The sequence below is a fragment of the Vicia villosa genome, linkage group LG3, assembly GCF_029867415.1.
Source record: "Vicia villosa cultivar HV-30 ecotype Madison, WI linkage group LG3, Vvil1.0, whole genome shotgun sequence".
Lineage (NCBI taxonomy): Eukaryota > Viridiplantae > Streptophyta > Magnoliopsida > Fabales > Fabaceae > Vicia > Vicia villosa.
In genome coordinates, this window is record NC_081182.1 from 46479335 (window position 1) to 46551423 (window position 72089).

At 33.1% G+C, this 72089-nt stretch overlaps 5 protein-coding genes across 11 annotated transcripts; 3 read left to right on the top strand and 2 right to left on the bottom strand.

Annotated features, from left to right (window-relative positions):
- Positions 1 to 6619: 6619 nt before the first annotated feature.
- On the top strand, positions 6620 to 10355 carry LOC131655616 (uncharacterized). Its single transcript, XM_058925450.1, has 8 exons — positions 6620 to 6745; positions 7002 to 7083; positions 7177 to 7244; positions 7332 to 7429; positions 9182 to 9318; positions 9417 to 9484; positions 9858 to 9921; positions 10032 to 10355. The coding sequence occupies exons 1-8, from the start codon at positions 6735 to 6737 to the stop codon at positions 10047 to 10049; spliced, it is 546 nt and encodes a 181-aa protein (XP_058781433.1). The 5' UTR covers positions 6620 to 6734; the 3' UTR covers positions 10050 to 10355.
- A 4218-nt stretch (positions 10356 to 14573) lies between these two features.
- LOC131655617 (oligopeptide transporter 6-like) lies at positions 14574 to 19476 on the bottom strand. 4 transcript variants are annotated; one of them, XM_058925454.1, is made up of 7 exons: positions 19345 to 19476; positions 17293 to 17798; positions 17035 to 17132; positions 16380 to 16949; positions 15931 to 16189; positions 15663 to 15845; positions 14574 to 15404 (listed from the first exon to the last, which is right to left on the bottom strand). In XM_058925454.1, exons 2-7 carry the CDS (start codon positions 17776 to 17778, stop codon positions 14790 to 14792), a joined length of 2211 nt encoding a protein of 736 aa, XP_058781437.1. In that variant the 5' UTR covers positions 17779 to 17798; positions 19345 to 19476; the 3' UTR covers positions 14574 to 14789. The 4 variants fall into 4 exon arrangements, with proteins under 4 accessions (XP_058781437.1, XP_058781434.1, XP_058781436.1 ...); XM_058925451.1 differs by having other exon boundaries at positions 17293 to 17801; positions 19345 to 19432; XM_058925453.1 differs by having other exon boundaries at positions 17293 to 17793; positions 19345 to 19413.
- A 10730-nt stretch (positions 19477 to 30206) lies between these two features.
- On the bottom strand, positions 30207 to 45643 carry LOC131661277 (RNA-binding protein 2-like). Of its 2 annotated transcripts, XM_058930749.1 has the most exons (7): positions 45376 to 45641; positions 43783 to 43904; positions 43043 to 43277; positions 42899 to 42960; positions 42747 to 42828; positions 41573 to 41692; positions 41129 to 41453 (listed from the first exon to the last, which is right to left on the bottom strand). In XM_058930749.1, exons 1-6 carry the CDS (start codon positions 45455 to 45457, stop codon positions 41589 to 41591), a joined length of 687 nt encoding a protein of 228 aa, XP_058786732.1. In that variant the 5' UTR covers positions 45458 to 45641; the 3' UTR covers positions 41129 to 41453; positions 41573 to 41588. The 2 variants fall into 2 exon arrangements, with proteins under 2 accessions (XP_058786733.1, XP_058786732.1); XM_058930750.1 differs by lacking the exons at positions 41129 to 41453; positions 41573 to 41692 and adding an exon at positions 30207 to 40797 and having other exon boundaries at positions 45376 to 45643.
- Positions 45644 to 61539: 15896 nt separating this feature from the next.
- On the top strand, positions 61540 to 65148 carry LOC131661279 (uncharacterized). 2 transcript variants are annotated; one of them, XM_058930754.1, is made up of 5 exons: positions 61540 to 61761; positions 63916 to 63989; positions 64369 to 64441; positions 64523 to 64578; positions 64777 to 65148. In XM_058930754.1, the coding sequence occupies exons 2-5, from the start codon at positions 63946 to 63948 to the stop codon at positions 64889 to 64891; spliced, it is 288 nt and encodes a 95-aa protein (XP_058786737.1). In that variant the 5' UTR covers positions 61540 to 61761; positions 63916 to 63945; the 3' UTR covers positions 64892 to 65148. The 2 variants fall into 2 exon arrangements, with proteins under 2 accessions (XP_058786737.1, XP_058786736.1); XM_058930753.1 differs by having other exon boundaries at positions 61543 to 61761; positions 63925 to 63989.
- Positions 65149 to 65624: 476 nt separating this feature from the next.
- LOC131661278 (protein yippee-like At4g27745) lies at positions 65625 to 67788 on the top strand. 2 transcript variants are annotated; one of them, XM_058930752.1, is made up of 3 exons: positions 65625 to 65774; positions 65926 to 66060; positions 67346 to 67788. In XM_058930752.1, exons 2-3 carry the CDS (start codon positions 65968 to 65970, stop codon positions 67571 to 67573), a joined length of 321 nt encoding a protein of 106 aa, XP_058786735.1. In that variant the 5' UTR covers positions 65625 to 65774; positions 65926 to 65967; the 3' UTR covers positions 67574 to 67788. The 2 variants fall into 2 exon arrangements, with proteins under 2 accessions (XP_058786735.1, XP_058786734.1); XM_058930751.1 differs by lacking the exon at positions 65625 to 65774 and having other exon boundaries at positions 65854 to 66060.
- The last annotated feature ends 4301 nt before the right edge of the window (positions 67789 to 72089 follow it).

A 72089-nucleotide genomic window follows, 5' to 3' on the forward strand; every position in this document is an offset into this window, starting at 1 on the left:
TTCGGTCTGGTCCGGGTATTTGCTCTCCCGAGTACTGGACCGAAATAGTAATCGTGTAAACTAGAACCGACCGAAATAGTGATGGATTTTTTTTGGGAACGATACTTTCAGATACTTATCAGGTATTTAGTCTGATCCGGACTGAAATTAGAGTTAGGGGTAAATTATCAATTCTCAATTTTATTGGATATTTGGTTTGGTTCTATTGTTGGATATTGGACAAAAGATTTATCCATTTCCGGATCGAGTAGCATTTCGGTCGGGCTATTGGTCCGGTTCTATTGGACCGGTTCCCAGGTGGATCTCGGGTAAATCGGCCCAAATACAGCCCTACCAGTGACCCGGTGAATAAAGCTTGAAGGATGGGTTTGAGACAAGGGCATTGCCAGTTTTTGTAGAAAATGGAGTTGTGTCTTGCTTAAAACTTGTTTTGAAGTTGTGAAATAAACAAAATTATTATAGGGGGAGTTCCGGACTAGTTTTGTGAGAATGGGGTTGTTTCTTACTTAAAATATTTTTTGAGGTGTAATAGGTACTGGAGACGAACTTCTGGAATGATTGAAGGACATTTTTGGATTTTATTATAGTAGTTGTTCACCATTAAAGATTAGAAGAGGAACCCCTTAAGACACGACAATAATGGAAAGAAGCGCTTATGTTTAACCGCTAAAGCTTGTTGTATGAAGTAAGCGACTAGTCTCTAGTCATGTTAATGGGATGTTATTATGTTTCAAATTTAAGAGGGGGGGGGGGGGGGGGGGGGGGGGGGGGGGGGATGTCTTATCTTATATTCTAACACTTTAACTATTGGAGGGATGAGTTGGAGAAACATTTGAATTTAAATACACATTTATTATTTGAACAATATTGAGATTAAAAGTCAACTTTTATAAATCTTTTAGGGTCTGTTTAGAAGTTAGTTTTTGGAAAGTTTTGGAGGGGAATGTTTTGGAGAGTTGAGTCTATATTTTAAAATGTATTTGATATTTTTAAAAAGTTTAAAAAATATAATTTTATATGCTCCAAAGTCTTTCCTTATAAAATCCTCCAAAAACCAACTCGCAAACAGACCTTAGTAAGGATAAATATCCAATTAATAAAAAACAATGACTATAAAAATACTGGGCGAGGGATTTTATTTGATTCAAGGAAGTTAACTTTAACAAGGAAATGTAAATTCCTATGCTGCCAAGAGGGAAGCTCCTACATAGGAAACCCGTATCTCTATCTAACAAAATAATCAACAAAAAAATCTCATCTCTCACAAGATCTCCTCGTTACATAGAGCACTGTCCACTTTCCACGTTCATTATATTACAACTGTTGCCAATTACATCTGTTGTCAATTTATAATTTTTTTGTAAAATATAATCATTTTATCCTTATAACATATTAACTAATTTATCATTTACTTTTTTACCATTCTCTCATGTTTTCTGAACTTTGAATGATTTTGCACCCCCGCATAGGTTTACTGAATAACTATGAGAAAGTCACCTGCTACATTTTTCTTGGCTAAATTACCTGCTGGGTCCTTTAAGTTATTTAATTATAACAATGTGGTCCTTTACGTTTTTTTCGCTACAAATAGGTCCTTTATGTTAACTAAAGTCTGCAACGTTGACCTTTTTCACAAAATCCATTCCAAAAAAGTTGAGTTGGCATAAATAGCGCTGATGTGTCATTTAACTTTGCTCTAATGGGACTAACGAAATTGGTTGGGCCCAAGGCCCATATCCTTGCAATATCTCTCTAACTCATAATTAGACACTTATGTATGATTGTGTGAGTTATATAAACAATTAATTTAAGTGTAAAGAAAATGATGTGGGACTCATGATTTTCTAAAAAAACCTTCAAACTAGCCTCCCTGTGAAACCCGCCTATTCATTAATTCTGTGTGTGTTATTTATGTTTCTGCATATTTATTTTCTGCATAATCACACAGTTTCAAAAGTCTAGTTTAGATGTCATAAAAGGATGTCGAAACATCCGTCTCGACATTAGATCTGTTATTAAGATATCAGTATGAACATGTGTTATTTGTACCAAAGAAATTTCAAGTATCTATAGTTTCTATTCTTTTGATGCGCTGGTTTGTTTTTTATTTTAGAATTAAGTCTGCTTGTTGGAAATTAAAGCAGACGTGTGAACATTATAGGTGAAATGTGCAAATGTTGAGAGACTACGAATAACAACTTGAAGTTACAATTGAGAAATATTAGAGCTTATTTTCAAAAAAGTTTTTATGAAGTTGAGCTCGCGCGCACTAGTCCATTTTATGGTAATATGCATGGATCAGTGTCCCAGACTACTTTGAGACGTAGTGCTGAAGAGTTATTTGGGGTTAATTATGTGGAAACCAACATGCAAATATGTGGGTGTAATCTTAGAATATCTTATGGTTTTACTTGTGCTAGTGAGTTAGGAAGATACACACTTGGTCGTATACTGATACCAATAGAGGTTGCTAGGGGTGATCAAAACCAAACCAACCCAATAGAAAACCGCAAACCAAACCAAACCGAAACCGCAAAAAACCGCATTTGGTTCGGATTAGTTTGGGTCAGTTTTTACAAAACCGCACGGTTCGGTTCGGTTTGCGGTTTATATTTTGTAAACCGAACCAAACCGAATCAAACCGCACTATGTTACAACCTAAATTTTACTAACTCACATCCAACCCAAACTTAAACTTATTATACATTAGCATTATGATTACGAACAATTTTATCATCCTTACACATATAATTTCAGTCCCGATCTTCTAAAATCTCTAATAACATTATCGCACCTTCTTTGCCACATACATCTTCCCTCTTCTTCTATAATCTTTACTCTCTTATATTCTTTCTTTTTCACCTTCTCATTTTTATGTAAATGTTCCGTATTTCAGTTTCGTTTTTATCGCATCTCTTCTTCTCTAATCTCTCAACACTTTTTTTCTTTTTCACTTTCACTAATCTTTCGTCTCTTCTATTTTTTTGTTTCGTTATAATAATTTTTATATTGTTTTATGCTATTATTTTATGTTTAATATTCCACTTTTGTCTAATTTAATTTTTACATAATAAATGGAAAATTGTTGTCAAAATATAACGAGTTTTGTTGTTATTTGATAGTGTATGAATGTATAAATACAAAATTATGTTATCATCTATATGTGTATGTATGACTCAATAAAATATTTGTAAAAAACCGAACCAACCGCACCGAACCCAACCGCATTAGTTTGGTTTGGTTTGGTTCGGATTTTTTTTAAAAGCCAACCGAACCAAACCAAACCACACTATTTTTTCTCTTGCGGTTCGAATGATTTTTTTCGTCAAAACCGCCCAAACCGCACCGCGAGCACCCCTAGAGGTTGCTCATGTCTAATGGAGGAAACTAAGCATAAAAGTTAATTTGGAGGTTAATGCAGATGATGGTTCAAAGGTGGATATGAGGTAGTGCAATAGATACATTGTCGAAAAGGTTCAGGTTACTAGATATTATTGGGAAAAGAGCATTAAAAAGCAGAGTTTGTGAAAATGCTTACCCCACTATGACTTCAATGTGCTCACCACCTGAAAAATAAAAACTCAAAGGAGGATTAAAGAATAAAAGGAAGAAACCAGTGGATATGAAGTTTATAGGGAGCCTTCATATAATGAGTATATTGATCAAGCATCTCAATCTTCAAATAGGCTACATACATCATTATCTCAATCATCTCAGACTTTTAAGAAGTAGTCTCAATCAATGAAGAAATTAACTTCAAATAAACAATTCATTCATCAATTTCCTAATCATATTAGGCCATATATTGAAGATGTATTTAATGTTGCATCAGATGAAAATTATGGATTTTAGAGCCATGGATATAGTGAGGATGGTTGACCTATGGTTCACCGAGACTTGGATAAAGAAATAAGAGAACCAGAAAGATAAAGATTATATGAGAAGTTATTTGAAGATCTATTATTAGAAGTGATAGATCCTTTGATGATATCAACTTTAGGTCCCCAACCACCAAAGAAATAAATGACAATACCATATATAGGTTATTTGATAGTGAATCAGTATAATGTCATTCTCGTCAGTTTAGATAATCCTTGCATGACATCTTTTTTTTATAAAAGGGAGGGCTAAAGAGCCCAAAACAAAACAACTACACGCATAAATCACGGGGAGTAACTTCCCCAGCTAGGTCCGACAAATAGGCATGAGCAACCTCCATAGGGAAGCTATTATAGAGAAGAGTACCCTTCTCATGACCAAGGCTAAGATTGGCTAGAGCATCCGCTGTCTTGTTATCTTCTCTATAAATATGAGTAATTTTGACTACCCAATCTCTATTGAGAAGCTGCAACACAGAGTTGAGATAGAACTTGCAAGAGTTTAGGATATGAGCATTCCTATTAATAGCATTGAGGACCACTTTGTTGTCCACTTGGAGAAGAATTATTCGACATCCTTGTTCATAAGTTAAGTGTAGATCAATAAAAACAACTTAGAGTTCAGCTTCAATTATCAAACCCGACCCCATATTATGAGAGAATCCCCCATGCCATTGGCCCGTATGACCTGTTATTGTACCGCCACAACCTGTAGCCAGCCTATACTTGACAATACCATCCGTATTGAGGGCGTATCAATCCTCTTGAGGAGGTCTCCAACAAACCAAATGAGAGACTTTCTTGTGCTTATAAATTTTCCTGTTGAGCCCAATGCTGGTTTTGTAGGCAGTTACATTTATGCTCATGTCTTGCTTCAAATCAGCCCGCATAATAAAGTCTTCATTATGAGTCCGTTGGTTCTACCAATACCATAAGCTATAGCATGCAAAGGCCCAGACGCTACTGCAATTAGAATCCTTGATGCTGAACAGGTTCAAGTTAATCCACTCTTGCAATTCATAACTAAAGAAGGATTCCTTATGCTCATCTTTCACCAGACTGTGCCACAAGGCTTTCGTGTTTTCACAATCACACAAGATATGAAGAATCGTTTCCTCTACCTAATGATAATCAGTACATAATAGATTGCTCAGATGTCTGGAAGCAAGCCAATGATTTGTGATCAATCTATTGTGTTTAACCATCCACATGAAGGTTCTAATTCTTTCGGGGACTTCAAGCTGCCAAATTCTCTTCCAGTCCTTATCTTCTATATCTTGGTCAGTGCATCTCATGTGGTTGTAAGCACTAGAAATTGAAAACAAACCCGTATTATCATGACTAGGAGTGCTATTTGCTTATATCTCTTCAGTGATGTGCTGGGGGAAATGCTATTTAACAAATCCATATTCCAGTCGCCTTGATCATTCAAAAGGCCAGTGATATACTTTAATTGAGGCTCACCATTATGCGTATCACAATACTCCTTTTAAGTGGTTCCATCTTGGAGTCAAAATGCCTTCCATAGGTTTATGCACTTTCCATCACCGAATTTCCAATGCACCATGTTGTTCAAATTTGGCCAATTCTTGACAATGTTTTTCCACACACTCGAGTCATGATTCTTGGCTGAAAAATTCGAGAAAATCTTTGTTTTGCCTGCCATATATACCTTGAAGGACTTGACTCCACAAGGCCTGCTCTCCATTGATTAACTTCCAACCAAGGTTGAGAATACAAGATTTGTTCATATTAGTTAGATTTCTAATTCCTAATCCTCCCAAGGTTTTAGGATTAGCTACATAGTCCCACTTGACAGTGTGAACTTTCTTGCCTGAATCAGGTTTCTCCCCAAATAAAAGATCTTTGAGCCTTTTGAATTTCTTTCAGACTTGCCTTAGAAAGAGAATTAGCCATCATAGAGTATGAGGGAAGAGCTTTAATGACAATTTTTTTCCTATAACGAGTTCACATTCATCATTCATCTCCATTTATTGGATTGGTCTTGTAAACCAAAATCATTGATGTGAATATTAATGTTTGTCTTATTTATTTATGTGTGTTAAATTTATTACTTACTTTGATGTAAATATTAATGTTTGTGTTATTTTTCTAATCAGGTACAAATGAATGGATTATAAGAAGTTTCGTTCCTCGATAGCAATATCTTGGATGTTAGGATTTGTTTGGACGAATACAACACTGACAACTACTTACGCACGTAGTACCAATTAGTGTTAGCTTAACATGATTCAACGCATGGTTGTTAAAATCGCAATTTAAAACCTAAATTCTATAGATTTCATGTTTTTATGTCTACATTTTGTGTTAAACCGCAATTAAAAATGTTTTTATGTAAAAATGTATATTGGGACGATTTAAAATCATTATGAAATCGATAAAGTCGTGTAAAATTGTTGGATTTTACTTTTTTTTATCCGATTTTACCTTTTTTTAGACAATCTTTTAAATGTTAATTTTTATGATTTGTTGAATAATTTATGTAATTTAATATAAGTTTTTTGGTGATTTAGTAATTTTTTGCTTTATAATTTGTGAAAGTTTTCAAAAAATCCGATAAAAATTCACTGTTATTCTAAATTGTACAAAATTACAAATGATATGGTAAAATTAAAAACATAGGAGGTATGGGGTGCCAAGTAAATTTTGGGAGTGGCCGGAAAATTCCTCTAAATCAAAATAAGTGAAGGCCCAAAATGGTTAAAATACATAAACACCCTTAAGAACTGTCCTATTTGCGTTTGCATCTCTTTCTCTCAACCCTTTCAAAGTAAGAGACACAGATTCACTTTCATTCCCAAAATCATCACCCCCTTCAACTCAACGCAGCATAAGATGTTCAAAAAGTACGCTTACTCACTCTAAACACATGTATATAAATGCAAAATCGCAACTTTCTAGATTTTCATGTCATTCATTCTCCATTTGCTTCTGTATTTTTTGTTATCATTTTCTTTTTTCGTAGTCTGTCACCAATTTCACCATAACCTAAACCCTAAATCCCAAAACATGTATTTAATTATATTTTATGATCCTGTTGCTTCACCCTATAATTGTTTATTCAATGCGTATCTTAAGATTCACATGTCCAATTTTTTTCAGATTTTCGTCTGAAGAGGTGTCTGCACAGAATCAAGTGAAGGCTTCTGTTCAACGAAGAATCAGGCAAAGTATTGCAGATGAGGTAATGCCACTTTTATGGGGTTGCCTTTTTATTCTTCAAAATATGCATTTTTTTTTATCTGTGTGACTATTGACCTAACTCACTACAATGCAGTACCCAGGACTTGAACCAGTTTTGGATGATATACTTCCCAAGAAATCCCCTCTTATAGTTGCTAAATGGTTTGTTTCTGATTATCATATTAGTTGCTTTGAGTTTTTTTTTTTGTGTGTGTTAACTTTTGCTCTTTTTTGTTTTTGTTCTTGTAGTCAGAACCATCTCAATCTCGTTGTGGTGAACAATGTGCCTTTGTTTTTCAGCGTTCGTGATGGCCCTTACATGCCTACCTTGCGACTTCTCCATCAATGTAAGCTTCATATTACTTACAATAAGTGGTAGGATCCATGGAATGTTTGGAATTGCATCCAATAGTTTTGCTAGTTATCATGAACAAGAGAGAACATGAAGATCATATGGGTCTTTGTCTATCAGTGATCTCATATTTACTTGTTAGCTTCCCCTGAACCTTTAAGGATTGAGAACACTATCTTGATTCACCCCTATTTGCACTCCTCAAACCTTTTAATCTATGTTGTCAAGAACGCCGTTATAGGGGAATAACATAGCAGTGGTAAGGTTTGGCACGACACTTTTGGCCTACGGGCCGTCGTCAGCAATAATTGTTACGGCCGCTAATTGCAGCACCAAACCGCTACTGTCTTTTCTGTTAGGGCTGCCAAGGGAAATTCCTCAAATCCTTTTTTAAACCGCTGTCTCTCTTTAAGGGTATAAATCTCAATTTGAAACCTTTAATGGGTAATGTTATGTTCTTCTTCATTGGATTATGTTTTTGCTCACAAACAATTGTTAAGTTCTTCTTCCTACTTTTGATCAATTCGATCATGTTCTTTGTAGTTTTTATTGCTTTGTGCTTTAGGTTCTTTAGTTACAAAGTATGATGGTGATAGAATAGAACCCGGAAAATTAAGATAACAAATGTGTATATATTATGAATGGGAATGGATAAGCTTAAGATCTCTACAATGGTGGCAAAATAAAGGAAATGATAAACCATCAGAGTCAAAGACTCCTATCCTAGAGCAAAGCTCCTATCCAACTCTAACAATATTTCTCAATGACTCTCCTCATCCCACTATCTGACCTCTAGTACTCCCTCTCAATAACCACAACACATGGCTCATAACACTTCACTAACTAACTCCCATTGGCCCCACTTTCTTCTAGAACCCGCACGGGTATATTTATTTGACAATATATATATATATATATATATATATATATATATATATATATATATATATATATATATATATATATATATATATATATATAATTTGTTTAAATATTTATAATATTAAATGATAAATATAACTGTATAAAGAATAATGATATTCATGCATTTGCATAGGTTAGAATAATTTTGTATGATGGTTTTATACTCAAATGCATGTTGAAAGCAATATTTATAAAAAAAAAATTGCGTGAATTTAACTAATCGTGTCCCGTTACAAATTTATTTATTATGATATAGATTTTATTTAAATAAACATGTAGATATTTTGTTTGCTCTAGGTGTCCTATCAGATGGTCTCCTTAATTTTGTTTGTTTTACTATTTTTCTATTTTTGAGTATTTATGTTTACTTTGCACATTGATTTTTAGACTTTGCAATAACGGCTATCCCTCTATGAGCTGTAGCATTTTAGGAGGGAGGTTGGTGCTACGCGATGCAATCTAAGATTATCAACATAGCTTTTAATCAAGATATTATGTGTTTTGCTGGCACTATTATTAACCCACAGTATAGAGAACCTTGGATATAGGGAGATAGAGCTGGAGGGAAGGGGTAAAAAACCATTGCTATTGCCTTGGTGGTTCCATTTTCTCACTTTGGTCATTACAATTCACATCTATCCTCATTTTTAAAATGTAGGGAGTAGTCAGTAACTTATCGATTATCATATCCTTCTCCATGCTTTGACAAAATGCACTTATGTGACATGGACAGAGTTTTTAGGCTCACATATAGATATTATGCTCCGCAATTTGTCCTTTCTAATATTGCATGTAAACTATACTATTGTTTTTAACTTTACAGATCCAGATATAATGAAGAAATTACAAGTTGACCGTGGTGCAATAAGATTTGTTTTGGCTGGTGCAAACATAATGTGTCCCGGTCTTACATCTCCTGGGGGTGTTTTGGATGAGGAAGTGGGGGCAGAATGTCCTGTGGTACTTCCTTTATGTTTTGTAGATTGTTTGTAATACACAAAAAGTAAGAATTTTCTAGTGAATTTGTATTTAAACAGCACGTATTCTTCTGATTTCAGGCTATCATGGCTGAAGGAAAACAGCATGCCCTTGCCATCGGATTTACAAAAATGTCAGCAAAAGACATGTAAGGAACTTGTCTCATCGCTTGTTTTGTCAAGGCATGATTGTTGAATGAAATAAATATGAATGTTTTCCAGATTAAATGGAGAGTCTTTTAGAAATTCCGGCTCTCACCATTTTACTCTCTGATTGATATTGATAAGATGTCAATAGAAAAATTGGCACAAATAAGTTTTTATGCAATGTTTCATCATCAGCCACAACCTCAATGCAATCAGAGGTGGACCTACTTGTTTAGGCAGGGTGCAACCACACCCTCAAACTATTTTTCAAACTTAGGGCTTATCTGGAAATAGATATAAGTTATGGCTTGCCTAGTTTCGGTTTTGTTGATTTATTGCTGTACTCAAGGAGTTCCACTACTTTCATGGTTTCAGAAAAGCAATCAACAAGGGAATTGGGGTCGACAACTTGCATTATCTCAATGATGGTCTTTGGAAGGTATTGATTGAGATATGATTTCCTTTGTATTCACATCCTTATTATTAAATCAGTATACATAGGGGTCATATTTACTAATGTCATTATCTTCATTCTGTTCAACATTGCAGATGGAGAAATTTGATTGAAGATGTTGCAACTTGCAAGAGCTGCAATGCCAACTTAGGGATGCAGTCCTGTTTTCTGGAACTTGATCCAGATTTTAGGGATCATAAGCGAACCTCGTGGTTTATTTATTATACTCGTGTAAACAGTAAAGAAAGTTTTGTTCAAAAGTCGCTCTCTTAGATATTTATGTAGATTTTATGTAACTTGTTGAATACACTGGGTGTTGACAAATACAAGGTTTTGTTCGGTTCTGTGCTCCAGTCTATTGTTAGAACCACACAAAAAAGTTTACTCAAACAAGGTGATGCTGTTAGATCTTTCTTCCACCTGCATACTCCAGAATTATCCTAGACTCCTTGAGAATGTTTCTTCTATTTGATTGGAGTGAAAATTGGGGTAGAAAAAAAGTAGATTTACTGCATTTATGCAGATTTTCTTCTCGTGTTTCATATATATATATATATATATTTGAAATTTAGTTGTGTTTGTGTCGTATTACATCCATGTCTTGTGTATCATGTGTGATTTTTAAGTTACAATTTAACATTTATTGTGACCTTTGCTATTAGGGTATGTGTATAACATTACCAAACGGCTTCTAATAGTTAAAATGAGTTTCAAAACTTGCATGAACACACCCTCATGTAATTAGGGGTGGGAAACGGGCGCCTTGTTTAGACATGTTCTGCAAGAGCCCGTAAAAAAAAATGGGGCAGGCCAGACGAATTTTATTGAGGGTGCGGATCTAAAATTTTGCCCTGTCTTGCAAAAAAATTGAGTGCAGAAGCGTTGAAAAGGACGAGTAGCAGTAAGGTGGTTGAGGCAGACAACATACCTATTGAAGTGTTGAAACTTCTTAAAGATGGGTATTGAGTGACTCACTAAACTCTTTAATAAAATTATGAGGTCAAGTCAAATGTCGGGTAAATGGAGAAGAAACACTTTATAAGAACAATGAGAATATACAAAATTGTGCAAATTATAGATGATTAAATTTATGAGTCATACTATGAAGTTATGAGAAGACTTGATTGAATGAGGACTACAAAAAGAGACCCAAGTTACTGAGAATCAATTTGATTTTATGTTTGGGAGGTCGATCTTGGAAGCAATCTCTATCTAGTACGATTGTGATGAAGTAGTATATAATGGACTAACAAGATTCACACTTCATTTTTATTAACTTGGAGAAGGCGTATAATAGAGTTCCTAAAGAGATTTTGTGGAAAGTCTCTAGCGAAAAAAGGGATTAGGATTGCATATATTCGAGTTATCCAAGATATGTATAAATGGGATATCGACTAGTCTGCGAATTCATGGTGGAAATACAAATGATTTTCCCATTACAATGTATTTGCATCAAGATTCAACCCTAAGTCTATACTATTTTACTTTAATTTTGGATATACGGACGGAACACATCCAAGAGTTAGCACTAAGATGCATTTTTTTTGCAGATGATATTGTCATACTTGGATAGTTGAATGAGGAGTTAAATGAGAGTTTGGAGATTAGCTTTAGAAACACGACTTTTGCCTAAGCAAACATCAGGTGGAGTATATGGATGTAAGTTCATCAAAAGGAGAATAGTTTCTAACCTAGATGTAAACATTGGAGACCATGTTATCCTACAAGTCGAACGATTTAAATATCTTGCATTCGTAATACAAAGTGATGGAGAACTAGAAAGAAATGTAAATCAACGAATTCAAGCATAGTGACTGAAATGGAGGAGGGCTTAGGGAGTTTTATGTGACACAAAGGTACCACTCATGCTGAAGGGAAAATTTTATCGGACTGTGGTAAGACCTGTGACGTTGTACATGACAAAATGTTGGACGATTAAGAATCAACATGAAAATAAAGTAAGTGTAGCAGAGATGAGGATGTTACATTGGATGTATGGTAAGACTAGACAAAATAATATTAGAAATTACAAGAGAGTGTTTGACTAGCACCTATGATAAAAAAAGATGGTAGAAACTAGACTTAGGTGGTTTAGACATGTAGAGAGAGAATTTGTAGATTCAGTTGCAAGAAAAGTATATCAGATGGAGAGAAGTAAAACAACTAGAAGTAGAGTAGATAATATGGAGAGAAGTAAAACAACTAGAAGTAGAGAAATGCCTAAAAAACTATAAAATATGTTATTAAAAAAATCTCAAGGTTAACGATTTGGATATAAGCATGACCGTAGATAAAACATTATGACGAAAGTTGATTGATATAGTCGACCCCGCTTAATGAGATAAAGTTAGGTTATTGTTATATGCTTACTCTAGTACCTAATGAGACTCAATGTATTTCAAACATATTATGTACAAAATGATCCTAATTTGATTTAATGATGTATATAGGAGATTAACAGAGGTACTCTTAAAATAAAACAACAATTAAAACAATTGGAAAACAACAAAAACAAAAAGTTAGAGTGGCTTAAAACCTAGGGAAACCCGTGACTTACAAAGGGAGAAGACCTAAAACATCTGAGGCCAAAACCGCTTAGGAGAAACTCAAGAACCAGATACATTGTCTAATCAACCAAAGTCATAAAGTCAAATGCAAGAAGTGATATGTCAACCACTATTAAAAGGTGCAAGGATAGTAACAGGTATCTAAATATCACTTCTAGAGACAAATGATTATCTTCTTCAGAGTCCTTCCACATTCATGGAATTTGTAGATAAAATAGTATAATTGCGAGATTCTCAAATCTTTCGTATCACCGAATGACAAACAAAGTTAATCATGCTCTAACCCTAGACCTTGACCGGTAACGTTCTAAAAACTTCAAACAAGGAACCTAATTTATTTGTTAAAACTATATACCATCCCAACCACCTAAAAATACAATACTAACCGACTGGGGAAAAAATTACAAATGAAAAACATATGGCAAGAGGATTTCACATTGCTTTAACACATACCAGTAATTCCTTCAAGGTCTGTGATAAAATATTAATTTAAATATATTCAAATATTTTGCATATATATTTTTTTTGCGTTTTCAAAAATAAAGTCGATATTTCAGAAAAAAAACTTGTCTTTTTGGAAAATCGATTTTTCATATTTCAAAAAAAGTCGATTTTTTGTATTTTTGAAAAAAAGTCGATTTTTCATATTTCTGAAAGACACGAATTTTCAAAAAAAAGTCAAATTTTTTGTTTTAAAAAAAAACTCAATTTTACGTTTTTCCGAAACAAAACTCGATTTTTTTCATTTTTAAAAAAAAAGGGTTAATAGTAATTCACCACCCTGTAATGTTAGCGAATTTTGCTTTTCCCCCCTCCCTGCCTTTTAGGCAACGGTTTTTTCAAAAAAACCGTTGCCAAAACCTACCTTTGGCAACGGTAGGGGGGTAAACCGAAACACGCTCATATTACAGGGGGGTAAACTACTATTAACCCTTAAAAAAAAAGCTCGATTTTGTTTTTTTTTCTCCGAAAAACTCGACTTTTCGTGTTTCCGAAAACTCGATTTTTTCGTTTTTTAGAAAAAGCTCGATTTTTTGTATCCAAAAAACTCGATTATTTGTGTTTCAGAAAACTCGTTTTTCCATTTATCGAAAAAACTCGATTTTTCATTTTTTCAAAAAAGTTCTATTTTTTGTATTTCCAAAAAATTCGATTTTTCGTGTTTCTGAAAACTGGATTTTTCGTATTTCTGAAAACTCGATTTATTATTTTTTTCGAAAAAAACTCGGTTTTTTCGTGTTTCCATAAACTCTATTTTTCATTTTTTTTAACTTTTCGAAAAAAATCGATTTTTCGTATTTATGAAAAACTCAATTTTTTTCTTTTTTAAAAAACTCCATTTTTCTTATTTCCGAAAGCTCGATTTTAATTTTTTCCGTGTTTTCAAAAAACTCGATTTGTAGTTTCCAAAAATCTTTTTTTTTCCCGATTCTTTCGTATTTCCGAAAAACTTGATGTTTTGGTTTTTCAAAAAAACTCGATTTTTTCGTATTTTCGAAAAACTCAATTTTTTCGTGTTTCGGAATAATTTTTTTTTCCCCGTTTTTCGAAAAAAAAACTCGATTTTACGTATTTATGAAAAACTCGATTTTTTGTTATTCCGGAAAACTCAATTTTTTGCATTTATGAAAAACTCGATTTTTTGTGTTTCCGAAAACTTGATTTATTTCGTTTATTTGGAAAAACTCGATTTTTTGTATATTTCTGAAAAACTCGTTTTATTTTTTCTTCGAAAAACTCGATTTTTTGTATTTACAAAAAACTATTTTTATTATTTTTTTAAAACTAATTTAATAGATTTTAAGTATAAAGTAAAAATAATCTATTGGATCATCAAAATGTGTCGGGTGGATTTTATACAATTCATTAACTTATATGGTGGTGGATTTTATACAATTCATTAACTTATATGGTGGATGTATTGGATGAATTTTTATGTGAATAGATTGAATGAATTTTGTCTTAATGGTCTCAAGATTTGCTCTATAAATTTGTGTAGAATCAGCAACTAATTCAGGAACTGCCTAAGCATTTGATAGATATTAAAAAAAACTCCAAACACAAAAATAATGATAAGCAAATTTAAAATCATATTGAGATCATATACAGCATTAAAGAAATTAAGAAGTCCTATTAACCATATACAGCATGAATGAAATTGCAGAAACTAAAAAAGCAATAGCTGATTAAGAACCTCTACTTCCAAGATCATATTAGCTTTAACTATGTATTTGCTTGATTATGTATTTGCATCATAAAGTAGCCAAACGAAAAATCTTGAAAGGATCAAAGAACTGGACAGCCTTTAACTATAATGCCCTTTGCAGTAGGACAAGCAGCCAAGGGACACCCTTCAACATTATTTCCCCACCAGTTAAGGTTAATGTTGTTTGAACCCAAAGTAAGAAACAGTAAGATTGTCATGAAGGCGGTTCCTGCATCAAGACCGCCAGACATAACATAGTTGTAGCGCTTCCACCAATCTTGTTTATATCGGTATATAATGTAGCCTGAGATAAAGCCGACGGCAATCCAACTTGTGAAGTTGACTGCAGTTGCAGGAGGCATCATTGATGTAGAACCCAACAAGACAGGCATGTGAATTAGACGAATCCATGTTTGTCCCGGGAATGCCTTGTGAGCAAGCCAAACTAGGAAAGGTGCAATGGCTCCACCAAGGAAGAACCAATTCACATTGCTGTACTCACCAAGGTTTCCGAAGATTCTGCGTGGTCCAAGAAGTCCCCATATAACTGACGCATCATAGAAGACATTGTCCATCGGGCAAGTCCAAGGGCTATCAGATGGTAGTTTGGAAGTATCACAAAGGTCAGGGATCGTCCCCATCAACCACCAAGCGGTTACCGTGTATACAAGTACTGATATGAATGTTCCTACCATCTACATACAGTGCAGACAAATTTAGTTTCTTAACAAAGAACTCCTACTCTAGAAAAAATTAACACATACACGGACACCTGATACAACACTAATACATCAACAACACGAGTAATAGTTTAAGTAAATGAGTTGAATCTAATCACATGAGTTAGTGTTAGACATCATACACACATTCAATCAGAAGTGTCGGTGCTATAGAGTTCATAATATGTGAGACTCTAGTGGTTGAAATTTATAGTGACAGGAATCATAACTGACCTGAGCCATGAACATTGTTCTTGGTGGAATCTTCATATAATGACCAAGTTTAAAGTCTGCCAAAAATGTTAGTGCCTGAGACATGCTAATGTAGCCATACACCTTAAAGCACATGTTTGCCACAGGGCGCTCCGGATACATGTAACCAATGATGTATTCTGTTATGATATTTAAGCCTGGTTGCTGTTAAAAAGAAAGAGAAGAAATCTTAGACAGCTATAGCACGAATATAAAGTTAGCAAGTTTTGGAAGTAAACTATTAAGATACCTGATTTGTAGTGGCTGTTATAATACCGATTGGAAGAGTGAACAAAATGGAAATAGCACAAGCTAACAATACACCCCACCAAGGCAACTGAAGTGATTCGTTGTAGTACTCACAAATAAAGATAATAAGAGCTATGTTCACCACTAGAATGATGTGAAACCACCACATGGGGACTGACCTGTACTTCCTCATAAGTCTTGAGTGTATGTCAATTTTTTTACCGGCTCCAAAAGCACTTTTACTTAGCGCCCATATTTCCCTGCACAATGCATATCATATAAGTGTAAATGAAGTTAAAATTTCGCACGACATCATGTATTTTCCAATAAAATTTGAATATAGTGAGGATAGTGCCGATTTCCATATTAAATTCATAACGATAACATCTTTACTTAGTTGAACACATTGAAACATAAAGATCTGAATAAGATGATTCACAAAGTGATTACCTTCCATGGAAGAGAAGAACATGCACAATTGTAGCAGAAAGTGTGGCGAATCCAAGACCATAAGTCATTGCAAAGAATGTGCTGAGATGTAGAGACCCATTCTTTGCATAAGCATCCCGATCAAGGTGGAAATCAGAATTGACAATGGTCGAAATGTCATAGATCGAACCATTTCCCATAAAAAGCTTATTTGAAAATATAGGAAAATTCTTGGCGTTGTAGACATTGAACCAGTAAAAAATTGGTGTCATCACATACATAATGATAACGAATCCAACAGCGATATTGGCGGTAGCAAACCATGGGCTGGCTAGTGGACTGCCAAGGTAAGAAGAAATTGTAGACCAATCAAAACCAAATGCAGCAATCCCAAGACCTTTCATACCAGAACCAAGTTGTTGGACAAAGATAGACTTGGGAGCAAGCCAACACATCCAAGCAAAAGATGTCAACATTGAAAACATGTAGCCTGGTAACACATAGTATGCCATTCCAGAGATCATGACAAGGAGGAAAAACTGAGTCCGGGTTGTGGCTCCTTTTGGTCTCTTGCTTTTCTCATGCAGAGCACTGCATTAATATAATGGCTTTAGAATAGTTACATTTTTGCAAAAATTACTTCTACTGAAGAACACATTAATTCAATAAAACTCACCTGAATAATGAGACCTGGACCAGATTAGAAGGCCACCACATTTCCGCAGGCTCAACGAGAAATTTCCTAAACAGTCCTGCCCAACCAAATCCCAGCACCTAAAATTGAATAGAGAGGCATTAGGCAATATTTGGTGTCTGACTCTCATACAACACGTTACAGACAATTCAAACAAGTATTTCAAAAATAAATTTTTTTGGCAAGCAAATAATTTGAAAAAAAAGGTATAGAATTATAAATAGATATACAAAAGAGAACCTGAGTGGTGAGCATGAGTAGTAAGGCTGGAAGGAAGCCAAGTTTCCTTTTGTACATGAGCTTCACAGCACTCAAAATATGAGTAGCATAAACGGATCCAGCACCAGAATTAGCAAAGATTGTTATGAGAACATGCTCCTTGATATTGAAAGGACCTCTATTCATTGAGAATTCAAACCATGTATCTTTGAAGAAGACACGAGTCGGTAACACTCTTGCCATGAAATGACCAAGTGGAACAACAGCAATCTGAGCAGAAATTGAAGTGACACTCAAAGGCTGTGTTCTGTACCAAAAGAATTGGTTCACAAAGGACAGAACCACACATGAGAGAATACCAAGAACCCACATTCTAAATGTGACAACAGGTAATGTAGGGTCATCAGTTTTTGGTACTGTGAGTTCAACTTGTTTAACAGGACACTCTTCATCCTCATGCACCTCTGTGGCACTCTTTTTTGACTCAATGTCAAACCTTGAAGACATGGTTGCAATGATATCCTATCCTTCTTTTGCACAGAAACAAAATTATATCAAATATATGAAACTCAATCAAGTCTTATGCATACATGTAAATACAAAATGAGACAGTATGAGGCATCTATGTATCATACACAAAAGGACACTAAGAAGCATTACAGCATTTCAGGCTGAACAAAAGACTAAGAATTCAGCAAAGTTGACTGTACTAAGTGTTTGTATAGTTGTATTTACGTTGGTATGTGTGGTACCGCTTATCCAAACAAGTTCTTTCAAGATATCAAATCATTATAACTTTTTTCTTCCACTTTTTTGACTCAACGATTAATTATTATTTTTTTGGCAATAAAAATAGGCAGGCGCTCGAAATTTACTTGTAACGCACCAAGAATAACAATTATGTTAAGTTCAATAAATTTAAATTATTTGACCACAATCTTTAAAATTTTAAAATTTTAAAAGTACATTCCTAGGTTAAAAAAAATGTAGTATAAATTTAAATGGCCCAAAAGACTACGTATCTTAGCTTTTTCGGAAATAAATATACAAATGTTAAATGAGTTTAATTGTTAAACACTAAAAATAGTTTTAGACTGTTAATCAATAAAAATTAATTAACCTGCCATATTATATTAACAACTTAAAATTTACAGTATGATATGGCAGAATACATGGTGATGATTTGTTGACATCTTCTCGTATTAAATTTTGATTTAACATAAAAAAGAGTACAATATAGAAATTTTAAAAATCAGTATAAACTTTAGATACTCGTAACAATTTAGCATATTTTTGGTTCAAAGAAATATAGAATTGATTATTTTAAAATCAGTATAAAAGATTTTTGTTTTTAACTTAATTATAAGTTGAAGTTAAGATTTTATGTTTTGAATACATAGTTTAGCAGCTTATAGCATAAACACTTATTAAAATAAGTGCTTATAGATATGTTTGCATAATTTATTTTTTAACAAATAATAAAATAAATTATTTTTAATACATGTTATAAATTATTTTCATAAACTATATTTAAAAAAATTATAAAAAAATATCTTAAGCTATTTTAGTAAAATCTCTCAAACCGTTTCAATAGTAATTAATAATCATAAAATATTCAAGTGACCTAATTTAATATTTAAAAAATAACTCTGATTTCTAAAAAAGAGACTTTTCACCAACTTTTTAGGCCGCAAAGGGAAAAGCGAGTTAAAAACCTAAAAGCAAAACTCCTCAATCATGGACCCTACTAACCAACTCCAAGAACTACGAATATACATTAAATTGGAATTGAATGAACTCAATTTCAATCTTCGAATTCAAAACATGAAGTTGAAAAGTGAATCATGATAAAACTACATACAGCAAAGTCCGATCCAAAATCAGTAACATGGAAACATGAACGATACAATGGTGCAGCGAAGAGAAAACAGAGATGAATAATCAGTGAAATGAAAACAGAAACTGAATAAAAACAAAAAGAGAAACGTGATTCCATAATCAAGAGATTAGTTTAGATTAAAAATTGTAATTAGTGAGTAATGCAAGAGGATTAACAGGACTTAATTTAATTACCTTTCAGAAGGATGAATATGAGAGTGAGTGTTAGTCTCTCGTTCAACTCTGCTTGCGATTTTCCTTTTCAATTTCTACGTGTTTTCTTATGAGGCTTTTATGTTATTTATAAACCAGCCAATGCCAATCCGTTATTTATTTATTTATTTTTAATATTTGAAAACAAACCCGTGCATCATCTTCGGATTCTGTTTCTTTTTTTGAAACTATTTTTATTAATATTCTGTTTATTGTTAACAATGATTATCAACTTATGTCAACTTAATCTATTACTAGTAAGTATCAATCTTTTACTAATTTAATTTTTAAAATTAATTAAAAGTATTTAAACTTTCCTTTCTTTTAGTTATTTAATCATTGAATTAAATACTACAGAAATAATTAATTAATTAGTTTTTAAATATTTTCAATTAATTTTAGGTTTAAATAAATTTGTGGACCCCTAAATATATCAATATTCCTTTTTACTCCTAAATTTTTTTCCTTACAATGTAGGTTAACAAAATGATATAACAAGTCACGTGAACGATTTGATAATACGTGTGACAATGTTAGTGTTTCAAAGATAAAATGTCTTAAGTCAATTTGTTGACATTTTATATTATTAATATTTAATTATATGGAAACAGTAAGTTTGTCGCTAAATTTGTCGCTAAAATGAACATTGTACACAAACCTAAAAATGACAACTAATCTGTCGTTAGTTTTAAAACATAATTCTTCACTTTTTTCCATTCTAATGTTTTAATGACCTAAAGAAATTTTATCACATTATAAAATCCCACACAAAAATTAGAACTTCTTTAACGTGTAATGACTTAAATATGAATTTTTTGGGCATTGATTTTTCATGAAGCTAAAACAACACAAACCTAGACATATGTTTCAACTTTGAGCTAATTTTTTGAAGCAGATTCCCTTATAAAACACACAAAGGATCTAAAAGTTCTATGACATTTTGAATAAGTCTCGATTTATTTTTATTTTTTGATTGAAAAACAAATAAATGTATTTTTAACAAGAAGAGGCAGAAACAACGTAAATAAAGGCTTATGGATAACTTTTATCTAACTTTTTTCAAGGATTTCTATGACAAAAATTAGAGGGGCATAAGTTTCGTAGCATTACGATGATGTTTCGATTGATTTTGTTTTTCGAATGTCAAGTGTTCAAGAGGTAGAAACAATGAAAACATAAACCTATGCACCGCATTTGTATCTAATTTTTTTTGCAGGAATTTCTATTACAACAAATAGAGAGAAATTGCTAAGTTTCGTAGAATTATGTTGATGCTTCAATTTATTTTTATTTTTCAAGTATCAAGTGTTCAAAAGGTGGAAACAATAAAAACACAACCTTATACATCCCATTTCGATTTATTTTTTTGCAAGGGATTTTGATGACAACAAATAAAAAAAACTTCAAAGTTTCTTGTCATTCCGAAGTTATACCTTAATTTGTTTTTGCCTCTTAAAAAAAATTCATTTATGTGTTTTGGTTAGAATAAATCAAGACTCGATCGAAATGTCACGAAAAAATAGAGGCATAGGTCATTATAACGGTTGCATTAGGATGGATAAAATTGAAGAATTAATTTTAAACTAGCAACGAATTAGTTGTTGTTTCTAGATTTATGTATGATGTTCATTTTAGCGACATATTTATCGTCTCTATATACATAATTAATATTAATAATATAAAATAGTAATAAATTGGCATGTGGCATTCCATGTCAATATCTTTATCACGCTAGCACTGCCATGTGTTCGCCTAGTTATCATAATCTTCCATGTGACATGTCACCTCATTTTTTTTAGCAAACGTAAATAGGAGGGACCAAAAGTGTGGATGAAAAATATTAGGAGGACGATTGTTTGAAGGGAAATTTTTGAAAACTAAAAACAAATATTGTTATATTTAAGAGGACCATAAACATATTTAACCCTTAATTTTAAAATGTTAAAGATTTATTTTTTGTATTTCAGATTTTTTTTAAGATTGAAAATAAAAGTAAACGAAAATACAAAATATTTGACAAATACCTAACTAAGTCAAATCGCATCAAAATATGGTAATAATCATTTCAAACGGGAAATAAATACAATCCTACCACAACAAAAGTGGTCTAAGAGAAATCGATGTAAAAACATACAACATATGTACTACCTATCATTCTCGCGTACGGGCGCAAAAATCAGATTATAAATAGTGTTGTATAAACTTTTGTTCTTGAAATTCACTAGGTATAGAGGAAAAAGAAGGAAATACATGCGAGAAACAAGTGTTCTTCTATCCTCGCCTAGAGCATACAATTCCACCTCTAAGGACTAGGACGAAAAATGCCCGACATGTGGTATGTCAACTTCTCCAAGTCCCTATAGCAAAACTCTTCAGACTTATTTAAGAATTAAGAATAATTTTCGTCAAAATTGGAAGATCGAAACTCCCTGGCTATTTTTGGGTAAGGATGAGCTAGCAGCATAAGATGTAACCCTGTTGGAACCGACTCACGCTCCTCGGCAGACCTCAGCTTGGGACGCTTGATAAGTGGCCTCCCAACCTGAAGTTCTTCAAGTTTATGGTGGGAAGTTGGACTTTCCCCACCCTCAAACTACAACATACGTAAACCATCATCTACTAGGATCCATCTAGGTGAAACCTAAACTTCCACTTGTATCGAGTGAGGTGTACCCCCGAACCTTCGATACAGTCAAAGTACCTGGAGCAGAAGATCCTCCATTAGATGGGGTATTTGGAATACGGCCTCCAAGTGAGGGATAAATCAAATATCCTTTTCTATCTCTTGCATTGATTCTTCACTCTTCATCCCATTTATAAATTTAATAAAGTAGACGTTAAAGAATGAATTGTTCAAGCAAACAATCAGGAGAAGTATGAATTCTTTGTCATTTACCAATGATAGCCTTTTTCTCATCCTCAATTTTAGCATTCGCCAACTAGCAAGTCTCAATGAACCTTTTGAACTGTTTACTTGGCGTTGTGTCAGGTGAAACAATAATGCTGACATAACCAAGCTATTTTTAGAAGGCCACTAGTTGCCTCTTCAAATATACCTCTTATTTTGGACATGTCATCCTCCTTGTAAACGTAAGATTCGGCCTCCGTCAAGAAATAACTCTGAAAAAATTGAAGAACAATGTCACGATCGACTTGTTCCCCTTATATACACATTAATGTTGAAAAACTTTGACAAACACCCAGCTCAATAGATGAAATCGGGAAGGGGTGATCATCAAATGGTTCATAACACTAATCTCAAAGTCATTAAATGGAAGACAGAAGTCCATGAGGAAGAATAAGCACCTGTTGAAGAGGATGAAACTCTTGTTATATTCATTGCATATCCTTTTATCTCCATTGGGTACAATTACTCCTCATACGAACAAGGGCCCAGGTTAGTCAAAGCATAGTCTAAGCCACCCTCGCGGGCGAAAGCAGAGACGATCTCAATTTTTTTGCACTCCAGCCAGTCGACTGAGATATCTTTATTCGCCTTCCTAATCATAGTTTGTACAATCTCCATAGTAAAAAGTATTATGAAGAAAAATCTAATACAAACAAGACAAGATAAGCAAGAAAGTTCAAAAACAAACACTCTTATTTGAAATTTCCAACCGACAAAGTAATCTCTAAAAAATAAACAACAGTATCAAAAGCTCACTATCTAGGAAACACTAGGAAAGAGGAGAAAGTAAGAAGAAGGTGTTGCCTTTATCTTAAGGAAAATGGATTAACTACTCATGCATATCAAGTGCCAACGAGAAAATATCTCGTATAAACTTAACCAAAGGTTGGAACATTAACGCTTACGAGAAAGAATAACAATAAAGGTAAGAAAGGAATTCTTTGGTAGGTCATGAATGGCAGAAAAATGGGAAAATGACGCTTCAGGAGCCTTTTATAAGCGCCTTATCAATTAAAAATCGTACGATTCACACACACCACTAAGAGTTGGGATTTCATCGATAACTATTTATAGTACTCAAGCACCATAAAGAAGAGAAAACATGATTATCAATTAGAGTAGGGACACACGTCATTCATTCTAGTGAAATGTTACCTATTACAATAAAGGTGTTAAATGTGCATGTTCTTGATGACGACAGTGTTCCATCAAAGGCTTTCACTTTCTCAAATCCAACGAACAGGTTAGAGCATGTATGGCAAATCATCGTCCTACAAAGTAGAGGCAAAGACTTGAGGGAGAGGGGTAATTGGGTCGACCACAATGCCCAAAGATATAGCAGAAGTAGTGGTGCACGAAGAACAAGTAGACCTTTTCTTCCCTAGAAGCAGATAATTTTGCCTATAGGAGTTTTGCTGACTGTCCAAATAAATTTGATTGATGAATGCGATCCATACCTTGTAACGCCCCAGACTTATTTCAGGATTACCGACTGACTCCACAAACCAAATACTACTCACGCACACGCTTTTCGGGAAACTTCCCAGAAGTTCACTCATCCAAATACTACTCCAAGTCAAGCCTCATTAAATGTGGATTTCTTATCTGTTAGGCTACTAAAAAGAATATGCATCTTGTTGGCATAGGTAGTACCAATCAAATTTTATAAGTCTTTCTTCAACCATGCAGCCCCTTCTCTGCACAGCCTCGGGATCCCTCTCATTTTGATATAGATTTGGTGCCCACTCTCCGTCCTTTTCGACCTTGGGTGTTACACATGATCACTCTCCGCCCTTTTCGGCCTCAGGTGTTACACACCTCATTCCACACTTTCTGTTAACTATTTCTCCTATTTAAGAGAAAAGACACACCATTTCTTAGATATTCAAATTCATGCTTAATCTCACATCACTTTTCATTCTCTTATTGGTTGAGCGTTGGAATGATAATCTTGAAGGTCAGTCTCTTCTCCACCGTATCAAAAGCTCAAGTCTAATATAATAAACATTACTTCGTCAATTCGCGGAACAACTCTAATTCCTGAATGAAAAACATAAAGTGATAGATATTCATAAAACCAAATTGACATGTAGATTCAATTTGAGAAAAAATAATAGATATTTGACAATTTACTTTTAACTGGTAAGTTACATGTGATATTTTTTAAAAATAGTTGATAACTGATGGCAAATAAATTATTCGGTTGAATTTATAGTATTATTAAAATTAAATCTAGACTAGTTTATATTTGCGAAATGGCATAAAAATAAATATATTTAACTAATTTTTTTTTTCAATTAACAATTTAACATACCATAAATATAACTAAAAGAAAAAACTATAAATTTTAAATTATAAATTACTTAAATTAACTTATCATTAGTAAAAGAATTATTATAAAATCTTAAAAGATAATAGTTATTAAACAAATCTTTCTTAAATATAAATTTATAAACTTTAAGCCATGAATTTAAAATATAACCATGCTAACGTGAGAAAGTAGTTGGCATCGAAAAAACAAACAAAGGAATATTACTGGTTTGTGTTATTAGCGGCGAGTTATTGTTGGGGTTTGAATGGTACCCGAGAATAACGTGATATTGGCTACTTGTTTGTTTGAGAAACTACTTCCATTCGAATTTATTCACATTTACACTAAAATTATTATTATTATTTGTTGTATAACTTATGTATTTTTATTATAAATATTTTACAAAAATGATATTAAAAGTGCCAAAGGATAGAAACTCTAGATGTCACTATTTATAAAGGATACTGAATTTCACTGGTGATTAGGGGTGCGACTGTGAAAATAGGTTGAGCGGAGTTAAACTTTGTCAAACTTAAATTTGACCTGTTAAAAATTTTAAAGCTTAAGTATGGCTTGTGATCTATTATAGGCTTATTTTTTGGCTTAAATACGGCCTTTTCGAAAACATGATTAGCTTATTAGTATGTTTAAAAGTCTATTTTATTTGAACCTACATAGATAAGCAATTCAACTAATGTTTAAATAGACAAGAGAATCAAAAGTACAATGAGATTAAATGTATGTTTGTATTGACTTATTTGAGCCTTCAGAGTAATATAAGTTTTGTGAGCTTATTTGATTGAGATAACTTAGAAAAACAACTTATGACATTATTCATACTTATTTTCACAAGTTCTTCAAGATAATAAGCTTTAATTTTATATTTTAATATAAAATACAAAATATAAAAAATAGTAAATTTTTTCATATTTATTTAATAGGTTAATATCACTTTTCACCCATGTAATATAGGCGAAATTTGATTTACCCCCTCATAATATTTTTTTTTACGTTTCCCCTGTAATATATTTTTTTATTACCCCCTAAGCGTGCAAATTAAACACCAAATCTGAGGGGGAAAATCAAACAAAAAAATATTACAGGAGGTAAACTTTACACTTAGGGGGCAAAAGACATAATATTTTTATATTTCAAGGTGGTGTTTGGAAAAAAGAAATTGCAGGGGGAAAAACGAATTTCGCCTATATTACAGGGAGATTTTGTATATTTAACCCTTATTTAAATAAGTCGGCCTAATACACTTAAAAGGTTTTTCTTATGACCCGTGGCCTTGCTTATTTAACTACACAAACTTATAAAAAAAAACTTGGTTAAATTACTCCCAAGGTCCTTTAAGTTATTTAATTGTAACAGTTTGGTCCTTCATGTTATTTTCGCTACAACTAGGTCCTTTATGTTATCAAATGTGTGCACCATTATCCTTTTTTAACTGAGAAAATGTGCTAATTGTGGATGCAATTATTTTGAGGGATGTAAAAATGATGAAGTGCTTCCAAAAACACAATAATCAACATTTCTAAATGAATAAAACGAGAGAAAAAGGAGGTAGATATCACCCAAAAAGACCTAGTTGTTACAAAAAAAACTTGAAGGGCCAAACTGTTACAATTAAATAACTTAAACGATTTTGGGAGTAATTTAACCAAAAAACTTAGTCTTTTATACTTAAAAAAAAGCCTGGTCTGACATTGGCTTGTGTAGGTTAGAATATAGACTCTAATTAGTTGGTCTGAACTATTCTCAACCCTATTTACAATTATAAATGTTGGATGTTTCAAAATAAATAGTATCTAATATTAAATAGATTTTTTATAAAATTAATTAATTTATTTTCTGTTAAATCATTTTAGTAGAAAGCTATGTAAGAATATTCAATTAAAAAAAATTGAATTTGAAGCTACTACATAATACATATTACTAACTAATTTTTTTTAAAAAAAATTAAAAAAATAATCTTTACATTATATATAAGAAACATTACTCTTTATAAATTTATTTCATATTCTAATTTTAGTATAGGGGGTTTTTACTTTTCCAATACCAAAACTCCCAACTCAAGTAATTTAATCTATAAAGTTAAAATCTCTTTACTCTTCAAAATTGAATAGCATCAATCAATTTGATCTCCCTATCATATAACAGATGAGATGTGATGAGTTGCTGAAATTATAACATATTTCCCAAAAAAAATTGTTTTAGACTTATGATGATCTCTATTTTACAATCCAAAGTCATCAAAATTGATGGACGTAGAGAATAAGTTGACTGGTACTCTTAAATTTTGAAGTCTAATTTGTCATTTTGTAATTGTGGGACTTGATTATACTTTTGTTGCAATTCATAGGACAAAACTGGTGACAAATTATGGGGACTAAATTCACTCACAAATCAACTTCCCTATCATTTAAACTTTCTCAAATAAATGATTGTTGCTGTCTTGGGCAGAATTGTCTTCTTTTCATCTTATCACGGTTCTTTTTCATCTTGTTAGGATGTTTATGTCATTCAAATTAATATATCGTTTTCTATTAAAAGCTTCAGTACATTTTCAATTAAATAATTTTGATGTAGACATATAACTATAACTTATTATTTTATATTATTAATCTTATAAGTGCTTACAAAAAGTTAGGGGGTGGACAACCGGTCGGACCGGTTCGGTTTCGGGCCCAAAACCTTAAATCGGACCAACCCTCGGTTTAGAAAAAGAGAACCAATTTCGACTGGTTTAATAATCGATTTTTTTTGGATTCGGTTTCTTTCGGACTCGGTTTAATATTTCGGTTTTTTCGGATTTTAAGATTACTGAATCTATTGAAAATGAATCCAATTTTTTACACATTGGGCTAAAGATGGTTCAGTTTTTGGTTTATTAAAAATTGTTAATTTTTTAACTCAAATAAATAATCATTACTTTTTTATTCATTTTGATTTTATAAATTTTTAGATTGAGACTTTTATTAATTAAAAATCACACTGAGTCAAGATTGATTTAGAGAATTTCTTCACCCACCTCCCAACCTTCTTGGCCACTTCCGGTGAATTTACCACAATACCCCTTGTTTCGGAAGTTCATTTCCGAAACTGTACTTTTTTTCTTGAAAAAGGTGTTTTCGGAAATGAACTTCCGAAAACGTGTTTTTTTTAATATAAAATATTGATTTCGGAGATGCATCTCCGAAATAAAGTGACTTTTTCAGAAAATGTGGTGTTTCGGAAGTTCATCTCCGAACGCACCCCCCCTGGGGAATTCAGAAATGAACTTCCGAAAATATGTCTGGACAGAATAAAATGAAAAACAACAACAATTCGCTTTATTTAATCGGGTGAAGATTAGAACGATAATATTACATAAAATTAAAGTTACATATTGTTCAACACGGGTAAGTGGGGATGAGAGAGTGGTGGGGAGAAAAAAAGACTTCCAACGAAAATTAAAGTTACAATTCGCTTTATTTAATCGGGTGAAGATTACAACGATAATATTATCATCTTAGTTTTTGGAAGTGGTAACCCGGGCCGGAACATATGACGGAGGAGGTGGATGTCCGGAGGAAGAAGAACCGGAGGTACGTCCACCGCGACACAAAGGAGCCAATCAATGTAAGCTATAGTTTATCATTATCATCAGGGGACGTCATTACAAAAAATTGGGAAAAAAATCTTATTATTTTTAATCTTGATTTTTTAGAAATGACGTCCCCAGATGATAATGATAAACTATAGCTTACATTGATTGGCTCATTTGTCTCGCGGTGGACGTACCTCTGGTTCTTCTTCCTCCGGACATCCACCTCCTCCGTCATATGTTCCAGCCCCAGTTACCACTTCCAAAAACTAAGATGATAAATCCAATACAAAAACATTATTCGATACAATCCGAAATCAGAACAAAACAAGACACGTCAAACAAGACAAAAGCATGTTATTCTGCCCGACGAGCGTTACAAAATACACATCAAACAAAATAAAAACACGTTATTCTTCCCGACGAGCGAACTCCTCCGAATGAAGATAATTATACCAATCCTCATCCCACTCAGTATCAGAACCATCAGCGTTGATCACGCCTGAAGGCTGCGAAGCAGAACCAGTCAAAAGCTTCTTCTTCTCCTTCTTCTCCTTCACCTCCTTCACCTCTTTCACCTCTTTCACCTCCTTCTTTGAAGAACCCTTTCTTCCCTTAGCGTCAGTCCTGCGTGCTGGTTGGTTGCCTGACATGTTCCTGTAAACAATTGAAATTGATTAATATGAGAGACAAAATAAAAAACAAAAAAATTTGAACTTCTGATACATTTCGGAAGTTCATTTCCGAAAACTGGGATGGAGGTGTTTTCGGAAATGAACTTCCGAAACACCCCTGCGATGGGATTTTCTGCAACTTCCATGGCAGACCCCTAAACCAAACTTCAAAACAAATCAAAATGCTTCTAAACAACCTAAATACTACTAACAACCTAACCATATATCATTTATACAATTAAAACCCTAAATAACATGCATTTGAATAATAGATCTAAAAATTTCAAAACTTACAAAGTGTTAGGATTGAGGGCTTTTGAATGTTGTTTAGCAGTGTGATTGGAGCCTTGATGGAGCTTTGGAATTCTGTTTGCACAAATTTTCGCCTTTGCCACTTTTTGTTTTGATTTAGGGTAAATGATTGGGGGAGGGGGAGTGTTTTGATAAATCTGCAGAAATCGCAGTATTTCGGAAGTGCACTTCCGAAATGCTGTTTTCGGAAATGAACTTCCGAATTAAGGAAATTTTTAAAAAAAACGCGCTTCGGAAGTTCATTTCCGAAGCAGGGGTATTTTGGGATTTTCGCTGGGGGTGACCCCCATAGGGAGGTGGCTAAAGAAATTTTCTTGATTTATTGTCTTGTGTTGTCAAATAAGGCCAAATCTACAATTTTAGTTGTGAGTAAAATTACTTAGATACATACAACAAATTAATGTCACACAAGAACACTGCATAAAATTAAACAACAACTTATTAGTGAGCCTAAACAATCTTTAAAATAATATAATACAAAGTAATGCAAATAGTCTTTCCAATCAGAACAATACATAAAATCAAACCAAACCTTATAAAGGGCCAGTTTGAAACACTTAAATGAAACACTTATTTTTTATATTTATTTTTTTATATTTATTTTTCAAAATATTACAAGTTTTTTTATATTACAAGTTTTTTTATATTTATTTTTTCTTAAATGAAACACTTAATTTGACATTCTATAACATAAACATACATAACTGAAGACCAAAACTTAGTCAACATCATTAATTTTTCAAAAAGTTGTATTTCAAAAATAATTTTTATGAAAATCTATTTCAAATAGCTTCAAAATTAAGTGATTTTTTGAAATTTTGATATCCAAATTTTTTCCCCTTAAATAGATGAAATACCTAAAATCACATTTTAAGAATAATTATTCAAACAAAATTTTCATTTGAAGCTTTTATAAAAAATTTCTTTGTAAAAATCTTTTTCACAAAATTTGATAACACTATAAAAATCATTTTTAAAAAAATCCAAAACAAACGGGCCCAAAATTCTTCCCACAAACTCAACCTATTTTACTAAAAAAACTAACCTCAAACTCAACCCTTTTTACAATAAAAATAAAGCCTAAATAACAATTAAACTCGACTCATATTTTAAGAAAAAAGAAACCTAAATAGCAGAATATGAAACTCTAACTCAAACTAGATACTCAAGGGACAAAAATGAAAAAAATATTAAATGATAACTATATTGAGATTCAAATAGAAAGAACTTCGTGATTGATTGAGTTAGAATATCAAATGGTTGAGTTAGATCTTAAGCCACTCTTTGGAAACAAAGAGGAAGCTAAGAGGAAACAAAGAGGAAGCAGCGGCTAGGGTGTTCTGATTCTTTTCCTTGGGTGTTAGATTTATATAATAAAATGGAACATCTTTTGGGCTTCAGAAACAACCCAGTCCAACCCAGTAAAATATCAAATAAAATAATGAAAATAAACACTATTAATCCGGCCGGGTTCGGTTTTTTCTGGACTCAATTTCATCAACCGAACCGAAACGTCATTATCCACTCTAAACTGGATGCTTCACCCGTTTGACCCGAAAAATCGACTTTGATCCGACCGAAATGCTTCGGATTGAATGGGCCGGTCGGATAGCAACGGTCGGCGAATTTCTGTCCACCCCTACAAAAAGCTGTTAGGGTATTATTACGTAAGTCACTAAGTGCATTACTATAAAATTAAAATAAAATAAAAAAGTTGTGGCTGCCTTCTTGAGGTCACCTTTCTTCTGGCATGGCTTTTTGACGAACGATTTCTTTAGCAGGAATTTCATCTGCCTGAGCATGGATAGCTTCGAGTTCAACAAGAATGCGCCTCTCGGAGAAAGGATGTGATGTTTTGGGAGACACGTCTTCCTCTTCATCTACGAGCTTGTCATCTATAAAAATTTTGAATAAGTTTATTTGACTCAAATCTAGTCAGGGTAGGGAAAGACTACATGTTTCTTGCCTCGTTTAAAGTATTGGTCAGAAGTATTCACCAGCTCATCCTTGCATGCTGACAAATCGTATTTTAGTTTCCTCCTAAAAAGGAGGATGACTTCAAGAAACTCCTTCAACTTGTTCACTGATAAGGCAAGTTTTTTGGCCTCTTCCACTGACTTCTTAAGGACTTCTTGAGCTTCTCCACAAACCACTTCAACCTATCTCGCTTCATAGTAATAAAAAATTACAAACTTCTGCTCCCAATTCAACGCTTCCTTCTCTAAAGTAAGATTAACCTATAAGTCGCCCACAGATCTATCTATTTGGGAAAGAGCCTTGAGGAGCACTTGCTCCATCATCAAACCCCTCAACATGTAGTTCTCCACCATGTTGGATAGTTTCTAAATTCCCATATGACTGGTAGTTTGGAGGGTGGAGCGGTGGCATACTTCCTCGCGTCAAACACATGTTCCACGACAAAGACTAAAAATTCTTAGGCGGGTCAACCCGAATTGGAGAACCAGCGTGTTGCTCACCCTCTTCATCATCTCCAAGGTTTATAGTGACATTATCCTTATAATTGGGAGCCGAGGAGGAACTCTTGTCATCCCCATATGGCCTCAAGGTTTTAAGAGGGAGAGTCTGAATAATGGTGCTCCCTTCGACGCCTTTTTCGCTTCCTTTGGTGAAGAGTTCGCCCATGAGAATTTTAAGACTGTCAATCTAATGCTCGTTACGACCCAACTTCTTCGACAAGGATGAACAACATCATTTTTACAAAAAAAAAGAAGAAAAAAGTTGATAAGTTATGAGGCGGGTAAAAAATCCTAAATTGGGAATAACTACAATTACAAACTTACGTAGGTATTCATTGATCTTACTATCATCCCCCCTGATTTAACTTTACAATTTTCCTAGAGCTCATGATACGGAGCTCATCTAAGAAATTGGCCACTTTCGTCTCAGTGATGTTGAGATAATCAAAGTCATATCCAGTGATAGCCATTGGGTCTTTAGTCCAAGACAAAGTGGCTTCAGTGGTAGCCACTAGATCTTCAGTTCAAGACAGAGGTAAGCAAGGAGCATTATCCCTCCCTACAACCATACAACTGATAACCAATGACTACTACACCAATATCAAACAAGGACTTCATCACATCGGAAAGATGCTTCTATGGGCCTTCTGCATCAAAACCTCTTGCTTCAAAGTCGATCCAAATACATGCTTACTTGAAAAATATAGTCAACAACGTGGAGTGAGATACTACTCTCAAAGAGCTTTGTGATATAAATCATCGAGTCTCTCATTACACATCTATTCAATCGAGGTTTTTTTTTGCAATATTCACCAGGGTATCTTACACCAATCTCGTATGAACTAATACCAACAATCATCTCAAGGCACCGCGACAACCCTAAGAATACTCTCAGGCGGCTAAGAAGTCCTTACTAAGACCATAAGTCTACTGATTATTTATCTTATGCAACTTCTACCTTGTCCTTCATTTTAAATATACGTTACTCTGAGACGTACTTTACGCGGTTACTAATATGCATATCCTCGTAGTAAGGACTTAGCTACCACATATGTCTCAACTTGTGTCTAACTCGGTTGCTATCGCCCCCAATGCTCCTTGGGTTGAGCTTAGTGTTTACTGTGCAGATAGTGTCTTACTAGAGCTTTACACACCAAATATAGAATTACGCATATATTATCCTACTAATACGGGGTGTGTGTCACGTCTGATTCTTGGCCATACGCGTCTAAGGTCATGCTTAGTGTCATACACAGCCATCAAGATCTATGTGAACTTTTAGTAAACATACTTATGACATTTAAATGAATAGAACGAGGCTTAGGTCCCTTAACTATTAAATGATGTGCCATAGAACGAAGAAAGGCTTGGGTCCCTTGTCCATTCGGGTTAGTCATACAAGCACTAATGATAGGGCTTAGTTCCATTAAACGTCAGAGTCTTAATGCTTACTGAAGGCATGACTTAGGTCCTTTGAAGGATAGTTTTTCACCACATACTAATAATTGGGCACAGGTTCCCTGAACATTGGTGCTTTATCTTTTTTGAAGTCAGACTTAGGTCCCCTGAACTCCAACTTCTTAATGCTTTCTGAAGTCAGGGCTTAGATCCCATGAACTTAAACTTCTCTATGTATCATGGAATATGAGAAAGTCTCAGATCTCTTGATTATTTGATTCCTTAACGTAGAACAGATACAAGTCTTAGGTCCCTTGAAATATTTAGGTTTTCTATACGTTATACATGCACATTAGTCATTATGCTTTCCTTAATTTGGGGTAAATACACATTTGGTCTTACAATCCTTACTACATTGAAGCTTTGTGTGTTATCTTTTCAATACATCAAACCACGTCTCAAACTGAGTTGCCTAACTCAAGTTTTCCATTTTTCTTACAATCCTTGGCTCAAGGAAGAGAGAAGGACAAGATGGTTGTCATGGAGGGCGATGGCCTCCAGGGAGGCCTGGGGGCATGACGAACTATCCACCATCTGGCTTACGGCCTTCATCGACCCAATAGGCTAAAAAAACCTACAATTCTCAGCAAAACAATATTTTTCAAAGCCGAAACTCATACTAAGCACAACACATTCAAGTATACCTTGCTTCCCAACATAGAGACATCAAGAACAAGTCATGTTTCATATTTTCAACAAAGAAACATAGAAATTAAACCATTCATCATCATTTAATCATTTTTTATAGAACTAAATCATCATAGTAGGAAATCGTCAAAGAGAGGCATGTTATCACATTCACTCGTGTAATCAAAGTCAGACATATATTACTATTCAGCAACAACATATTTATCATCAAGAAATTTAGGAGAATATCATCATTTCTAACTAGGGTTATAGATTAATTCATAACCTAAAGGGGAAGAATCCTCCTTAAAACAAAATTTGAAGAGGGGTGATTGTGATGATGGATTTCTTCAATTCTACTTGTATGCTACCATTTAGTTTTTCCTTGACCTTCATCTTTCATGGTTCAAACCTTTCCATCAATGGCTCTTCAAGATGCTCTCCAGAATCCTCCTTTTGCAAGAGAAGTAGGGTAAGGTGATTAGAGGGATCCAAATTCTTTTAAGAGGATGGATATGAAGGGTAAGATGCTTACCACTCTTGAGATGGTGTGTGATTGAACGAGAACCCCTTTTGTCCTCCTCCAACACTTGTTTTTTTAGATTAAGAGGTGAAGATGGATAGAGAGATATCTTTCCTCTACTTTCATCTTTTCCATTGTACTCCTCATTTTGGAAAATGGATGAGAAATATGAATTCCTCCCAAGCTACTGATAAATGCTTTGTTAAACCAATTACCATAATACCTTCCCCTTATGAGGAAATTTCAATTACGCCCTTAGTGCTCAAACTTAATGGACTTTGAAATTCTAAGCATACTCTTCACTCTACTATTTCTTTCAGTTAACTTAATGTATCACATAATGATTGTTGGAATTTTATCAATAAGTCCTTGGGGATAAAATTACCATTTTACCCTTTGGCTTTAAACCTCATTGTCTTGCACAAGTGGCTTTTCGGTTAATATTCTGGAACGTTATATTACACATATGATATTGAAGGCCCTAATGAAGCCTCATTAGTTCAGTGAGATCTGTAAGGGTGTAACATTTGCAATGCCAAAATCTACACTTTAAACAGTGTAAAGGGAACTAAAACCCCTAAATCTTGGACGACGAGGAAATGCAAATAGAAAAAAAAAGGATTGGATGAGTCAAGGGGGGCCAGGTTGTCCTGCTCTTCTTCAAAACAAGCTTATAGAATAATTTCGCCCTCATCGCTAGTGCCAGAAATATTGATATGCCTCCTAAAAGATCTCACCATTTCCTCAAAAGTGAAATGGGTCTCGAAGCCCGTGGTCGTGTATTTAGAATTCTTGTACGTCATGGATTGCTTGGGATTCCCTAAGAAAGAATAGGAAGAAAGAGAATCACTATGACTATCAGAATTACTAATGCTCGCATAAATCCCAAACACCCTAATTTCTAAAAGCTTATAATTGATTGATCCATCTGCTCGCACAACGTTCTTCATGCAACACAAATACATGTTTCCCACTCTCTACCACTTAATGACTTTATCACTTTGCCACTCTCTTCTAAGTCTTTAACAATCCACATGCTTGGAAAGGAAAAGCGTGAAGAAAATGGAGAATGAGTACACATGTGAGCGAGCATAAAGAAGAACTCTAGGTTTGAAGAAGACAAATAACTTAATTTAAGAAGGGATACTTTGGCAACATGTTTGAAAATGGGATGAAAAATGTCCCTTTTATTGCATCACAAGCTACAAAAAATAGGCAATGATTGCCCTAACTAGGAATGCTAACATACTTCTCAGGTCTCTAACATGCATAAACTTCTTTAATCATTTTTTCTTTTAAAGAAATCATTAGCTTCATTTTAATGTTCCATGTGTTACTGCTAGTGACACTTAAAGGGCTTTCTTTAGCTCTGATTGAGTGGGTTGCCCCAAGATCTACTTGAGGGACTCGTCCAAAGCTCTGCTTCAGGGAGCTTGAGGGATTGTGTACTAGAATAATTCTACTGAGTCTTAGGAAGGAAGGTCCATGAGTATACCATAAAATACAATTACCTTAACTCTGGGCAAGCTTCCGTTACATGGTGATAGGCTGCCTGAATTAAACTAAGAGATTGCCTGAGATGGGAAGAAGTCTCCAAATAATATGGCGATAGACCACTCAATTGGACTTAGTCTGTTTGAGGTGACCCATTCACTCACCATAGGTGAATGGTGAGGAGTCCAATTAATAGGAGATTATATGAATGAGTCACAGGGGAAAACCACTTCCCGATTATCTGAGGAAGATTCAAGTCTTCTTAGTTTCTCACGATGTTGACCAAAAAGATAAGGAAATCTCTCATGGTACCAAATCATTGTGGAGTCTTGGTAGCAAGAAAGAATTAGAATCGACATTGAATCCCCTAGAGTTGTTCATATTGCAATTCCAAGGTTGATGGCTATCTATTGACAATCATAAGCACAATTCTCAGTAAGATGATAGTTTCACCAAAATTATTGGGGTTGGCACCAAGGTTTCTTCTACTAATGCTGCCACCCCTAGAGGAGTTTAAAGTTCACCATTTGGTGGAGGTACTAGGATGGTTTCAATCACCAGTGGAGGTTGAATTGGATCTTCTTAGTTTAAGGATAATGTTGCGAGTCCATCTTTTGGGTTGTGGTTTACCCTTATGACATCATTAGAGGCATTTGGGTAGACACTTGTCGTGGATCTTCTTTTGCCATTTGTCAATCAAAATCGTGGGACTGCAAGGGAGAAGTTGAAACATACTTTGCTTCAAAATAATATTTCTAAAAGGGTGAGGATATACACAATATTATGGTGTAAACTTAAAGTTTAAAAAAAAATTAATTCAACATATGATTTCATTAACATCAATTCAATTCATGATTATAATAACATATTTTCAACAAAGTATTACAAAGATAATTCAACAAAAGATTGCAAACTCAATTCAATAAATGATTACATTACAAACATCAATTCCAAACAACATGAACATTATGAATATCTTAATCAAATAACACTACTAATTGTAACTCAACTATTTTAAATACATTGGATCATAATATGTCTTGCCAATATATAAAAACATTGCAATTAACATTGAACTTAATCCTATACAGACAAACTTAAACCTTATTGACATCTTCAACTATTTTTTTTATATTAGCCAACTCGGTCTTCAATTATATATTTTTCTTCTTTTGCCTCACAATCTTCAAATCTCTTTCATCAACAATATCATCGTCTAACTACTTAGAGAAGCTACATCATTTATCGTTAGTATTTTGTAGTTTCTACTTCCCCAAATTTCTCCCCCGATATTCATATTTGTAGCCAGTGACGGGTCGTAAAATGGTGTCTTCTTCTTGTTGGATATGTTGGGCATGAGTAAAACTTCAACCTTTTTTCATAAACATAATACGCCCTAGGATTTGGACAAGTTGGCCTCAAATTCGATTAGGATGAAGATTAGCATGATCTTCCATTTGAAAGAAGACAACCTAGGACTAAGATAGATCGGATTGGACGATCACAGTGAACAAGAGTTATATGAAGAAGCACGATTTGAGAAAGGGATAAGCAATCTTAAATTTTCTACGGCCTAAAACTAACTTAAATAAAAAACATTCATATAAAAACTGAACCAAATTTAAAAGACCATAAACACAATTTTGTCTGGTTATAAAATTACTCCCTCTGGCCTGAATTATAAGTAAATATTATCTTTTTAGATTCATTGAGTAATAAATGTATCTGGCCTACATAAAAGACCAAATACATTCATTATTCAATGAACTTAAAAAAAATTGTTTATAATAATAGCCAGAAAAAGTATCATATAATTATCTCACCGAGAAATGTTACTTTGATACTTAGTCTTACACATACACCGTAAAAATACTATACATACAGATTCATCCTTTTTTTAATATTTTTTTTCACACTTTGAAATTTGTGCACCACTAAATCATTTTCATACATACAGTGTAAATAGCATACGGTGTCGATCGCAGATGTACGCATAGCATGGCTCTTATCTCACCTCAGTGTATCTGTTTTTTATATAAATCAACTTTCACAAGGAAATCAATTAATGAATCAGTGTTTTGATAATTGAAAATGTATTAAACAATTTGATTCCTGAATATGAAAGTAAAAAATTAATCTTTAAAACTGAATCACATCAATCAATTTGATCTCTCTATCATAATAGGTCAGAAGTGATGAGTTGATACGTTATTTTAGGCATGATAAAATTGTACGTAACATATTTCCAAAAAAAAATTGTTTTGGAATAATGATGATCTCTGTTTTACAATTCGAAGTCATCAAAATTGATTGACATAGAAAATAAGGTGACTGGTACTTTTAAATTTTGAAGTATAGTTTGTCATTTTGTAATTGTGGGACTAAATTATACTTTTGTTGCAATTCATTGGACAAAAATGATGACTAATTGTGGAGACCAAATTCACTTACATTATATATAGTCACATTATATATAGGCTTCACCCTAAGCTTTTTAATTATTTGATTTTCGATCCTAAATTTTAATTGTTTGATTTTAGTCCTCTAAATTGTTAAGAGTTTAGTTTTAGTCTTCCAAATTTCAATTGCTTAATTTTGACCCATAAAATTTACGAATTGCTTGATTTGAACTCCTCAAATTTATTATCTTTTCCATTTGTTAGCCCCTTGATAACATGTAGAGTCACCCTTTTTTTATTACTTTTTTTTTTTCTTTTATTACTTTTTTCTCTACTTTTCTTCTCTTCAATTCTATTTTTCTTCTCTTTATAATAGTTAAGCTTTAAGCAAAATATTTTAAAAAATTTATTTATTTCATTCAACATTATGGCAAATTATTTTTCAACAATGTACCCCATCAATTTGAACGAATGAGTATTTTAGTAAAAAATATTAGACTTCGAAATTTTATACTTAAATATGAGGGGGTTATTGGACAAAGAATTTGTTATTTTAATTAACTAGTGATCAATTTTTTTACCATTAGACATACGTTAAATAAAATATTTAAAAAATTTCTAGATATTACATTCAAAGCTAACTATTAAAAATATAAAAGAAATAGAATTGTAAAGAAGAATAAAAAAAAAAAGAGAGAAAAAGTAAAAAAAAAAAAGTTTAATCTACATGTCATTAGGGGACTATCAAATATAAAAGAGAACAAATTTGAGGGGTCAAAATCAAGTAATTGAAACTTGAAAGATAGGGACAAAGGGTCTCTTGATTAAAAATACACTTTTTATTTTGTTTATATAAAAATAACACATAATGTTAACAAATTTATTATTTTAACCATATTTTTTAATCTTATGAGAAAAAAAAAGACTTGATATTCCTTTTGTGCCCAATTAATAAGAGAGAATTTGAGATAAGTTTCTTAAAAATCTCCATTCTTTTTAATCCAGAGACCCTTTGTCCCTTAAATGGCTTAAATTGAACCGTACTCTTGTAAGATTGGGAGAATCCTTTCCCTAATTTGATTAGTCTGATATTAATATTAATTGGAGACATATTGCAACATTTCCCACAGTAATCATGTATTCCAAGGTTCAAGAAGCTATTGTGCACATGTTATTATGCATATTATAAAGCCATGATTGGACAAGTTATATACTAATATATCTGTCATATTAAAATGAATAGTGATTTGAATTAAACCAAAGTATAATCATTTATCAACATATATCATCTAAAAAAACAGAAACAGTAAACCAGTATTAAAAATAAAAGAAAACAATGGATGAAAAAAACAGAAACAGAAACATGTAATCTAATGGATGGTTACACCCATCCGAACTAACCCTACAAATTGAAGTTGACGAGAAACAGTATATTGTCACATCGCCTTTTCATTCTTCCAAACATGCTTAATGAATGAAAACATCAACGAAAACAATGTCACATGAAATTGTCTAAATACTTGTGGTCACACATACGAATATGAATTATATTATTAGGTCAACACCACTAGCCAAAAACAAGAAACAAACCCATATGCTACACTTATTTGCAGTCTCCTTAAGGGGTGGAGTCTCCATCCAAAGAAGTCTGACGGCCGACGAATCTCAGTCCGTCCGCCAGCAAATTTTAGTCTCTGTCAAGAACGGTTTGAATTGTTGGGTTGAAACGGGTTTGAATTGTTTGGGTTGAAACAGGTGAAAGAGAATGAAAAGGAAGAGCTTAATCACCGGCACTTAAGTTGTTTCAATTTGGTGAAAGAAAATGAAGAAGATGCTGGAGTTATTTGTATTTCACTGTAAGTTTAAACTCATTCAACTCAGATTTTAGAGACTCTCCTTGATTGTTTCACAACCACTCAATTTCTCAGATGCGGGGAATGACAAACAAGGTAAACATCGTAACAGAAAAAAAATCCATCCAGCAATATCTTTACTACAAGAACATTTTATTTCATTTCTTTCTAAGCGCCAACAGACATCGCAGAACCATGATTTGATGCGATCAACAAATTGACACAGTCACGCTGTTGTAAATTGGAAGTCGATTGATTTAGATCCAACAATCTAAATTTAATCTCAAGTTTTTAAATTATAGCATAAATATTAAATATGCATTATTTTGAGCCATTATATCAAGATCGGAGAGTCAACAATGTCCCGACTGCTAGACAGCAGGAAATTATTGACTGCAGGAATCCTATTTCACCTTGTACATAACAAACCTAATAAACTGCAGTGCACCTTCAGCAAACTTCATGCAGTGAATAACAATATGTGAACACTTGCTTTAGGTGCAAAGTGAGAATAGGCGCAACTTACATTTACTTGGATTTACATACAGGTTAAGAAAAGCACGAAAACAATAAAATTCAAAGAATGATAACTTAATACCAGAAACAGCATCCCTCGATATATTTTAGAATGCTGTACAAATTGACAGCTCACATTGAACAGCAATCTTGCAGAATAAAGTGTGTTTTTACCAACACCGGTCTAATCAATTGAGCATGAGGGCTATACTCACAGAACTATCATAACAGATCAAGAATAACCTCCATTAAAATTTAATGCCCCACTAGCACAACTATCCAAAAAAATCACATCTGCAAATCCAAGACTAACAAATTGGAACATAGAAATCTAAGAATCAAAAGTAATATTCCATACTTTATGTGTTTTCAAGAATGGCTAGAAAACTTCATCGGAAAGGAAAAGAATAACCTGGTAGTTACCAACTAACACCGTGACGGAATACCGAAAAGATCAAACCGATTATGCATCTATTAAATGCAGTATTAGCTAGGAAGGCAGATATGCAATAATTTAAAATTAAATACAAATAAGTATTGGTGAGCCATTACTTGTATCATTCGCCACAACCCCACAATTAAAAGTCATCGAACAACTTAGCAAAATATAACCAATAGTAATAAATATCAGTAAAAAAACAATACTAAATATCTAAAAGGCTCACAAGAAACGTATATGGAAAACATGCGTCTTATTGTCAGATATTCGCAAGAGCGGTAAAACACCTTAAAGAAGCGGAACTTGTACCAAACAAGACAATTCAGTGAAATTTATATTAAATAAATTAGACAGTTTTCTAGAACAAGCCATAGTCTCAATCTCTAACGAGCGCGATAGCGGACGAATTTCAAAAGGTTCAACTTGATCCTAACGAAAGTAATCGGAATTCTCGACTGCAAGGGTGGTCACTTGCCTCTCACAAACACAACGTCCCCAATACAAGCGATTCCTACATAGAATTGTCGTTTCACGATTAAGCCCAATTAACCATTCATATTGAAGTTTTAATTTAGCACGCAATGAGCATTAATAACAGCGCGAGCGGATCGAAATGACAGCACTAATCACCTGTAGAATGCATAAGTCAACGCTTGCCACGATGCCCTCCACCTGACCTCGCACCGGGGTTGCGAGCGAATTGGAAACGTAAACTGACCGAGTTACGGTCAAGCTCATCAAATTTGTAACCTGCAAAATTAAGGTTCATTGTTTTACGATGAAAAAGTAGCTGCGTTCTAGACGGCGAAAGAGGGTGGCAGCGGGCAGATGTTATAAAACGTGTACTATACCTTACCTCACCTTAAAACATAATAAACCTGAAATACATCTGCAAACGTTCAAACCCATTATACAACATTGGGGGAAAATGTGTTACCTTCACTTAATACAAAAGGGATTAAATTTGCTACATAAGAGAAGGAAGAGGAAGAAGGGCGAGTAACCTTCCGTTAGTCTCCATTCCCCATTGTTGGACTGTCTCTGCCTTTGGGCATTAGGCAAAACGAAGAACACTTGAAGAATATATTCTACTACAGTTTAAGGATCTACGCAGCAGTAAAACATAACTTGACATGAAAGGGTGGTTACGCTGCTAATAGTTGGAAACATGATAGTCCGAAATGAAGAGAGCTTAATTGGTCATGAAGTCACTTATTTCGTGCAGTAAATGAGCGCAGATGAATAACTCACACTCGGAAGAGAGCACCCTTCATAATATGGAAATGTCAAAATGGATGGCATTCATAGTCTTCTCCTCACAATTTCAATAAAAAATGATAAAATATCGGTGTTACTGGTAGCTTTATCAATGAGCACAATAAAGTTGGGATAGACTGAGAAAATCTATTTGTACGGTTAAACACAGGGCTATTTTTTAGTTTATTGTGAATACTGGCAAGTAATACCCCCGCAGATATCCAGATGCTTTCCTGATATCCTTGCAATAATTTCTTTATATCATTTCCACTGAGCACTTTCCAGTTACGCAGTCAGTTTTATCAATATCAGTTATCTAGGAGCAGTTCCACGCTAATAACGCACTGGCATGGGAGGAAGATTGATCATAGATCACTGAAATACACATTGTTACCTCCTAGTCCATGTACAGGACGTAAGAAAATAATATTCTAGACTAATTCTATTTAATCAGCTAATTAAGGGAATAAAGAAATTGAGCACACTGCCTTGGCAAATTAAATGGATGAGGTTGTCATTACAAGGATAAGAGAAAAGGAGATATTACCATGCAATGCATCCATGGCAGTTGCTGCATGAGCCGGGCTTACAAAATCAACAAAACAAAGTAACAGTGGATCACCCCCGGGCTGCACATAATCCCAGTCAAAAATCACCACTGCAAATAATATAATGTTTATACTTTTTTATTAAACTTACTTGTCTTGATTCCTTGCTGACAAGTCTAACTTCTTTGTAGCCAACAAAAGGACGAAAAATATCTGTACCACTGTGTTAAGGTCTTAACAATGAGGAATCGACAATGTAAAACAATAGACTAAGGGGAAGCAGATGAAAGGATACGAGCTACTTCCCGTCTCGTACAGTTGGAAGGTAAACCCTCTACAAATACCGTATTGGTAGCATCAGGTGGAAGCGAATGGCCGGACCTTCCACCACTTAATTCCAGGCTTTTGTCATTTACATTTGATCTTCGGTCTACTCCCCCAATATTAGTGACATGAGACTCGTCAATAGAATGACTGGGAACTCCCCCGTCAATGGTTCTGGTAGGCTGTCCGGGACCATAAGTTGAAATCTGTTACAACATATACAATAAGTTAGCCTAAAACATATAGGCTTGATTAGATGCCATGCCATATTTGCCTGGTGACTAACCTAGATTGAACAGTGTCCAATCCAGTCGCCTAAGTTATCCCATCACATGCTCAGAGCAAATGGATGGAGTTTAAGAACAAGGTAGAATTCAAAATCTCACGTTTACAAAGTAATAATAGGAAAGAGTAATTCCTCAAATTTTCTAAAACCTTCTTTAAGAAAAAGGGCATTTTAATGCCCTCGAAATCTCCCAGTGAGAACTTTTGAGATTAAACTAAAACATAATTTAATGGAAATAATTTGAGTAGTCTAAGGATTAAAAATACATTTGATCAATTATGAATCGTATCTCTATTCATATACATACCAAAAGCAAGATAGAGGAAATAGATTCTAGTAGCCTAAATAATTTCAACATGCCAAATAGGGCCATAGAAAACAAGAAAAGATAACTGGTCATTTAAGAACATAAAAATAATTAATACCGCATTACGGAGGTAACGCTCATAAGATGCATCAAGTGATTCAGTATCTCTAACTACTTGGAGCCTTCCTCTATCAGCATCATGGGGAAAGTAATTAGCCATGTCATGAACGCCAGAGACATCTTCAAAATTAAGCAATATCGAAATTAATGAGAAAAGAAAGACTATAGCAAGGGAGAAAGGAAACATTTGTACGATGAATGTAAATTAATATATTGAAATATAAGCCTAAAGATAAGACAATTTTGAATTTGAAACTACACGACTTGGTTATTCATTATTGAGTCAAATATCTCTGAATGAGAAAGATTCGCCAAAAAATTGGACAGATATTGGCTTAGGATGTATACGATAGCATATTTGGAAAATAAATGGGGAAAAATCATTTAGAGAGAAACTTTTCACAAATTGGCGGAGGGGTTGTGCCATGCAGTCTATTTCTAATTTTAAGTTCATCAAATGCTATTGTCATCATGCTAATAAATCAGTTACGAATACGATAACTAGCAAGTTCAGCACAGTGATTGATGTTCAATTATGAGATGTGATGAATGATTCTTGGTGGCATTATGTAAGCCAGTATAATCAAAGGCGAAAAATATTAAAAAAAAAAATTATAGTTAGCATATAAGTTTATTTTTAAATCTTGATATTCAGCCTTTCAACTGGCTAATTCAAGGGGACCAATCTCACAGTTCTCTTGCAGGGGTCGTTTAAAGCCGGAGCAACACATGAATTGTTTGCACCTAACAGAATTCGAACCGAACCAAAGACCTTGAGAGGAGCACACTCTTAGGACGCAAGTCTCCCATGCTAGGCCAACCCCTAGGCTATGTTTGGATTGATAGAACATAACGGAGCGGACTAGAATATAGATACCACTTCATTGTTTGGTTATTTTATTAAAAATATCTCATTCCATCACATACACCCCAAATTGGATGAAACAAAAAATGGGGAATTGGATGAAATGAGATAGATTCCATCATGTTCCATTCCATTCCATTATTTGCAAATCCAAACAATGGAATCTCAGTAGTTCCCACTCCATTTCATTCCATCACATATCACCCCAAACATACCCCTTAGGGTTTAGCATAAAAGTATCCAAAAAGCTTGTTTTTGCTAAACATTAAAATAGCTGCCAAAGAATGATTCCCACAAAAATTAACATGATACCAACTATATAACTTTCAATCTCATTAATTGCCAACATTAAATATGTTGAGAATTAACCTGTGACTAGTAGTGATCCCCTGATTTCCAAATCAGTATCTGGCTTAAATCCACTATCACATGAATCAAATTTCTAATCTTTATAACAGTTTGATTAACGGTGCATCAACACAAATCGATTAAAACAGTTTCACAATCAAGGCGAATAGATTAATCAAATACACGGGAACAAGATGTCTAGGGCATAACATTAAGTCAACGATTAAGCACGAGAAGTGGTTTAGAGTTGAAAAGAGGGGAATTATCCGAGTTAAATGTAAATTTCGAAAAGAAAACCTAGCGAATGAGAAATGATGAATAAGGGGAGTAGAAACCCTAAATTGAAACAAGAGGGAGTAAAGGGGAAAAGATTGATACCGTAATCGGGACGGGGACGTTTGGCGGGGATGGCGGCGGGGGCGTGCTGGGATTCGGCGTATCTCCAATAAGCGTCAGACATGACGGTGTTAACGACGGAGAGATAGTGCGATGAAATGGAAAATGAGTTTGAGAATGCGTATGGCGTGCGTGTGTGTTTTTGTGGAAGTCTACAAAACTCAACAGAAACGTCACGTCACACAAGGCAACACAACTTCCTGTTGGATTGTTACAAACTAAACTCCTATCTCAATTTGTCTTCGTCTACTTTTTGGCCTTAACTAGATTGAAATACCCCTGCAAATCTAAAATTTATTTATTTTAGATATTGTTGAAAACAATAAAAAACATACATCAGAGAACTTAATAAAGAAAATTAATTTAAATAATATTTTTAAATAGGAGATAAATTTGAGTCATTAATTCAAATTCAATAGTTATTATAATCAAATTTCTCATATATATATATATATATATATATATATATATATATATATATATATATATATATATATATATATATATATATATATATATATATATATATATATGGGACGACTCAAGTGAGAACACTTGGTTATTATGAGAAATGAGAACAATGAATCACGACCATTAAATTTTGATTTTGTTGATTTTAATGGACTGGATTGGTTTATCTTTCTATGATCCTTAGTATTTATTTTACATCAATATAGAAAGAGAAACCAATCCAGTACATTAAAATCAACAAAATCAAAATTTAATGGTCGTGATTCATTGTTCTCATTTCTTATAATAACCAAGTGTTCTCACTTGAGTCGTCCCCTATATATCGAAATTTAATGGTCGTGATTCATTGTTCTCATTTCTTATGATAACCAAGTGTTCTCACTTGAGTCGTCCCCTATATATATATATATATATATATATATATATATATATATATATATATATATATATATATATATATATATATATATGAACCCTTAGCTGCCACTCGCGTCTAACTTGCCTATTATCCCGCTAAAGCCCTTGAGGTCGAGCTTAGCGTTTACTGCGTAGATAATGTCTTATTAGAAACTTACACATCAAATGAAAAATTATAGATATTTGATCCTACTAGTACAAGGTGTGTGTTGCGTTTGATTCCTGGTCGTACATGTCTAAGATCGTGCCTAGCGTAATACACATCCATTAAGATCTATGTGATCTTTTAGGGAACACACTTATGACATTTCAAGGAATAGATGAGGCCTAGGTCCCTAAACTATTCAACGGTTTGTCATAGAATGAAGCAAGGTTTAGGTCCTTTGTATATTCAAGTTAGTAATAAAAGTGTTGACGACAAAGCTTAGGTCCCCTAAATGTCAGATTCTTAACGCTTACTGAAGTAAGGGCTTATGTCCCACAAACAAAAATTTCTCATCATATACTGAAAACATGGGTTAGGTTCCCTAAATATCAGTGCTATATATTTTTTGAAGTTAGGGATTGGGTCCCCTGAACTCCAACTTCTTAATGATTTCTGAAGTCAGAGCTTAGGTCCCCAGAACTTCAACTTCTCAATGTTTTATGGAATAGGAGAAAGGCTTAGGTCCATTGACTATTCAATACCTCGTAGAACAAATACAAGGTTTAGATCCCTTAAAATGTTTGGGTTTTCTATATGTCATACCTGCACCTTAGTCATCTTGTTTTCCCACATTTGGGATAAACACACATTTGGTCTTCATGTATCCCTATGTCCCACATTCAAAGCATGTAAAATTCAGGGTTGAAGTAGGCACCTCATTCTTCTTGGAAAAATGTCATCTTTTTACCAAAATTTAAAGTTTTATCATTTTGGAGAAATTTGCTAAACCTTTTTACTAGAGTGATGTTCTCATATTCATTCAAAATGTATTGTTCCAATTTTTCTCTTGAATAAACTTTGAAAGCAATACTCTTGCGTTTCTTCTCTTAATTTTCATGCTTCTATAATCTTCCAAGTTCAATATCATGTTATTGAAGTTTTCTGAACAATGGTGCGGAAGTAATTTTAGATATGCTCTTCTTTTCTAATATCGTGTCACTTTCGGTTGACATGCCCTTGTTAAAGATCTAAGAATTTTAATATTAAATTCATCATTAGTCAAATTCTTACCTAGTGTCATTAAGTGGTTTGTCAAGTGTGTGAATCTTTTTTGCAAGTCAATAATTGATTCTTCAGGCTGCATCTTGAACAGTTCATACTCTTAAGATAATGTGTTCAGTTTTTTTACCTTTTCACTTCCACGGTTCCTTCATGAGTGACTTCTAATGTATCCCATATTTATTTCGCTGTTTTACATTGGGAGACACGAAAAAACTCTTCCATATCAAGTGCAGGTTGAAGCATGTTCTTTGCCTTATTGTCAAATAGGACTTTCTTTTTTGTCTTCATCATCCCAAAATGTTTTGATCTTTGGTGTATGAACGCCATTAACAACACTTATATGAACGAAAGGTTCATTTTCAACAACACTTCAAGTATCATCGCCTTGTGCCTTAAGATATGTTTGCATGCGGAATTTCCAAAAACCATAGTATTCTCCAACAAAGTAAGGGAACTTGTTGTCACCGCCACCATTTATAAAAATCGAGTTTGCGGAAGCCAGAAAGGGGGTGAATTAGGTTTAATGATCTTTTAAGAGACTTTATGTACTTTTATAGTTTCTTGAAATTTTTAGGAATTAATGAATAGATGAATGAGTAACTAACGGAATAGTAAAGTGCAGTAAAGTAAAAAATACAGAGAACTATACCAGTTCTCCTTTCCATTCATGGTACATATAGTCCCCTAGAGTTGGCAAAATGGGTCGGGCCAAAAAGCGCGCCAAAATAAAGGGCTTGAACAAGAAAATTAGGGACCGATTAATATATGGGCCTTTTAGCCCGACCCGTTTAAAGCCTGAAGTTTATTCGAGCTAGCCCGATCGGGTTGCGGGTAGCCCGACTATTTTTTTTAACAATAAAAATAATTTAAAATAATAAAATTATAAAACAAACTAATTAATAAATTAAAAATTATATTTATTTTAACAAAAAGAATTTGATATTTGCTGGCCCAACCTAACCAATCACTTCAATTTCTTTACCAAGCCCACTTACCACCAGTCAGTCACCAACTCACGTTAACATGAAGTCCAAATTTAAAAGAAAGAAAATGTTTAATTTCTTTATGTTGCTTTGCTACTGCTATGAGAGAACCCTAACCTAACCATTAAAACAACACTGCCGTCACCGCTTGAAATTGCTAAGCAATAGCTGCCACCGATTGAAATTTTAAAACAAGCACACATTACTCTTATATGATGTAAGTTTAATATTTATCTTACTAATTTTTTTCCTTTTAGATACTTTATCTCATGTTAATAGCTTGTTTTGGTTATTAAAGAATAACTTATAGTTTCTCTTTGTTATCAAAGAATTTTTGTCCCATTATATATCTTATTTCATGTAAGGTAGCTTGAAAACTAAAAGATTGAAAGCTTGATAGTTTCTGTTTTTAAAATACACCATGCTTAATTTGTCGGTGCATATCTTGGAAATACACAGTGTCTTACCATGCTTAATATATTATTAGTAATATTTCATTGTTAAAATACACAGTGTCTAACTTTTGGTTTTGTTTTTCTTGTTGGTACTATTATTTATTCTTAGAAATTGAGTTGTCTCGATATGAATTCTTGTGGTGTTGGAAAATGTATGGTGCTAGATGATGATGATGAACTTCAAATTTTGGAAAATCCTCCATTAGAATTTAATCAGTCTCAAGTGGCAAATCAACAAGATGAAATTAAGACACCAGAGGAAAAAAAGAAGAGGGCATTAACATCTGACGTGTGAAACCATCTTGTAAAGATTGGTATCGGTACTGATGGAAAAGAAAAGTGTAAATGCAAAGGTTGTGGTTCTATTTTGGGTTGTAAAGCTACCGGTGGAACCACACAATTAATTCGTCATGTTGATTCTTGTAAATTTCTTGTTGAGAAACATGGTGACGTGGGTGATATGCTTCTTGATGTGGAGGGAAGATTGAAAAGAAAAAAGTTTGATCAGAAAGTTAATCGAGAAATTATAGCCGAAATGATAATTACACATGATGCACCATTTAATATGGTTGAATGGGAGGTCTTTAGAAAACATCAGAAGTTCATGAATGTGGACTGTAAGTGGATTTCTAGAAATACCATTAAAGTCGATGTAATTGATATATATAAGGTTGAGAAACAAAGGTTAAAGTCGCAATTGGCCCAAATTTCAGGAAGAATTTGTCTCACCTCTGATTGTTGGACTTCGTGCACAAATCATGGCTACATTTCTTTAACTGCTCATTTTGTTGATCTGAATTGAAAGTTTGATAAGTGCCAAAATGTCAATATTTTGAGTATATATTTGTGGCACTTATCGATTCTATTCATTCCGTTTTTGTAATAAAATCCCTACTTTTGTGTATATATTCACATACTTTAGTTTTCATCTCTTTTGTGTATCGTTTAATAGTTTTCCTTTGTTTTTATAGGTATTTACGCATATTGGAGCCTTGAGGAATAAAGTGTCGAAGGCACGGCTTCGATTGCGCAGTTTTGGAGCTAAATAAGGAAGTTGTGTAGCAGAAGGTGCGCTTAGCGGAGCTTGGCAGAAGCTGGAAGAATTTTTGGGTCCGCTTAGCGGAGGGGTCTCGCTAAGCGGGATCGCCTGTACTATTAAAGATATTTAGGGAAATAAGTGTAGTCCGCTTAGCAGAGGCAGCCCGCTTAGCGGACCTGCGCAGAATTTTCTTTATATTCTCTTCATTTGTACATGTTATAGTTATGGTTTTGGGAGAGTTTTAGTCCCAACTACATCATTTTCATTCTTAGATCAAGATTAGCTTAGAAAACAACACCGGGTCATGCACTTGGAAGATCGGAGGTGGATTTCTCATCAACCGGAGCTGACAACCCGTGAGATGTTTAGTTTATCTCTTCTATTCTCTGTGTATTTCTTTGTGTTGGGTTTGTTTGTATAGTTACTCGAATCTTATGTATATTTACCGATTATAATGTTATGTTTAACTTGCTTTACAAATCTGTGTTGATGTTGTTCTGGATTTTTGCTCTATGTTGGGGATTTGGGTTGCTTTAGAGATAAACTTCTTGAATCCTTATCTAGGATGATAATCTGTTGGTTCTGAACTCTAGAGATAGATTTAGAGCTAGCATTCACTGTGGGTATCTGTACTTAATGCTTTCGTATTTGAGCGGCGCGCGAGAGATCGCCTACGCGAGAATACGGATGTTCTCGCGACTTCGCGTTAGAGATAACCTTAGTTGTGAGATGATCTCGTTTGTGCTCCAGAGATGGACGCTTATGTGAGAGATACGTGATGACATAAATGAGTATCGTAGGTTGAGTATAACGGGTTGGTAAGTGTATGTTTGTGAAGAGTGAATATATTTACATTCCTGATAAGTTATTTCTCTTCAAGAATGTGTTTATTCTTTTCCTGTCTATATCTTTGTTTACTTTTTGCTCATTCAAACCCAAGTTCAAAATCGTAGAAACTGTTGAATGGCATTCCACCATCTCTGTGGACACGATAAACCCCAGAGTAATATTTCCAAATCTTTTTTGTTGCTTGCCCTATACTGCATTCAACAAAATGGCGTCGTTGCCAGGGATGGTTGTTGAATTGCATCGCAACAGTTTCCGTGGTCTTGAGCTTTGTATATATCGTATATATTGTATATTTTCACTTGTATATTTTCACCTGTATATTTTTACTTGTTTACATTCACAAATTTTTCTCTTTTTGTATAATAATACATGTATGTGTTCATACTTGTATATATGTGTTTGTTTGTGTACATATTTTTATACTTGTGTTTTCTTCTATGTTTGTAAAATTGTTGTACATATTTGTACTCGTAACGTTTGTTGAGTGGTTGGTTAAGAAACTTTCTTTAGGCTTGTGCAGTGAGACGTCACCATGGCATGACGGGAGGAAGCTACTTTCTAAACACTGAAACAATAAAGGCGTCGAGCTAACGACGTAAAACAAGCGCTTGTTGGGAGGCACCCCAGCGGTTGTAAATATTGTTCATATTTCTGTTTATGAGGTATTTAGGTGAAGTGGAGGAAAATTGGAACAGTAGTTCTGTTCTGATTTCTCTAGTTTTTCTGTCATTCGCTAAGCGAGCCTAGCTCCGCTAAGCGATGACAGTAAAATTTTGTTTTCTTGCTTTGTAGCAGTGGGGTTCCTATTCCACTTGGTTAACTCCTTTTTCCCACTTTCACCAAAGCTAATTAGTAGTAGATAATAGTTTTGTTTTTCTAATTCTTTTATTGGTTGTTTGTACTCAAAGTTTGTTCAGTGATTCGAAGATTTTTGAGGTGATTTTCCAAAGTTTGAGTGTTTCAACTTGTGGATGTATGGTAAGATATTGTTTTTGAAGTTGTATCATTCAAGGTACTCATTTATCGCTTTCTATAGCATGGCATGTTTAGGAAACTTTTCATTTGTACAATTACCGTACCATTCATTCTTTTGCCTTACTTACTTGTTGATTGAATCGCTTTAGTTCCCAAACCATAAATATGAGGAAGCTTTCCATTGTTCACATATGCTGGAGGCCACAATCTTTGTTTTAACTGGATTTTATTATGCTTAATCTTTTGTTTATGTTGATTTTATAAAAGCATGAAAAGGATCAAGGCATTTTGTTTCATTTTGAGCACAACCACCATAACCAAACAGTCAATTCACCTTGTGAGTGTGTGATCATTTGTTAACCCTTTTGAGCCTTTTTGTCAATGTCCATGTTATTTTTGATAAATGCTTATCTTTGAGTGTTTAGTTCTCATTTTTGCATGGATGATTGAATCTTTATTTTCTTGAACCCTCAACCATGATTTTTGGTATGAATTTTTACCCTGCCTTAGAAAGTAGGGAGTATTCATATGATGGTGTGGTTGAACTCAAGTTGGGGAGAGAAATGGTTGCTACTTATTTGGTTGTTGCTATGAGGTTGAAAAGAAAGAAAAAGAAAAGAAAAAAAGTGAAAAGAAAAGAAAAAGAAAGAAAAAAGTGAAAAAGTTTTGAAAAACAAAAAGAAAAGAGAAGTGAATAATTGTGCTAATAAGTATTGTGATTGGTTTGAGAAACTTGTGGTTAAGGAAGATGTTTAATCGGGATTTTGTTGCTTAGAACTTTGTGGATTGATCACTCCCTTAGGTTTAGACAAGTTTTTGTTTCGATTAGCCTTAAGACTTATCCTTTGTTTGTTAACCAAGCCACATTGCAACCTTGAAAAGCCCTTGTGATCTTGCTTTTGTATCTTCAATGTGATTTTTGGATGAATGCATAATTTAATCTTTTGTTTACAAGATTGTTGGATGAGTGTTAAAAGTCCTTCACCTTTGTGTGTTCTTCATCCATTGATGAATTTTTGCAAGGTGTGATTCATGATGTGAGCATGTATTGTGTTAGAATGTTTTTCTATGCTTTTTGTGCTTAGGATTCGTTTCGTTTACATGTTGTCGTTGTAGGATAGTGGTAAGTACTTACTTTGTTAATACGTTTTTGTATTAAGCCATACATTTGTTTTTGGTTTTCAAAACTTGTTGATTCACAATTTTTTGGTTTATTACTTTCAATTCTTTGATTTATTTGACATTGTTTGAGGACAAACAAAGTTTCAAGTTGGGGAGAGTTTGATAAGTGCCAAAATGTCGATATTTTGAGTATATATTTGTGGCACTTATCGATTCTATTCATTCCGTTTTTGTAATAAAATCCCCACTTTTGTGTATATATTCACATACTTTAGTTTTAATCTCTTTTGTGTATCGTTTAATAGTTTTCCTTTGTTTTTATAAGTATTTACGTATATTGGAGTGTTGAGGAATAAAGTGTCGAAGGCACAGCTTCGATTGCGCAATTTTGGAGCTAAATAAGGAAGTTGTGTAGCAGAAGGTACGCTTAGCGGAGCTCAAGCGGAGCTTGGCAGAAGCTGGAAGAATTTTTGGGTCCGCTTAGCGGAGGGGTCTCGCTAAGCGGGATCGCCTGTACTGTTACAGATATTTTGGGAAATAAGTGTAGTCCGCTTAGCGGACCTGCGCAGAATTTTCTTTATATTCTCTTCATTTGTACATGTTGTAGTTATGGTTTTGGGAGAGTTTTAGTCCCAACTCCATCATTTTCATTCTTAGATCAAGATTAGCTTAGAAAACAACACCGGGTCATGCACTTGGAAGATCGGAGGTGGATTTCTCATCAACCGGAGCTGACAACCCGTGAGATGTTTGGTTTATATCTTCTATTTTGTGTGTATTTCTTTGTGTTGGGTTTGTTTGTATAGTTACTCTAATCTTATGTATATTTACCGATTATAATGTTACGTTTAACTTGCTTTACAAATCTGTGTTGATGTTGTTCTGGATTTTTGCTCTATGCTGGGGATTTGGGTTGCTTTAGAGATAAACTTCTTGAATCCTTATCTAGGATGATAAGCTGTTGGTTCTGAACTCTAGAGATAGATTTAGAGCTAGCATTCACTGTGGGTATCTGTACTTAATGCTTTCGTGTTTGAGCGGCGCGCGAGAGATCGCCGACGCGAGAATACGGATGTTCTCGCGACTTCGCGTTAGAGATAACCTTAGTTGTGAGATGATCTCGTTTATGCTCCAGAGATGGACACTTATGTGAGAGATACGTGATGACATAGATGAGTATCGTAGGTTGAGTATAACGGGTTGGTAAGTGTATGTTTGTGAAGAGTGAATATATTTACATTCCTGATAAGTTACTTCTCTTCTAAGAACGTGTTTATTCTTTTTCTGTCTATATCTTTATTTACTTTTTGCTCATTTAAACCCAAGTTCGAAACCGTAGAAACTATTGAATGGCATTCCACCATCTTTGTGGACACGATAAATCCCGGAGTAATATTTCCAAATCTTTTTTGTTGCTTGCCCTATACTGCACTCAACAAAGTTGAATATTAAAATTCTTGCATTTGTTCATTTGAAATCTCCATATTCAGGACCCCAACTAGCATTGAAAGTGATGGAACTCTTACGAGAATGGGGCATAAAAATAATTTTTTTTCTCTCACTTTAGATAATGCCTCAGTAAATGATAACTTGCAAAACTATTTGAAAGAGCACTTAGGATTATCAAGTAGCTTGTTGCTTAATGGAGATTTCTTTCACATTAGATGTTGTGCACTTGTTTTGAACCTAATTGTTCAAGATAGATTGAAGGTTGCAAGTGATGCATTGCATAAAATTAGACAAAGTGTGCATTATGTGCGGGCATCGGAAAGTAGAACAATTCAATTTTTTCATTGTGTTAACAATGTTAATGGAATTGATACATCATTTGGATTGAGGATAGATACCCCCACTAGATGGAACTCCACTTATATCATGCTTGAGAGTGCTATAAATTATGAGTGTGCGTTTTATAGCTTAAGTTTGTGTGATCCAAATTATAAGTTGTGTCCAAGTACTGTTGAATGGAGAAGGGCGAAAGTAATGTGTGAATTTTTGAAGCCGTTTTACAATATTACAAATTTGATATCTGGATCTTCCTACCCAACATCAAATTTGTATATAAGAGAAATATGGAAGATAGAATGTCTTTTGAAGTCGAATTTGACAAGTGAAGATTATGTGATCAAGAGTATCACTACAAGAATTAAGATATGTCGCAACAACTTTTTCCTTACAACAATAAAATTATTGGGAATAATACACATGTAGCAACGAAATTTTTAAGTGGTTGCAATTTTATAAAATACTTACAACAATTTCTTTCCGTAAATAAAATAAGGAATTGTGGTGTTATGCCATCCTACCACGCCAATAATGAAATAAATTAACATGAAATATATTAAGTTAGTTGCTGAGTTAGTGCCTCTTCGAAAAAAAGTTATGGAGTGAGTGGATATTGTAACCGTATATATCCATGATGCTTATCCACGATGCTTGAACCGTATATATCCTAGTGATACAATTGACATACTTTTCAGCCAATTATTTTCAATTCAATGGTGTAGATCTTTAAATTGTTTATTGACATAGAACTAGTCGTTCTTTAAAATATAAATTACAATGATATCCTATATATATATATATATATATATATATATATATATATATATATATATATATATATATATATATATATATATATATATATATATATATATATATATATATATATATATATATATATATATATATATATACAAGACCACTAATATCCTATTACAATTTTTGGTCATTCAAAATTTATCTCACTATATCCTATTACAATTTTTGTTTATGTTTCATACCAGGTACATTAAAAAATTGGAATTTTTTTTGCAAAGGTATACAGATAAGCTATTATTCAAATCAATTTTTTCTTCAACTAACCCAACAAAATGAAGAAACTGTCATTGTAAATAAATGGCTTGCATTTCAGGTGTCAAGTAGGAGAGAAAGCCAAAGAAATGTGAGGAAAAATATAACAACAATGATCATCATCTTTACAAAATAATTTCAGCATTAGAATCTCAAGATATATTTTTGCGTGGAAGAATCTCAAAATTGTTAGAAACATTGAGAATGAAAAAACGTTGGCAGTAAAATGCAAATAGGAAAGGGCAGAGGACAACTGTGTTTGGCTCACCAAAACCTAAGTTGTTAAGAAATGTTAAGAATTTTTTTTTTTATATATGACATCAATTTTGAAGATGATAAAGGCTTTATTACAACAACATTAGTTGTTAAGAAATGTTTTATACGACACCAATAGAACTGTTCCAATGGCTACGATGATAGTTGTTGAGAAAATATAAGAATTGCCAGCGACACAAAATGACGTTGCCAAACTTTTTGCAATGGCACTTACCGCAACAACATGCAGCAACTATTTCTTTGTTGGAAAAAGTAACTTTGACAACAACTTTAGAATTTTGTCAACGATTTTTGTCGCTGCAAAATATAATTTATTTTGTAGTGCATGACTATCAGAATGAGAGAGAAATTCGACAAGTATTGGAGCGAATATAGTACAGTATTAGCCTTTGGGACTATACTAGATCCAACCAAGAAGCTCAATTTCTTGACGTTTGCATATAAACAAATTGATCTATTATAAGCTAAAGAGAAGTTGGACAATTTCAAGAATAAGTTTTCTAGGTTGTATGAAGGGTATGTTAAAAATGGAAACCATTCTTCTAATGGAAGACATTCACAACAAGCACATTCTTCATACGGAGGAAGAAATTCAAATATGCCTCAGTCATTGTATGCATGTGAAGTAAGTTTATTTGATCAAACTTTCATAATTTCATTACCATGATTTAATATTACATGATTTCTAATCTATTTATTTTCATTTGGTAGGAATTTGAAGAACATGAAAGTCAAACAATTAATGCTGCGGGAACATCTGATCTTGATGATTATTTAGCCGAGCAAAGGCTTCCACCAATGTGTAGTTTTAATGTATTAGCTTTTTGGAAGGAGAGAAGTCGAAGATGTCCCAATCTTGCAAATATTGCTTGTGATATACTAAGCATTCCAATAACCACCGTGGCATCGGAATCTGCTCTTAGCATTGGAGCTAGAGTTTTGAACAAGTATAGAAGCTCTTTGAAAGATGACACAGTTCAAGCTCTCATGTGTACACGTAGTTGGCTGCATGGTTTTGTAGGTATGAAATTTAATTTTAGAATAAAGACTTCTAGATTTTAGAATGGGGCACTAGCTAAACTATATGATATGCTATTATGTGTAGAATATGGTAGTGACAGTGATGAAGATGAAGATATGAAAGAAGTCGTTATTTCAGAAGGAACAAGTGTGTGAAGCTCAACAAAGGTATCACACTTACTAGTTTCTTAAATATAGTAGTTTCTTAAGTATAGTCCTACTTGTTGTCTCACGAGTTATCATTATATTATATAGACATGAGCATGAGCATGTGGTGTTGAATTATTATTATATTTCACTGACTGCATATGATGTAGAATTTTCTTAAATTTCACTTGTTGCATATCTTAGAGTGGTGGTTGTGAGGAAATAGAAGAGGGTGATACAGTATGAATATATACACTTACATTGTCCTATTTTTTTTTTAGAATAATGTATATTCATAATGATACCTCCATGTGATATAAAATATTCTTATGTTTGTCATAATATACTGAATGAGTTTGTGTTACTAATTCACTTACTGTTGCTTAATTGATTATCAAAGTTATTCTTATATTTGGATTTTATGGCTTTGTCAAAATTAATTCACTTATTGTTTATTAACTATACTTAGTTTGTTAACTATACTATACTAGTAACTTTATAAGGAATAATTACTAGTGAAAAAACTATTGTATCAAAGCAGTGAAAAATTAACAATTGAATTATAAGTAAAATTTTGTTCATGTTTAGTCATATACTACTATATTGAGGATATGTTTTACTACTTTACTAACCTAATGATTTTTCATGTAGAAGAAATTAGCAACGTGTAGCTAATGGTGCTTGAATAGAAGTTGGGATTTCAAACTAATGATACTGAGCTAATGCAACTTATGTATTTTTGTTTTGTTTTTGCTGTTACTAATGTTAAATTTTCAATATGTTGTGTATGATGGAAATTTCTAGGGAGTTTGAAAATTTAATTTTCTTTTTAAATGTATTAATTGTCACTGTTGTTAATGTAGACCTTCTGGATTTTCCATACGAACTTTATCCTCTAACTCTATGATGGTACTGATATATTATTAATGGTATTATATTATTATTTCTAAATTAAAAAAATCATTTTTTAATTAAAAAAAATTTAAATAAAAAACGGGTTGGGCCGAAAAACCGTAGTCCGTGAAGGGCCGGGCTTGGTTGTGTCCCGTTTATAAACCAGGCCTTTTAGCCCGGCCCACACAAAGCTCGAGCCCGTCAAGGGCTGGTAGCCCATTTTGCCAGCTATATAGTCCCCTCATACCCTATTAAAAATTTTCATTATTGTTATATCTTTGTACAAGCCTACACATGACTTATCTATACAATCTTCTTGCAATCAACAAGGAACACCACCTTTTGATTTTACAACATAGAGAAAGAATCCTACTTTCTCTTAAACACACTTGTTTGTATAAACTTGGGAAGTAAGCAATATTATTAAGTTACATATAATTTTGAATCAATAGTATGAGTACAGTAGAATTTTGATACACAACAAAATTCCAACAAAGTTTATTCCCTTTCAAATATAACAATTCAAAATATATACTCTAAGTGCTTAAGAACTTATCTCTTGAATAATTTGAAAATAATTCAGAAAGTTCTCGAAATATATGATAATTGATTCAGATGAATTGTCTTGAAAATATTTGAAAGAGGTGGTTTTAACAGAGGAAAATTTTGCAATTTATATTACACATGACAATACTTAGAAAAGTTCATGATCAAATGGAATTATTTTGGAAAAGGTATGATGAAAGTATGCAAGAAAGATGTGTGACAATGTTTCAGAATTTTTCAAATATTCGCAGATGACAATAAGTTGCATTATCAAGATAATCTATTGCTTGATTGTTAACGTTCAAAAATTGAAAAAAAGAATATACTATGACAAAGGATTGCACATGCACTAACAATTGATTGTCATGCTTAAAAAATAGTTTTTTTTTTTGCAGAGATATATGACAATCGATTGCAGCCAAGTGACAATTAATTGTCACCACAAAAATGTTGAAATCAATCCTTTGAAAATCACTTGATCTCGGTCATAATCAACCATTAAAGCTTGACTTGTTTAACTTGACTTGAACATACACATTCTTGACCTTCTTTTTCACATATTTGTCTTCATCAAAATATATCATCAAATAGAAACCTGTCTTCACACTGACCAGTAACTTACTTTTTTAAAAACCATGTTTTTGTCCCTTTTTTAAAAACCACGTTTTTGGTCCCCCATTTTAAAAACCACGTTTTTGGTCCTTTTTTTAAAGTTTTGTTTTGGATTTTAGTCCCTTGACCAATTTGGGCATAACTTTTGATGATGTGACACATGTACTAATGACCTGGAAGATCCAAATTGTCCCATTATATTTCCAAGTAATATTAATTAAAATTTTCCATAAATTAAGAAATTAAAATATTTAAAAACCCAAATTTTGGGTTGGGCCAAAGATCATTTCCTTTCAACAATGGTGAAATGCACATGATAACACTTAATAAAGTGAGTAGTCTTGAACAACATCTCATGAACATCAACCAATCCTTCAAAAACAGGGCAGTCTTTGAGGGCGTGCAAGGCGGGCTACTGCACATGGCCTCAAATTTTTTATGGTTAAAGTATAGGTAAATAGGGCCTCATAAATTATTTGTCAGGTTAAATCTTGATTAAATAGGGCCTCTATTTATTTTTCCATAGGTAAACTATAACTAACCTACACAGGGCCTCCAAATACTTGAGACAACTCTGTTCAAAAAGTTAAACTTATGTCCTTCAAAATCCTACAATCAATCCTTCTCAGCCTAAGTATTTGTTTTTTGTAAACTTTCTAATATAATATAAATTACAAGTCATTCAACTTAATGATATTCTACCACAGATCCTTTATTTGAGATAATAGAGAACTAATGTTCGATTGTATAGGAGTATGATCCCAATTGAGTTCAAACTTCAGAGAGAATCACTGAAAACCCTTCAACATATACTTCAAGTAACAATTAAAAAGAATAATGAAAGTTACAATGGCTAGTCTATTTGCGTTTTCCGACTTGTTCAATGCATCCATTTTTGAAGGAAAATGAAAAAGGATTTTGATTGCAGCAAGGAAATGCATTTACAAGTTATTTTAATACGTTATTAACTTCACAAATATATATCTAGCAAGCAGTAGAAGAAAACATGTTACACTTACAAAACAATAACAATTAAAATGCATCGTAGACAATATATAGTAAAACGTGAATTTAAATCAATCACCAATTTTAGCAACCTACTTAAAAGTCTACCTCTTTTCAGTATCTCCCCCTCTAGTTAAAAAGTTAACAATCTAAACTCAGGCAAAGCATCACCTCTTTTAATTCCTTGAATAACCTCAACATGCTCAATGTTTTCTAATATAAATTTATGTCCCAATTTTTTTGTAAAAACTTATTCCAAAAGAGATGAGATGAAGATACTTTATGAGAATTCCACAACTAAAAAATGCAAATAAATTACATGAAATTGAACCAGTAACAGATTAGATGAAATTTATGATGACTTCAAAAACTGCCATCAAAGAACAATAATGAAATTGTTAAAAGAATGTACAAATCCTAAATGCTTTGAAGAAGTGAAAATAAGAAATAACCCGAGTTTGGAAAAGCTGGCAGAGGAGATAAAATGGGAAAAATGAGGCGAACAACATTACTTGGTTGATCAGTTGCAGAGACGAAGGAGAAAAAGATTGTCGAGAAAATTTCTTTCGCAAATTAATCCACGAGCCCACAAATCTCCCTTTACATTCATTCAAAAACTGAAAAAATCAAACTTCGAAAATCGAAACTCTAATTCCTATTCCCACAAATTCCGACCTTTCTTCCCAGAGTCTTATGCAACAAAAACCAATGATGTTAACTATAATTTGAAAATCGATTTCCAAATTATAGTTAATTAATTTCTCTGCTTCATGGTTAAAAAATAATGTTTTCTCTCTCTAAATTTTAGCTATATATGAAGGTTAGTGAAGGGAGAGAGAAAGAGAGAGTTCAGAAAACGTGTAATGATGAAGTTTGGATGCTGTGCAGCGTAATTTTTTTGGAAATCGAAAATTAACTATAATTTGAAAAAACAGATAACTTCATGTTGAAAATAATTTTAAAGCCCCTACATGTTTGTTAGCATATATCATTTAATGACTAAGTTGATTTTGGACTTCAAAAGCCTCCAAATTAGACACACGTTGTCTCCAAAGTTGAGGGTAAAGATCTAGAGCCATATTATAAATATAGATAAAAATTAGGAAAGAATTTACAAAATTATTTTTCTGTAATAACATTGAAAAAATAAAAAAATAATAATAAAAAAGGAATATTATAAAAAAAATTAATATTTGATTTGAATAGTAAGATAATTTATAATTTGAGAAAAATATATTTTGCTAAAGGATTTCCAGTATAATTTAGGATAACCAGGCTTATTAGGGCTTAGGATGTTCCTTTTTGTTTTTGTTTTTGTTTTTGGAGCCAGAGACAACGGGTACAAGGAGGGATAAGCCACCGTTTCCACTATTCTACGTTTCTCTTTTTCTCCTACACTTCGCGGCTGAGTACAGAACAGCGACAGAAACCGTAGCTACCCCCGCCTCCGTTGACCTCTTTGACCACCACATTCACTCTTCTTCTTCTCTCTAGGTGAGTCAATTTCACATTCCCTCTACTATTATATCAGCTTTACTGTTTATTTTTATTCTATGTTTGCAAAGTTTTGGGAATTGGATTCAATCATGGATGCTAATTGCCGTCAAAGGTGATTTCGTTTTGGAGGTTCATGTAAAAGTGTTGATTGGGCATGTACGTTTTCTCACTTTGATAGCATGTTGGACCCACTAGTTTATGTGTTATAGCATCTGAGTTTTAGGGCATAAATAATTTCCTATCTGTATTAAATATTAATTCAATATGTGAAATTTGGTTCTTAGTTAAGGAAGGTGATATCTTTGAAGTTTGAAGTCTCTATTTTGTTCATGAAACTGTTTCCAATGGTTGAGTATTTTCCCCTTTTCTGTCTTTGCCTGCATTGCGATCATGTCTTGTTCTTTCATGATCTGCTGAATGGTGAGTGAGCGGCTATATGCGCATTCGTGTGTGCCAAGTAGGATGTCTATGCGGATCGATATTGAGAAGTTATACTTTTGGAAAACAAGTGAATGAAAAGTTTGCTTCTTTATCAAGAAAAATGAAATCTACTGTCTTGAGAATAAAAAAAAATCCTCCCAGATTGATTATCTAGAAGTCAATGTCCATTTAAGAAGTTTGAAGTCAAGCTTTATAATCTTGGCCACACTCATTCAGATGAGTTTGGGTCTTAGTAATACATACCAACCAAAGCAATCTTTTCTAACAATTTAAGGAGTGTTTGATTAAACAATTTAATTAGATACTTAGCAAGTTATTTGTATTTGGTTTGGATTCAAAAATTGAATAGCTATTTGTGCTCTCAACATTTGCTTTCACTATAAAAATGGAATTGGAGATGAGAATTGAAAAGGTGACTTGGGTATACTATGTCTAAGTTGTTGTTACCTTAAGATATCTTAAGGAACTTATCAAAATAAGAATATATTTTATGGGCATATCATAAGATATTTTTCTAAGCTTTACTAATACTCACACAAGTAGTTATATAAGTGAGAAAAGCTTCAGAAAAACTCCAAAGAAACTCTTCCTATCTTTAGATGTGACCCTAATGGAGATGTAGGGATAATAACGCGCAATGCTAGTTTCCATTGGTGAAGATGTTAAATAAGAATGGTGGAGACGTAGAAAAGGTACTTGCAAGTTAATTTTTAGCTTAAATTAGGTAAAGAGAGTGAGGACCAAACTATTGAGCAATGATTGTCATACTTGAGGTCTTGTGCCTGTATACTTGAGGTCTTGTGCCTGTAATTATAGGGATACTATGTGTTACAGTTGGGATTTTCTTGCCATGTGATTGGGCTGTTCGATGTGTGTTTTGCTCCATGAGTCTAACTCTACTTCATAAAGGTTGTTGGAGGATTTGAATGATAAAGTATCCATGATTTTGTTACCTTTCTATTTGCTAGCATGTTAGGTTGTAGTTTAGGGTTTAGGGCCATATGGTTTGCATTCATTGAACTGATCACATGCATAAACATATAATATATATATTTATCAGGTAATGATTATTAAATTAACCGATTAAAGTTTAAATGCACTTTTATTCCTCTTATTTTGACAAAAATGAACTTTTAACTCCCTATTTTTAAAACCGGATTTTTTATCCCTTATTTTACAGTTTGAGATTTTTTGGTCCTATCTTTGAGATTTTTTAAGCTCGATTTCACTTAGAGATCCTCAATTCAAGTTGTAAAATAGAAGAACCAGAAATCCGTTTTAGGAAATGAGATTAAAAGTTCATATTGATCAAAATAAAGAGACTAAAATGCATTTAAGCTAATATGATATTATTTCTTCATTTCATTTTTTCTATTAAGAAAATCTTTTACTTTTGGAGTTCTTCTCAAGTTCAATTTAAATGTTGTTGTATTGGACTATCCTAAAACTAAGGATTTTTATAAGGTGGCTAAATTAGCTCTATCTATAAGAGCCGAGTTGGATTGGGTATCTCTGTAAAGCTAATTCAAGTTTTATAGATCCATTGTCAACCCGCTCAATCCAATCCAACCTACTCTGATGTAGTTTGCTTGTGCACAGTGTTTCTGTTTTCATTGCAGAAAACCAAAAAAACCTTGTTGTATTGGGTACCATACTAATTTGGCCTAAAACTCTTCGTATTGGAGCTTCTCTAACCTTTGTTGCTCGAAGTTATTGCAGAGTTAGCTATTTGGTTCACTCATGGATGTCACACCAGAAGCCCAATCTCAATGGGATTTTAGCTGGTTACTCTCTCTTTCTCTAGATTTTATAATTTCAATGAAAAATTTTATTATCTTTTTTGTTACTCATGCTTTTTAGTTTTAACTTTGTCGCAGTGTAGCAATGTGTATGGATGATTATCTGTTTCATATCACTATGGTTTTGAAAAACTACTGATATTTTCAAAATTATTTGAGTTTTGTTTACACTAGTAATCACATCATTGATGGTAGAGTTTTACTATGACATCATGAAAATAAATATATGTACATTGATGTACTACAATTGGGGGAACTCGGAAAAATTTCATGGTTATGAACATTCACTACAAGAGAAAAGCTTGTAATGAAAAAGTGTGAGATTGTGTACCAAAATTATTTACTGTACTGTTCACCACTGCAGTGACCTGGAAGTGGATTTTGGATCTGAAGAGAATGCTTCTATTGTGTATGCTACCATAAGCGTTGACAAGGAAGTGAGTTTTGAAGATTCGGCTTTCTGATTCTGTAGTAGTAGTTTCTCAACTAGCTTTTCATTATTTCTCTGTCTTCTGCAGTTGCAACCTGGTAAAGTAAAACGACTCATGTCAGTTTCAAATGGAAAGCTAATAGTGTGAGTTGTTCATCATTTCCCGTAATGCAATAAATGTTATTTTCTTGAGGTTATATTTTAAAATACATAGTTCTGATATGAGTTTGCGTTGCAATCTATTGCATAAATAGATAAATACTGCAACATGTTTGGTTTAGCTCTAAGGGCATACTGCTGAATCTGTAGCCTTGCTTAATTTTTCCTCATCCTTCTCTTCAGGCACTTTGAGGCAGTAGAAGCCAGATTTCTTCGTGCGTCATTCAGTGCTTTAATGGACGTCGTTACACTAGCAACAAAAACAATTGAAGAATTTGGTCAAGGAATGGAGTTGTGAGAGATCGATCAGCTTCTCTCTTGGTTGTTGCATTATTTAAATGTACTCTATAACTTCAAATGTTAAAATGTACTATTAGTACTTTTTGTATGATTATTTAAGCATGAAGAGTTTTGAATACATGATGGATGATTTAAGCTGTAGCATGGCAGTGTCTGCAAGACTTGTCAATATGGAATGCTTAAACTATTTGTTTTAATCACCATTCTTTACCATCTAATATCAATCATAGACGCATATTATTCTATTTTTGCGAGTTCGTTTTTGAAAGATTTTACAATTGATTATACTAATATTTATTGAATAGTTAAAAAGAAAAATTAAAAGAACAAAATGAGTAAAAATACTACAATCACATTTTATCTATTTATAAAATATTTGTGTACTTAAAAAAAAAAAAAAGAAGCAAGTCCTCTTATTCTTTTTCTCCAAAATTCAATTTCAAACAAAACTAAAATGTTTGTTTCCACAGCAAAATAGCCGCAAACGCACATCGGCCCAAAAGCTAGAATTTTTAGCTTATGTAAATTCAAGGCAGAAAGCCAGAAATGGCTTTGGAGAAGCAGCGGTGTTAAAAAGGAGAGATTCCGCCGCTTTAACACCGTTTCAATTTCTTTATTTTTAGAAAATCGCCGTTTCAGTTACATAAAATACGCGCGTGGTGATATGACGGTTAGAGCGCGTGAAAAAAATCATCCGAAAATAGTAAAATTGATCACTTCACCTAACTCACAGTTAGTTACATTTGAGATTGAGACAAGTTCCACTCTCACTATACAAAACAGAGCGAGCCAGCGCTCAGACTCAGGAGAGCGAGCGAGTGACTCACCTAACCAAAATCACAGTTAGGTTTTTAAAATTTTTACAATTACAACATTTAAAGGTAATTAATTAGAAGCGGCTATGTCTTTATCTGATGAGATATTATTTATTTTAGGAAAGAATATTCAGTTATCTGTGTGATGAGTGAATTAAATATTACTTGTACGCTAACTATCGATAAATCATTCATTCTTATCTTGTTATTATTGCAGACTCTATCGTATTGGTCACGCATCTGAGTTACCAAATTATTCATGGCGGAACTGATAGTGCCTCGTTTGTATAGTTGCTGTAATTGTAGAAATCCCGTTTCACTCCACGATGATATCATTTCCAAGGCTTTTCAGGTACTAACCTAAAACCATCTCGTCTTTTTTACTTTTCTGCCTGGAGAATTAGAGTTGATTTCAAGACAAGAAAACTATTGCAGCTTATGATTTTCAATTGTAATTAAGGTCTAACATGAGAAAACTCTGATTCAATCAAAATATGGTACTACTAGACTTTCTAGACTCCATTTCTAAGGCTAAACATTTACATTTTTAATTTTGTTATGGGTTATTTGAAACATGTTGCTTTTTAATTTCAATCTTGGATTCATGTTTGGATAGTTCTTTTTTCTTTTCTCTAGACTCCATTTCTAATAGATTTTAAACTAGGCTCTGAAACCATCTTAAGAATTGTGGTTAGAACTAACTCAATATTATAAAACCGGCTTGTAATGTGAAGATTGCTCTCACTTTTAAACATATAATTAGACCATATATTGTCTGATGTGAGACTCATTAACAATGAGCTTTTGAGATATAAGATAGTTTGCGTTTGTGGTTTAAGTGTTTGAGTGAGACTCTTTTGGCTGATACTTTGGCTATAATATAATGCATATATTGTGTTATCTGCATATGATGCAAACACTCAATTAGTTGCACAAACCTTTGTATTTAGAAGTTTGTAGCTTATGTTTTGTTGTAAATATCATAATTAAGCAACTATATTTAGAATGAAGGCACTGATATGTGTATTATACTGAGAATCAATGAGGATATGGCAAAGCAATTTTGTTAGAGAATACCGGTGATAGTACCAATTAGGCTGTTAACGTTGAAAACGCGATTTCTATCAAATATTTGTTTATTCAGAAAGTGATTATACTGTAGATGCCTGTTGTTAGTGACTGTCAGGGCGATTTTTATGCATGATTATCATATTTGTGACGATGGTTTTGGTTGAAAACAACATTTTAAAAGTGGATGGAAGAGAATGACACTGTTAAATGTGATTATCAAAACAAACAAAAACTGATGAGATATGTTGAGGAAAGTAGGTGGTTAAGATTTTCAATCTTTAACATCTTTTATTTCTTAAATAAAAATGGTTTTAGGGACACGACAGCAAAATATTACAACAAAGATTGAAGAATTTCAATCCTTACTTACAATATGTTTGTCAGGAAGAAACATTCCCAAGGGATCATTGTTTGTTTTCTCCTTTGGACTTCAAGTTTTTTCCAACTTAGAGTCTTCATTTGTTCTTATTTTTGGAACTTACATTTCCGTGTTATGATTTTATCTTATATAAAAGCTTGCCAGCTAGATCATTTACTGATTTTCTTTTCATAAATTTTCCTACTAGGGAAAAAACGGCCGAGCCTTTCTGTTTTCCCATGCCATGAATGTTGTCACTGGGCCAAAAGAAGACAGGCATCTCTTGACTGGCCTCCACACCGTTGCTGATGTTTACTGCGGTGATTGCCGTGAAGTTCTGGGTTGGAAATACGAAAGAGCTTATGATCCTTCCCAGAAGTACAAAGAAGGAAAGTTCATCCTTGAAAAGTCAAAAATTGTTAAGGAGAACTGGTAGCATTTTCCCTTTTGTCCCCAATCCATTCATTCTATTTGTGTTATAGATTTACTCATGCTTTGGGATGTTCACTATGTACAGGAAGTACTCCCCTTTATCTATTTTAAATTTTGTCATTGCTTATCCAACTTGGTTGTATTTCCTCATGTTATGACTAGAAGTAAAATTGTAATATAAATTGTTTATTCTACTGTTGATAAAATCATTTACTGGTCTATGGATTTCAAGGTTGAAATCATCAAAAAACAGTACTCTGTCCAAGTTATGCCAATTTATGGATTTCTCTTTTGGGAGATGAACATTGCTGACATGAAAAGTTTTGCTTTAGCTTCACTTATGGATTAACATGTTGGCTGAGCTTCAATATTTGAGATTTTGGTTTTGGATGCTTTCATTTCCCTAATGATTAGTGGGTACTTTTGAAGTTCAGCTTTACTTTGTCAACAAACGTGAGCTGCTCATAAGTTACAACATATTTTGTAACAGAAGCCTAAAATGGATTATCTAGTTTTGACAAATAAGAAGAGGAATGGACATAGAGATTTTGGTTTTGGATGCTCCCATTTCTCTATAGCTATGTTTGGGAGTTTGGAGGGGAAGAGAGGGGAGGGCTTTGAAAAATAAGAAGAATTTGGTGAAAAGGATAAAAAGATTTTGGGAAGGAGGGTTTTGGAGGATTTGAGTTTATTCATAACACCAAAAACCCCATAAAATGGGGGAACTCAAAAATTGTATTGAAGGAGGGTTTTGGAGGGTTTTGAAGGGCTTACATAAATTTTCCAAATATCTTTTAGGTTGTTATAGTATTTTAAAAATTAAAAATTTAGTAATTATAATGACTCTTTTATCATTCTAAACAAAATCATTTTTTCAAAAAATGTCAAATATTTTTCTATATTTTTTTAAAATTTTATTTTTGGAAGCCTTCCCCTCCCCTCCCCTCCAAACTCCCAAACATAGCCTATAGGTACTTTTATGTTATTATTTCAGTATCTACCCTTGGCCTATAAAACTGTTAAAGAAACTAGATAGTTGGATAAGGAACTTCATCTGGAGTAGATTTCAACCACCAAGATAGCTACCGTAGCTTGGAAAACATTTGCAGACTTTAAGAGGAAAAAGGCCTATGTATCAGATTAGCCACCGATGCTAATAAATCTACAATACTCAATCTTTGTTGAAAATTCCTAACCTCAATTGATCAGTGGTCTGACTTACGCAGACAGAGATTCCCTAGAGACAAAGCTCCTATTGGCCATCATGTTCAATCATCCATCAGGAATCAAGCAACATCTGAATGATGGAGTTCGAAAACAGGTAATAGTAGATCAGTCTATTTATGGACTGACAACTGGCTAAGTAGTCAGTCGATAGAGAAGCTAAACATTCCTGCTCACCTGCATCAATCTTTGAAGGCTTTGGTTGCTGACCACATTGTAAATGACAAATGAAAAATCCATGATGTTAAGCTAGTCTTGCTAAAGAGGCTTGATATGGAACACCTTCGGTTGGGTCTGGAAGAGCTCGGCCCATTAATCATGTAGTCCTTAAGTAACGCGGAAAAGACTTAGGCGTGAAAGGGCGGGTCACTTGGCGAGAATGTGATATCATCTGGTCTAAAGCTCCTCGGTCATAGATCATAGTAAAATGTGTTCAAGTCACGTATTAAGAGAGTAATTGAACTCATCTAAGTCACACATATTAACTGCATTCTTTATTATGAGGGATGACTCACTCCATTCGCCTCATAGTTAGTCAAAGCCAAGGGTGCGTGGATGAATTCCTAGGTTTCGATATTCTAAGCAATTCTTAGACAAAGTAATCGAGCCTATAAAATATAAATACCCTAACTAAATAGTTCAATAATTCATTCACTCATTTACAAGTTAGAACATAAAGCCCTTTTGTGCATCTCATCGCAAAAATAACCCCTATTGGAATCACCATAAGTACCATGTACAATTTAAAATTGATGTATGGACAAAATTGATGTTACATATTATTAGAGGTAGGTATATGGACTGAGGTCTGCGAACCAGCCTATTTAATCCATGGCCTCATGGATTTTAAACTATTTTTCTTAGCCTATTTAAATTTTGCTCCGTGTTAGTTTGACCATTTAGACCGTGGGTCATATAGGTTTAATTAGTATATTTGTGGGTTCGTTAATCACCGGTCTAAAAATTATTTTTAAAATTAATTGTACTTTTATCTCTTATAATTTTGTCCATGATAAATTTTGGAAATTTCTTTCTCTACCTCCCTCTTTTCTTGGCCACCTTTGGTGAAAAACCCAAAATACCCTCACTTCGGAAATACATTTCCGAAACGTTTTTTTTTCCAAAATTTGTCTTATTTCGGAAATGCACTTCCGAAAACACGAAAAAAAGGTGTTTTCAGAGATGCATTTCCGAAAACACCCCTTTTTTGGGTTTTCGGAGATGCATTTCCGAAAACACCCTTTTTTTGGGTTTTCGAAGATGCATTTCCGAAAACACCTTTTTTTTTTGAGGGGTGTCTTCGTAGATGCATATCCGAAATATTCCAAGACCAAATTGGTCTTGGAATGTTTCGGATATACACTTCCGAAAGAATTCAATAATTATTAAAAAAATTAAAATCAAGGTGAATCAATACAATTAATAGGTATAAGATCAAGGTGAATCAATAAAGTGAAGGTGAATCAATAAAATAAATGTGAATCAAAATTTCCTAAACAATTTTAAAGTTCAAAATTATTTTTAACATATATAAATCAAAAACATTTTAATTCCATAAGTAAATTATTTTTAACTTATATAAATCAAAAACATTTTAATTCCATAAGTAATTTTTTTAAACTAAATAAAAAATTATAACTCATTTTTAATTATGAATCAGAATAGAAATATATAAATATATAATAATAATTATTAATTTTGTAAGTGAAATATATAAATATATAATATATAAATATATAATAATTAATATATAAATATATAATAATTATTATAAATTAAAACACTCATTTTTTTAATTTTTATAATTATTATATAAATATATAAATATATTTATAATTAATATATAATAATTATTATATAAATATATAAATATATAATAATTTTTATAAATATATAATAATTATTATAATTATTATATAAATATATAAATTAAAACACTCATTTTTTTAATTTTTTTTGTAAATACATAATAATTATTATAAATATATAAATAAAAATTATAACTCATTTTGTAAGTGAAATTATTTTAGTTTTTTAATTAAAATTATTTTAAATTTTAAAATATGTATCAGAATAAAAATATATAATAATTATTATTCATAACTCATAAATTATATCAAAATATATAATTATTATTATTCATTACTCATAAATTATATCAAATTTATGATATATGAATAATGAATTAATTAATATCCTAAAATTAATTTTTGGGATTTTTAGATTTTTTTTTTGTTTTTATGCATTTCTGAATTAATAAAAATTCCAATTTTTGAGATTTTTTCGGAAATGCACTTCCGAAGTCTGGAAAAATTTAGAAAAAAAATATTTCGGAAATGCATTTCCGAAGTAGGGGTAAAGTGGGGTTTTCGCTGGGGGTGACCCTCATAGGGAGGTGGGTAAAGAAAAAATCTAAATTTTATTGATAAAAAGTATAATAGTTGAATATATAAATATGTATTAAAAAGTATAAATGTTTGGTTTAAAGTATGTATTAAAATTACTTCGAGTATCCCTTAGAATTTTTGTGGTTACTTATGACTTATAAATTTTAATTTAAAATAATTTCTTGATACTTTTTTATTTTTAAAAGTTGAATTTTGTATTATTATTTTAATTATTTTTTAATAGAAGTAATTTATTTATTTATTTTGCAAAGGCTCACGAGTTTACCCATGGACTAACATGGGCTAGCATATGGACCAACTCGAATAGATTAATATGCAATTTTATGCGGAGCAAGTTAAATGAAAGAGATTAAACTATATATCCAATTCTACATACTAAGTCGTCTCAACTTTTGAGAGGCTATATGTAGGATTATCACGGTTTATCTGTGTCATAATAAATTAGGCCCTATTTTCTAACCGTTTAATCGTGAGAAAATTTTATGAGTTTTTTTAGTTAAGGTCTGTCTATACAAAATTTTAGACCATCTGCAGTAATTAAAATAAAATAACAATTTTTTTTTTAATTTTGGATAAAATATAGTTTAAATATTTTATCATAAATTTTTAAAAAAGTATCTCCTCTTTGCATTAATTTTTTTTAAATATTAAAATTTTAAAAAGATAATTATATTGAATAATTTTTCCCAAGTGACAATAATAACTTAATTAATATGCTCGGTGTATCTTTTGGTCTTTTAACTTACTTTAAGATTTCACTTTAATTCTTTATTTAATAAATATTGTGTATTGGCCATTTAACAACAGTTTCATTAGTCAATTTAATTCTTTCCGTTAAATATTGGAGATAAACGTTAACTTTGACATATGTGGCAATCTAGGAAATAT

What these genes read in the sequence shown, in the direction of transcription:
- LOC131655616 (XM_058925450.1), top strand. An exon ending in CTTGCGACTTCTCCATCAAT is followed by an intron (nt 7,430 to 9,181) that starts GTAAGCTTCATA and finishes TTAACTTTACAG; the next exon opens with ATCCAGATATAATGAAGAAA. An exon ending in TGGGGGCAGAATGTCCTGTG is followed by an intron (nt 9,319 to 9,416) that starts GTACTTCCTTTA and finishes TTCTGATTTCAG; the next exon opens with GCTATCATGGCTGAAGGAAA.
- LOC131655617 (XM_058925454.1), bottom strand. Translation starts at nt 17,778, where the DNA reads ATGTCTTCAAGGTTTGACATTGAGTCAAAAAAGAGTGCCACAGAGGTG. An exon ending in GTTCTTCTCTTCCATGGAAG is followed by an intron (nt 16,190 to 16,379) that starts GTAATCACTTTG and finishes TGCATTGTGCAG; the next exon opens with GGAAATATGGGCGCTAAGTA. An exon ending in GAACAATGTTCATGGCTCAG is followed by an intron (nt 15,405 to 15,662) that starts GTCAGTTATGAT and finishes CACTGTATGTAG; the next exon opens with ATGGTAGGAACATTCATATC.
- LOC131661277 (XM_058930749.1), bottom strand. Translation starts at nt 45,457, where the DNA reads ATGTCTGACGCTTATTGGAGATACGCCGAATCCCAGCACGCCCCCGCC. An exon ending in AGCGTTACCTCCGTAATGCG is followed by an intron (nt 43,278 to 43,782) that starts GTATTAATTATT and finishes ATGTTGTAACAG; the next exon opens with ATTTCAACTTATGGTCCCGG. An exon ending in TCAGCAAGGAATCAAGACAA is followed by an intron (nt 42,829 to 42,898) that starts GTAAGTTTAATA and finishes GATTATGTGCAG; the next exon opens with CCCGGGGGTGATCCACTGTT.
- LOC131661279 (XM_058930754.1), top strand. Translation starts at nt 63,946, where the DNA reads ATGGATGTCACACCAGAAGCCCAATCTCAATGGGATTTTAGCTG. An exon ending in CCATAAGCGTTGACAAGGAA is followed by an intron (nt 64,442 to 64,522) that starts GTGAGTTTTGAA and finishes TGTCTTCTGCAG; the next exon opens with TTGCAACCTGGTAAAGTAAA. An exon ending in TCAAATGGAAAGCTAATAGT is followed by an intron (nt 64,579 to 64,776) that starts GTGAGTTGTTCA and finishes CCTTCTCTTCAG; the next exon opens with GCACTTTGAGGCAGTAGAAG.
- LOC131661278 (XM_058930752.1), top strand. Translation starts at nt 65,968, where the DNA reads ATGGCGGAACTGATAGTGCCTCGTTTGTATAGTTGCTGTAATTGTAGA. An exon ending in TCATTTCCAAGGCTTTTCAG is followed by an intron (nt 66,061 to 67,345) that starts GTACTAACCTAA and finishes TTTTCCTACTAG; the next exon opens with GGAAAAAACGGCCGAGCCTT.